Genomic DNA, 72,089 nt, shown 5'->3' on the forward strand with positions numbered 1-72,089 from the left:
GTACCAATATTTCACAGCATTGTCTTATCAACAAATGTTTAGAACTAGGTTTTGAAATGTAACTACATATTCTTTCAGTCTGGGTCAAAATATGAAATAATTATATATATATATATCTTATTATCTTATACTCACACACACACACATATATATAGATGTCCAGATGAACATAATCCCAAGACGTCTTTGGGATTTAATTACCTGCATGATTGATCATGCATCATATAATGCATAATGTAACACATACATATAAATGTATAAACACAATGTGTATGTCTTGGTGACTTACTGAAACCACATGATGACCATAGATTTTCTTTTTGGATAAAAAAAAGAAGGGAATGTTTGCAGGGCTAAATATAGTAAGTAAGTAAGTAAAATTTATTTATATAGCACTTTTTAAGACAAAAACGCTGTTACAAAGTGCTTCACAAGAAGACGTGTCAAACAAACAATATAGCAACATAAGGGAAGTATAAAAGCATATCAAACAAGCAATAGTACAATATAAATATAAAATAAAACAGCATATTACGCATTAACATTACCCAAATGCCTGTCTAAACAGATGAGTTTTAAGCTGTTTTTTAAAAGAAGCCACCGTGTCGATGGTGCGTAGTGAGTAAATATGTGCTTATGCTTTGTCAACAGACAAAAGTAGAGGACAGAGAGGAGGTCCTCATCGTTGGTGTGGCCATGAGTGACGAGCCGAACCAGCTTGAGGTTCTTCTGGATGATGGGCAGAGCCTCTTCATCAACAGTGAGCTCTGGACACCATTTGACAATGAACTTGAGGAGGCAGCGGTCAGGGTAAAAGTTCAAATTAAGGGGAAGCAAATTATGCAGATTAAAAAAACCCCACTGTGAATAATTTAAAAAATGTATTCATTTGTTCCTTTGTTTGTTACTTGTTTGTTTGTTCAAAAATATAAAATGTTATATTTTATAAATTAAAAACAATGAAGTTCATATTTTCTGTGTATTTATAATCTTTAATTAATCACACATTATTAAATGCTTAAGTGACAGCAACATAAATGAAAAGTTTGCCAGTTTACAAATTCTAGTTGGTGTCCATTATGCCCAATTCAGGGTAATTTTGCCATTTTCCATTGTGTATGCTTTTATTTTTATTATAAAGTATATATTAAGATGAAGACCTTTGTGTAAATTTATATACACAGGTATATAAAATAATTATTCTGTTTGTTTTTTATTATAAAGTAGAGACTGTTCATTAGAATCTAGCCCTGTACCATAATTAACTGTTTTGAAAATCTAATAAATATTCATTTTAACATTCCTGCTCTTTTAATTTTTTATTCAAATAATTGTGGAAGCGCAAAATGATGAACTTGAGATTTCTGGGTAGACATGACATCAATGAAAATAGAATAGAATATAATAATCCTTTAATTGTCCCACAAGGGGAAATTTGGTTGTATCAGCAGCACAAAAAAACCCTTCCTCTCCCCCCTCCTCGTCTTCCTCTTGCTCCTCCTTGTCCTTGTCGTCCTCTTCATCCTACTTCTTCACCTCCACGTCCTCTTCCTCGGCCTCCTCTACTTCTCACTCTTTCTGCTCCCTCCATTGTACTCCGCACACACAGCTTTCCTGTATTATAGTGCTTAGGCTGATTGCAAAGTGAACTAATTATCTAAAAAAGTTTTCACATTCGCAAACTCAGTGAGTGGTTTTGCTATAAGTCTGAATAGTTTTAGAGATTGTGCTACAGGAATCACAGTTAGGGTTTAAGCATTCAGAAAAAACTGTAATACCAGTAAAAAAAAAAAAAGGATGCCCCAAAGACCATCACTTTTCAAAAATAATAATAATAATAAGTAATACAAATAATATGAAAGTTACTTACATGTCAAAGATGGTGCTTGTGATCTTGAAGAATCTAAACGTGATAAGGAAATGAAAGAAAGTGCATGAGAAAATACAAACATTTTTGTTTTTTCCCAGGATAATTCAATATAAAAGATTCTCTTACTAATGCACAAAATGAACAGTGTAATTAAAGGTTTGAAAGGCACTGCATGTGTTTATATGATAAACTGACTAATTCAAGCAGCAAACACTAGCAGTGCAAAAATGTATCTAACTAGCTGACAGACTTTAAAGTCACAGGAAGATATATCAAAATGGTGACTTATGCCAGAACAAATGACTTGACAGACATAAATCCTAAATTCCTTTAAGTAAAAAAGGAATTACTTTTTTATAAGTAGTCCCTAGTGGTTTTCAAATTATTACATGGCTTGTTAATTTTTTATTAAATTATTAAGAAGCCAGATGAGTTTAAAACATTTACAAATTACTATAAAGCACTATCCAAACTTCAAATCAAGTGGCAAAATCTCCAAATTAAAAGTACTCGCAAACTATAAAAATTTGATTATACTTAAAAATATGCAAAAACTAATTTAGTGGAATTTTTACCTGCTCAAGAATGCATTAAACATGCACTATGGGCGACCGTGGCTCAGGGGGTTGGGAATCGCATCTGTAACCGGAAGGTCGTCGGTTCGATCCCTGGGCTCTCTGTCCTGGTCGTTGTGTCCTTGGGCAAGACACTTTGCCCTACTTGCCTACTGGTGTTGGCCAGAGGGGCCGATGGTGCGATATGGCAGCCTGGCTTCTGTCAGTCTGCCCCACGGCAGCTGTGGCTACAACTGTAGCTTGCCTCCACCAGTGTGTGAATGCGAGAGTGAATGAATAGTGGCATTGTAAAGTGCTTTGGGTGCCTTGAAAAGCGCTATATAAATCCAATCCATTATTATTATTATTTAACCCTTTAACCCTTTAGAGCCGATCGGAGCGGGAACGCTCTGTTATGCGTAACTATTTTTAAATCCCAGTAGCACTGCAACCACGTAAGCTAGCGCAAAAATTTTTTTTGCATATGAAACCGGAGGAGTTGTACTTACATCTGATGCCATCAGCTTGTCCTAGGTCGTCCTAGGTCACGGTTTCCTTCCACATAAAGCTTTGCAAAAACTGCATAAAAAGCGCTTGCAGGAACAAAAACATAATATTCCAGAAATACGCTTTACCGATCTGATCAGCTGTTCAAAACACTTCCTACGTTGGAATAGACGTCAGCGCGAACTTTTGCATTTCCGCCATTACCTGCCCGAAACCGGAAGTGACATCATTTTGCAGAAATGTAGTTTTTTACCATGAGTCTTATGAGCCTATACTGGTGTTTTTAAAAGTTATGTTTGACTTTATGACTTTCTGTGTCGTTTCTGGGATGCTTAGGACTCATATTGCACTGCTGGAAATAGTTTATTTTGATGCATATGCTGCTTTTTTGCAAATTTGCACTATAATATTTATTTTCGTTTTTCCTGCAGTATATAAAAATTGGTGTATTTCAAAAATAAAACTATGAAGACACTCAAAATAAATTTCCTGTGGTAGGAAACTATTTTGTGCAACTTTTTTGTATTTACAGTTTTGAGGGATAAGACTCTTAAATTTCTCTAACTACAAATATATGTTAAAAAATCAAAAACGATTTTCAATTTTTTTGTAGTTTATTGCACTTTTTTGCAATTTATGTAATTACTATGCACTTAATGAATACATATTATTAAAATCTGGGCTATAATGGTTGTATTGATGTATAGCAACTTGAAATGCTCCCAAAAATGGCTCCACAGCATGTAAAAATATAATATAAGCTCTGGCGGACTTGGTTCTATGGTAGGTCTTAAAGGGTTAAAGTTTGGGCTATAATGGTTGTATTGATGTATAGCAACTTGAAATGCTCCCAAAAATGGCTCCACAGCATGTAAAAATATAATATAAGCTCTGGCGAACTTGGTTCTGTGGTAGGTCTTAATTGAAAAGAACAAAATTTGTGTACTTTTAGAAAGGATTATTAAATATTTGGGGATACTAGCCATAAAGAGGGTCTCGTACATTTACGGGCATCTAATTTCCTGGATTTAATGGTTTAAAAGTTTAATAGGTCTTTGAAGTTGATAATAAAATTGAGTCCATTATTAGAGCAAAAAAATGCTTAATATATTCTAATTGTTTTAAACTTAAGCTATGTAATTGTAGCAGATTTCATTATGTCTGTAATTTTTTATTTAGCCCCACAGTAGTAAAAGCCATAAATGGGAGTTAGATTTATTACTAGTATTTTACACAGCATTCAGCTATAATAACATGTTCTGCATTTTCCTACTTCACCATCTGATCTGAACAGCTGCACTCTCTTAATTAATTAATGACCTAACATTTCTCAGTAACCAATAACTAGATGGAACAGCACAGTATCTAAGAGAGCGATCAGACAGTGTTTGAGCTAAAGAATCTGTGTGTTTCTTTTGGGGGCTTTTTACACACTGATCCACCACCGTTTTCCTATAGTACAATGCATATCTGGTAACATTACCGTATTCAGATCAGAAAACCATGAATATTACCACATGAATATTACGTAACATGGTATGACTAGCTCATGTTCAGAACATTTAAGATACTTTAAGATACAGCCATTTTGTTTACTGGGTAGTGCATAATGGCCGAGTTAGCTGAGCAGGAATCCACTAAAGCCAAAAAAATAATAAAAATTTTTTTTAATTAATTACAAAAACCTTATAGGAAAACCTAAGAAACAGTTGCAGAAGCACAGAAAAAAAAACTGCCGTGTACGTTATAGTGTGTAAATTCAAAAACTGTATAGAGAGAATGGTGCAATGAAAACAGAATAAGATAAGATGAACTTTATTGAATAGAATATAGGCAGTAAGAGTTTTGTAATTAACTTTAAATTATGTTTGCCAAAGACAATGCAGTAAATTAACCCAGTTCTACCTGCTAGCTAAAGATGTTATGCTTCTCCCCCTTATACCGTTTAGGACGACTGTAGAAAGTTACTAAAATAACCATTGATGAAAACGTATCAAACTTTAAGTATTTACCTTTGTCATAGTTTTCGATTCTTTGGTATCCTTTTGTCCGCCACGTTCTCAAACTAGTGATGTGCGGATCGATCCTGAAATATCGATTCCTCCGATACCAGTCATTTATGTTCTAGAATCGATTCTCCCATTAAAATATCGATATTTTAGTAATTTAGGGTAAATATCTAGTTTATCATCAACAGGAACACAGTGGATAGAAACTATAACATTCGGATTATCTACATTTGAAGGAACTACTCCCTCTTCCGCCTTTCTTAGTCATGTGCGAAATACGGCTGTATAAATGTCTCGCAGCCCCTTGGCGTGCGCACTTGCGCACTCAAAACAATGGCCGAACGCAAGCGAAGTCATGTGTGGACATATTTTACCTCCACAAACAGCCAAGATGTGGTTTGTGATGTATGTGGCAAGACAGTGAGGTGTTGTGGCAACACCACTAACCTCGTAAAACACCTCAGAATTAATCATAACACAGAATATGATCAGGTCATGTTGAGGCGAACCGAAGAGGAGGAGAGGAGAGGGACAGGTGCTGCTAGGGCGAGACAGACGTCTCTCGCGGAGTCCTTTAGTGCTGCAGGCAGGCACTATCCAGGTACAGAGGAGGAAAATGCTGGGTACACAGGCTAGGTCGCATTAAAATATACAGAGTACTTGCAGTAAAACAGGCATTGTAATCTTTAAAACATAAAAATTCAGTTGAAGATTATTTCATAGATAAGAGAAACGTTTTATAGATACTATTATTATCTATTAGCTTTATTATTATTTTCACTCAGTTTAATTTTTTTGGCTGAGTTATTTGAATATTTTAAAATGCAGGTATTGACAAACTTATTTATTCCTTTAATTATGTATTATACTGACAATTTCATTCACACAGCATTCTATGTAAAACAGCAAGTATATGTAAACTATCAATTCCTTTCCCCTTAGGCTATTTTAACAGACTGCATACATAACTCTAAAAAGATTAAACATTCAGTGCAGTATACCCCATCTTTTGTTTTGCCCTTTGTATTTTCTTTTCTTTGTAGATGATTCCCCAAGAGCAGCAACACTCACAAGATGCCTTGTAGAGATGATTGTGAAGGACCTCCAGCCTCTGTCCATAGTGGAGGACCAGGGTTTCCAGGGATTTGTGAGCGCTCTTGACTCAAAATATAAACTCCCAGGAAGAAAATCACTGACTGAGACTCATCTTGTAAATTTGTTTGATGAATGTAAAGACAAAGTAAGAGCATCTTTGCAAAATGCTTCCAGTGTTGTTCTCACCACTGATATGTGGACCTCAGTGTCCACAGAGGCATATTTGACTGTAACATGCCATCTCATTGAAAACTGGCAAATGAGAGAATTTGTCCTGGAAACCCACTCTTTCCATGGGCAGCATACAGCAGATAATATCAGCTCAGCACTTAAGCAAATCACAGAAGAATGGGGCATAACTGAGAAGGTGGTTGCAGTTGTCACAGACAATGGTGCAAATATGGTTGCTGCAGTGCACAAAGCTGGATGGAGGCATTTTCCATGTTTTGCGCACACACTGAATTTAGTTGTAAAGGACAGTGTAAAAGCTGTCCCAGAAGTGGTGCAGGTGCTGGAAAAATGCCGTGCGATTGTGTCCTTTTTTCACCACAGCACAAAGGCTACTGAGAAGCTTAAGGATATTCAGCAACAGTTGAAAGTGGCAGAGCACAAGCTAATTCAGTCAGTAGATACCCGCTGGAACTCTGTCTTTTACATGTTGGAGCGGCTCTGTGAGCAAAATGAAGCCGTGACCACAGCCCTCTGCCTTTTAGGGAAGAATCAACTATGCTTAAATGCGGGAGAATTATCCCTGATCAAGGAAACAGTTGTTGTACTACGGCCGTTTGAAGAAGTAACACAGGAAGTTTCATCTGAAAAACATGTTTCAGTCTCCAAAGTGATTCCACTTGTGTCACTCATTCACAGGGCTGTAGCAGCCTGTGAACATCAGGGCAGCTCCCTTGCCACACAGCTGGCACAGCAATGCCAGCGCAGATTCAGGGGTATTGAGAGCATTCACTGTCTAGCTGCAAGTACATTTCTGGATGTTAGGTTTAAACACCTTGGTTTTCGTGACAAAGACAATGTTGAAGTATTAAAGAAACGTCTCCACACTGAAATGCAAGAAGTCTATCAGACAGGACAGTCTGCTCCCACTCTAACTGTAAGCTCAACGCCTATTGTTAGCTCTGCCTCAGGGCCTTCTACTTCAGGGTCTATCCCGAGTCCTCCACCCGCAGGTCCAGCTGCAACAAAAGGAGGGATATGGACAGATTTTGACATGCAGGTTGTGTCAAGCCAACATCACCGGTCAGCTTCCAGTGATGTACTCATTGAAATACGCCGGTACTCAGAGGAAAAACTGATTCCCCGAGATAAGAATCCATTGGTTTGGTGGCAAGAACATGAACAAACCTTCCCATCCCTAAGCAGACTTGTAGTGAGATACCTAGGAATTGTTGCTTCTTCTGTACCTGCAGAGAGAATCTTTTCAAAAGCAGGAGAGGTTGTGAGCAAAAAACGGAGCAGACTTAGAGGGAAAACTGTAAATATGCTGTTGTTCCTAAACAAAAACCTGTGAATAAGGGAAAGTGTTACTGTCAAATGTTTTTGATGACATGTCCAGACAAGTTAAACGTTAAATGACATGTTAAATTATGTTGAATGTTTTTGTTGACATGTCCAGACAAGATAAACGTTAAATGACATGTTAAATTATGTTGAATGTCTTTATTGACATGTCCAGACAAGATAAACGTTAAATGACATGTTAAATTATGTTGAATGTTTTTGTTGACATGTCCAGACAAGATAAACGTTAAATGACATGTTAAATTATGTTGAATGTTTTTGTTGACATGTCCAGACAAGATAAACGTTAAATGACATGTTAAATTATGTGTTCAAATAGCACACAACTTCAGGTTTTTTTATATGTATATAATAATTCTGCATTATTAAACAGTAAAAAAAAAAAGTAGTCTGATGTTCTGTAATCAATTTGAAGCTAAAATTTGAAATACAATGTAGAAAAACTTAATGTTAAAAAGTATCGGTATCGGATCGGTATCGCCAATACCACCCTGAATTTTACTTGGTATCGGATCGAAAAGGAAATCACTGGTATCGCACATCACTATCTCAAACACCAGGGAGAGAAAAGGCCGCAACAGACGAAAGACCGCAAAGACTAGACGCTAGGCGGTGCAATCTGCTCCTCCCTCTTTTTAAACGAGCCAATAGGAGCTGCTCACATTAAAAACAACTTTATTTAAAAAGTTGTTTTACCCCTGATACAAATATTTTAAAAGTCAAACAATGCACAAGTTTAAAAGAACAATTGTATTTTTAAAAGTTTTTTAAGCATAATAGCATTAATATGTTTTAAAAAGTAATATATAATATTTATCAAAAATTGTCACCCAAATCAGCATCATAATAAAAATATAATTAATAAAAATATAATAATGATAAGAGGAAGAATAACAGTTTACCTAAAAGCTCTTCTAACATTAGACTGCTTTTGAAAAGTTTCAATAGTGTCAATACACCATAAGGACAAGGGAGTTTCACAGTTGAAGTGTGACTGCTTGAAAGACCCCATTCCCTCTCCTTTCCACTAGTTCAAAGAAAATATAAATTATTTCTGGTTATATACTTTGAGGGCACAAGTTTGAAGAGTAACATTTTAACAGATCGGTAATATACTTCAGGAGCTTTACTGGATCTGATTAACCAAAACATCCATCTTCCATGTAGCTAACTGTCTTTTCTCTAATACAGCAGAGTGTGTCTGATCTACTAAAAATCCTCAACTGCATGTTTGCTCAAGTAAATAGTCTTAATTGTTTGAACTACCAGTAATCCTTAATTTGCAAATGCCAAATCTGGATTTTGTCTGTGTAATTCACTTTTATCTTAGGTTTTTTATTCGTATTTTTTCTTTTTTTCTACTCTTGTGTCCATTTTAATCACTTATTATTGCTGCTGTGACAAGTGAATTTACCTAAGAAGAATCATGAAATCCTTATTTTATCTTATCTGAGCTTCACCATGCAGCCTACCATGCAGAGTTCACATTAAGTACATAAAATGAAATCTAAAATTAAAAAGTAACCAGTTTCAAACCAGTTATTTGGAATAGTGTGCAGAGTGTTTTGAGTAACATTGAATGTTCAAAAACACCAAAGTTCCTATAGTCTCACTTGACAGCTGGGTTGTAGTGTCTGATAACACATAACATCTTGAGGTCTCAATGTGGACTTTGAGTACATTTGCTAGCCAAGGCTAAATACTAAGAGGGTCAAAAATGAAGGGTAAAGAACATCTGACTGTACGTAAGGGTAGCAAAAGTGATAGACTGAGGTTGTGCCAAATATGTTAAAGTTTAATGTGAAGAACCCAAGTAGGCCCCATACAAAAAGCCCAGTTTGAGCCCATGCTCACATGGTACCCATCCAGCCCGAGCAAAAACCAGGTGGGGCCCATATATATACACATGTTGGCTGGGTACCGATACGTAATATCGGATCGGTCCATCTCTAGTCTGCACAGGCAGATTTACGGAAAATAGCTTATTTGCATGCTAACTACTACACCAAGTCTTCAAATTGTAAAGAGTTCTAAAGTTGTAAAGAGTGCAGCTTGAAGCGTGCTGGTGACCCCCTGCTGTACTTGGAAAATTGATGAATTGGTTTTCTTTAAAATAGTGTTTAATTTAAAGTCAACCGGTGTGTGCACACAGAACTGAGAAAATAGACACAGATGTTTTCACTGTGCAATGTTCTCTTTGTAGAAAAGAGAAAAACTGGAGCACTCAAAACCCCATCGTGTGCCTGGAAAACTCTTTCTCAGTCAGTCAGTTCAGTGTAATTTACGGTGGCCCCTAGAGACAAAGCACGTACAAACTCCAAAACACTTGCAAAATCCAAAACACTTGCAAACTAAAAAACACATGCAAACTCCAAAACACTTGCAAACTCCAAAACACTTGCAAATTCCAAAACACAACGGAAGTGCTCCAGGACGCTAGGGGCAGTGTTGAGCTCGATTTGCAAAATAAACGGCAAGTTTGTCTGTATGGGACGGTCTAGTCTCCGTCGCGCTTCCCAGGTTGCCTAGCAACCATGATACTAACCGCTGGAAACGTGTCATACAACTTGGTTTGACAGAAATGAGGGAGAACATATTTTGTTCATTTGTTTGTTTGTTTCTACAAGAGCTTTGTGTGATTTGATAAGTATCTGAAGCTGAGACCACAGGACAGTAAAACATGATTTTTGGGCTTCATTTCTGTACTGAACAGTTAGTTAGTAAATAAGAATTAGCTGATGTTGTTCATGAGACTAAAGTCATATCACTTTGGTAATGTAAATATAATATGGCCAATATTATAGTTATTATATTAATCATTATTAGCTATTACAGCAGTGAACATGAACTCTGTGTCAAATACTGAGCTTCAGTACAGATTCAAGTTGCAGTTATTTATATTTCTTATCACCTTAAATCTTCACTCAAAGACAAGTATCTTTGACAGTGCATATATAGGTGTATCATATATAAGAGACAAATGTTGTTCCTTCAGTATGTTGGCATTACTAAATTTGGCTCATTGCTTACATATATTTATAAAAAGAAAATGTACAAGCTGTGATAACTGTTACTGATAAAATGAAGAGTAGACTGATATTTGAAATATTCCTTTATTGGGTGAGAAAATAAGACCATGTCATAACTGCTTTAAGTCATACAGAATAGATATCAGAGCCTTAAACAGGCTGACTTCTGCTAAATGGGTCAAACTGGGCAGAAAGTATACAAACACATAACATCCTTACAGAATATGATGTAACACTATAGATCAACTTACCTCAGAATATATAAAGCATATAAACAATTACAGCAATATGATGCAACAAACACAGCAGTGCTACTGATCCAAACATACTCAAAGCTTCATAGAACTGAAACAAACATTTATTTTTAGGTCCATTCTGCTGCTGATACATACTTTATGTTTCTGAATATTAAACTTGTTGCTGCCTTTCATAGTGTGTAACTTGAAGGCCCTGAGTACTTTCTCCCATAGCTGGACTGGCCATCGGGCATACCGGGCATTTGCCCGGTGGGCCGCTGGCGATTTTTTGTTTTTATGGGCCGATGGATTTTTTTATTTTTTTTTTTAGGAAGGGTATATATAATGAAAGGTGTTGGATTGGCCAATTGGTCATGATCGACTCTGGGCTGGACCAATTACAGCCGAGGAGGCCGGATGCACCCTCCCCCTTGTTTAGCAATCACGTGATTTTCGCGCATTGCATGCCGGGAACTCGTGGCAAAACAATCCAAGTACCGCATCAAATGCAAGCATTTGCAGCACCGCAAAACGTTCATACCTTCTTGTTTTTTCTTTGCCGCACAAAAAAGGAATGTACAAAACAAAAGGAGAACAATGCCGGTCCATACAAAGACAGACTTGATGAAAAGTCAAAGAAAAGATACGAGGAAAAAAATCAAAGGAGTGAAAGGGTCAGACCCTTACGAGCACACAGAGGGACAAAAGACGTTAGCGTGCTGCCCAACTTTCACCACGCTCATATTTATAATTATACGGTTCTTGGAGTGAGTGCATACACTCATGAAGTTTAGTAACTTCAGGTCACTGCAACAAGCCCAGGTACAGTTTACCGACGGATGGGTACAGGACCTTGAAATGCACCGTGTAGAACGAAAGACCATCGTAGGAACAAAGGTAAGTTTACCAGTCTCACAAATCGTCGTCATTCGTACACATTCGTTAACCGTTTATTAATATAACCTTTGAGCTCAACGGTAATTAATTAGTAGTGGAAATAATCTCTGGTAGCATCACAGAAATGTAGCAGTGACAATAATATTGTATGTTGTAATCGCACTGGACAATTAGTGATACAAAACAACTGTTTTATCCTGTGAATAAAAGTATATGTTTTTGTAAATGTACCATGGTAATAACAGAAGCGAAACGCAATATTGTGTCAGGACAATTCACTATTTATGCACAATAAATTAAGGAGCATAGCGCGACAATTTCTGTTCAACGCCAGACTTGCTTGTAACCTATATCACCAATTATGTTAAGAAAAAGACGTATTAACTACTACAAAACTCTGACCTTTGTGGGAATGCTTGGAGCAGACTAACATGTGAGCTGGAGTGTTCTGAGACGTTATATTTGATATATCCAGACCATCCGTTGGCTCTTACTTCGGAAACATGGCTTAAATAATTTCTCTTTAACGACATAATCCGATTAAAAAAAAACGATCGCTTTACCCGTCGGCTTCCCGTGGCTGTCATGCGACCGGCTATTGCAGTTAATAATACAACGGCTTCTTGCCATTTTTTGGGTTTCTTTTTATCGCTGTGTAACTGAGTTCAATTGAAAGCCTGCGTGCGCTAGTACCTCTTGCCACAAGTTCCCAGAATCCTTTGCGGTTTACCCCTCAATGACGTCACATTTTCAATCTTTATCCTGGTGGGCCGGTCTCTAGTCAAAATGCCCGGGCCGATTTTTTTGTCCCAGTCCAGCCTTGCTTTCTCCCACACTGAAAACACTGGAATGATAAAATTATTTGAACATTACCTAATAAGACTGATTCAGGACAGACAATTTGTTATTTTAAACTTTTCTAGCAGTCCTTCACAAACAGGGAACAGTCTGTCTATTCTCTCCATCTGTCAGCTGCTGCTGTCTCTTCCTCCTCCTCTTCCTCACACACTGCTGAGTTTGTCCTGGTGGATCATCAGGGGTGCAAAGCCTCACAGATGATGTGCAGCAGTGGGTCCCTCAGTCTGTCCTCACTCTGGACACTTGCAGTTGTCACACATGGAAATCAAATGTGTGATAAGCTGCAGGATTCAAACACAAGTGTAACTTATAAACACATGTTCATACTTTTATTCCACAATCAGAGAGAAAGAAACAGAGAGAGAGTGCAGGACAGACAGACAGGTGACAGTCTCAGGTGTATACACTGCTACAAAACAGCACAAAAGAAGGAGGATTTAGTGTTTGTGTTATTACGAAACAAGAAGAGTTCCCAGATGGTACAGTGAACACATGTGTGACTCCTGCGATTAAAGCATCTTTCTTTCAGCGTAACGAGTGAACCGTCAGCTCGTTCAAACACACGTTAAAGTCCGTTTGGCTCGACACCACCGAACAGAGGCAGCAATATAACATAGCTAACATTAACAGTGCAGTGAATCCTACTTGTGCCGTGATATTCAGGACTGCAAACCGAGCAACATCACTGACTTTCAGCTTGTTGTGTTTGTGGATATATGACTGACTTTAATTATCCACAAAATCATCACAATCTCTGTAAGAATAAGGTCGACTATATATATATATATATATTTAAAATTACAGGCTTTAAAACCAAGTTAATTCTGAAAGTACAGACATGACTAATGTCACATAACTTTCCCGACATGTGGCCAACAATAATGGTTTAATGTTCTTCATTAAAAAAATATTTGCGCATAAATAAGTGACATAATATTCAGTACTTACTTCTGAAAGTTTACTCTTCCTCCGCTCCACTTCCACCGTTTTTTTTCTGCAAAATTATCCACACCACCGCCGCACTATGAAGTCTGGGATATGTTGGGCCATGAAGGCTACACTGACCCATCCTTAAAATTCAGGGAAATTAAGGACGCATTTGAGGGCCGCATGTAGAGCAGCCTTTGAATTGGGACAGCCTTCTCTTGTCGCTGTGACTTAATCGGCCTTAAAATGCGGCCTTTAAGGCTGCAAACCCCAAATCCGGTCATTGGTACTTCCTGGCTTGTGTAGTTACTAGGTAACAAAAGCTCAACACTGCCCCTAGCGTCCTGGAGCACTTCCGTTGTGTTTTGGAATTTGCAAGTGTTTTTGAGTTTGCAAGTGTTTTGGAGTTTGCAAGTGTTTTTGAGTTTGTAAGTGTTTTGGAGTTTGTACGTGTTTTGGAGTTTGCAAGTGTTTTGGAGTTTGTAAGTGTTTTGGAGTTTGCAAGTGTTTTGGAGTTTGTAAGTGTTTTGGAGTTTGTAAGTGTTTTGGAGTTTGCATGTGTTTTTTAGTTTGCAAGTGTTTTGGAGTTTGTACGTGTTTTGGATTTTGCAAGTGTTTTGGAGTTTGTACGTGTTTTGGATTTTGCAAGTGTTTTGGAGTTTGTACGTGTTTTGGATTTTGCATGTGTTTTGGAGTTTGCAAGTGTTTTGGAGTTTGTACGTGTTTTGGAGTTTGCATGTGTTTTTTAGTTTGCAAGTGTTTTTGAGTTTGCATGTGTTTTGGAATTTGCATGTGTTTTGGAGTTTGCAAGTGTTTTGGAGTTTGTACGTGCTTTGTCTCTAGGGGCCACCGTAGTAATTAGACTGTTTGATAAAGAAGGTAAATTACGGGCTAGTGTGTGATTCTTTTTTTTTTTTTTCTGTCTTTACTGTTCATGGTGAGAATAGTGCATGCAAAAGATGTGACATTAGTAATAACAAGAATGTTCTGATAGTGGGCTGGCCTAGGTACAAACAATATACCTGTACATTTTTCAAATTCCAATTTTTCACACACACAACCATACACAGTATGACATGAGGTGATATGCTTGTAGCTGTAATCTTGTAACAGATTTAACTTAGAAATTTAGAGTAAAAATGTGCAAATAGCAGAAATAGATTATAAATTACAGGAAGTGTGCATGAAGAAAAACCAGAGTGTGTGTGGTGATGTGATGTGTGTGAGAGTCCAGTCTTATGGTGATGTGATGTGTGTGGGAGAGTCCAGTCCTACACCTGGTTCAGGGCCCGAATAGCCTGGGGGAAGAAGCTCCTCTTCATTCTCTCTGTTTTGGCCTTAACAGAGCGGAAGCGCTTCCCAGACCTCAACAGTGAGAAGAGTCCATTGTTGGGATGGGAGAGGTCCATCACAATCTTCCTAGCTTTGGTCTTGCACAGCTTGGTGTAGATGGACAGCAGGTCAGGGACCTCTGATTGAATGCGTTCGGCCGAGCGCACCACTCTTTGCAGATCTCGTCTGTCCTGCTTGGTGCTGTTCCTAAACCATGTGCAGATGTTTCCCGTCAGGATGCTCTCGATGGTGCAGGAGTAAAAGTTCTTGAGCACCTTCAGTGGCAGATGGAAGTCTCTAAGTCTTCTGAGGAAGAAGAGACGCTTTCTTAACCACGGTGTTGATGTGACAGGACCATGACAGGTCCTGAGTGATGTGGACACCCAGGTATCAGAAACTGTCCCATCTCTCCACTGGCGTGCCACTGATGACGAGGGGCTTGTAATTCCTTGCCTGCTTTGTAGTGAAGTCCACGATCAGCTCCTTAGTCTTGCTGACGTTTAGGAGAAGGTTATTCTCCTGGCACCAGTTCTCCAGGTTCCTAATCTCCCCCAGGTAGGCAGTCTCGATGTTGTCGGAGATCAGGCCCACAACAACAGTGTCGTCAGCAAACTTGATCTTGATGCATGCTCAATCATCCAGGTAAGTAAATCTCCAAAAGTTGATTCTGTTCATCTGGACGTAGTGTGTTCACATCGCTGGTTTCCTCACTCATCCAAGTGACTTCTTCAGTCTCAGCTGACTGCAGGTTACCCCAACCTTAGTACATTTGAGTAATAATAACTGAAACCAGCCCACTGAAGGAACAATGGGCTGGGAGGTCAGTTCCTTCATCATAATTATGCAAATTTACATGCCCACTGACCAAAGCCCACTGATCAATGGCCATGAGTAGCATTCACAGAGAGTTGGGGAATGGCTCCAATCACAGCATTGTAAGATGGCAAAAGTTGCACCCTTAGGCCCCCTCTTTGATTCAGAGAGGGTCTTGCCCTTTTCACGTAAATGGCCTCCTTGACCCCGGTGTTTAGAAAAAATGCGTCTCAACTGTTCCGATACTCCTGACACATACGGGATCACTACAGGTTTTCACTTAGGCAGCGGTTTTCCTTCTCTCCTGGATCGGCTGGAGCTTTCTTTAACCTCTCAGCTTTGACAAAAGTCCAGCTGGGATAATCACATTTACTCAGGGCCTTCTTGATGGGATGTTCTTCTGCTTCCCTGGCCGCTGTGTCTGTGGGGATGGTGTTCACTCTGTGTTGTAGCGTCCTGATGACACCCAGTTTATGCTCCAGTGGATGATGATCAGTAGTGCTAGTTTCAGCCATTGTGCAAATGTACTGTTTATAAGATTGGGGAAACCTGCAGTCAGCTGAGACTGAAGAAGTCACTTGGATGAGTGAGGAAACATTTCTCCCACTGAAAACGCTACGTCCAGATGAACAAAATCAACTTTTGGAAATATATCTGTAAAATCTCTAATAGGGCTCACACTTGCTGAAGAAGATGGCGCCGGTGTGTGTGGCTTGCCGTCTATCTCTGTCAATTTTGTTTTTGTTTGTTTTGTTTTTTACAATTTGCGCCACCCAAATCAACTTGTGACTGGTATATGAATGCCAAAAACTTTTGGATCTTCAATATTTTCTGACTAATCAGCAAGGACAAACAACAGGGTATCCACCACCCCTGGCTGATGTTCCTGCTTACCTGCTACGCGGAGCGCTTCCTCCTGCTCCGATGCATAGTCGCAGACGCCGCGGTAAACGTGCCGGTCGGCTAGTGAAGCTTAAAGCTTGCCTTACTTTTTCTCTAGTGACTGCTCCAGTGGATTATGGTAAATGGCCTGTATTTATATAGCGCTTTACTAGTCCCTAAGGACCCCAAAGCGCTTTACATATCCAGTCATCCACCCATTCACACACACATTCACACACTGGTGATGGCAAGCTACATTGTAGCCACAGCTGCCCTGGGGCGCACTGACAGAGGCACCCCAGGGTGTAGTCTGTTCCATCGTATCTCAAGGCGTCTCCTGGATCCTGTTGCCCCTTGTCTGGTACCTGTCGTAGGCTCGGGTGGACGTGAGCCTGCTCGCCGGTGGTTTTCACGTCTTGGACGTCGTGGAATAAACTTTGTGAATTTGCTCCCATTAACTTGGGCTTCATACACAACTTCTACCCAGACTGCAGCTCCAACGAGGATGGCTTTAATAAATGCCCGGTCCATTTTCAACCGGTTGTGTGTGCAGTAATCTACCAACCACCGAAGTTTAACAAGGACTTTTTAAATGACTTTTCATTTTTCTTGGCTGACATTGTGCCTAAATATGATCGGATTTTAATAGTTGGTGATTTTAATATTCATGTCTGTGGCTCTGATGGACTGCTTGCTCAGGAGTTTTTAAATCTTATTCAGTCTTTTAACTTTGTAAAGTCTGTACAAGGCCCTACACACCAGCAGGGGCACACTCTTGACCTGGTGTTATTATGTGGTTTATCTGTTTTTAATTTGGAAATTTGGGATTCCGTGTTTTCTAATCAAAACCTGTTTTATTTGACATTTCTCTTGTGCATGAGTTTAAAGCTTGCGCTCCACCCAGGCGCAAGCTGGGTGCTCTCTTCTCCTCAACTTTTATAGAAAAAAATCCTTTTATTGACCTTGAAATTACTTTAGGACTTAGTCTGGATGAGCTGCTTTTGCAGTTCCAAGAAACCTGTACTGAGACCCTAAACATTATGGCCCCATGAAAAACCAGGTGCACTAAACGTATTCCCCAGCCCTGGTTAAATGAATCCACCCGAGTGGTCAGACGTCAATGCAGGAGAGCAGAGCGAGAGTGGAAGAAGGACAAATTGCAGGTTTCTTTTGAAATGTTAAAGGACTGTTGGAAATGCTATCAAAATACAGTGAAAAATGAGAAAAACAGCCATTTTTCTCAGGTCATTGCATCAAATTGTCATAATCCCCGTGCACTTTATAAGACCATTAGTTCTATTTTAAATGTGCCCCAGTCTGCCATCCTGGAAGGCTCTGCTAATAGATGTAATCAGTTTCTTTCTTTTTTTGTAAACAAGGTTGAGTCCATCAGGTCAGCAATAGTACCTCCTACATATGACCCATCCACGTTTAGTCCCTGTTCAGCTGCCTTATAGCAGTTTGAACCCATCTCAATTACACTTCTTAACGAGATGGTTAGACAAATTAAACCTTCTGGTTCTCCCATGAATGTGATCCCTGCATGGCTCTTTAAAGAGGTTTTCCCTTCAATTGGAACCTCAGTCCTTGCTATTATAAATACCAGTTTTGGTTTTAAACATGCAATTGTAAGCTCTTTATTTAAAAAAACCTGGCCTTGACCCTTTAGTTTGCTCAAATTTTAGACCTATTTCAAGACTTCCATTCCTTTCAAAGTTATTGGAAAAAATAGTTTTTACCCAACTGAATACGTTTTTAGATGCTAATGACATCATGGAACGTTTTCAGTCTGGTTTTAAACATTTACACTCCACTGAAACAGCACTTTTACGTGTTTTTAACTATATCTTTTTAGCTACTGATTGTGGAAGTTCCGTGATCCTTGTGCTTTTAGATCTTACTGCAGCGTTTGATACTGTTGACCAAAATATTCTCATCTCTCATTTGGAACACCTGGTTGGCAGCACTGGATTGGCTTCGCTCATATTTGAGTGGCAGAATGTTTAGTGTTAAAGTTGAAAGTTTTTAGTCCACCTCAGCCCCCCCTTTCTTGTTGGGTGCACCAGGGCTCAATCCTTGGCCCTCTTCTTTTTTCATTATACCTCCTCCCTATTTTTAGAAAACACGAAATATCCTTTCACTGCTAGGCAGACGACTGCCAAATTTATTTGCCTTTAGCACCAAATTGCCCAGGCTCCATCCAAATCCTTTTGAACTGCCTTGAAGATGTCAAAGCTTGGATGGCTCTGAACTTTTTGAGTTTCAATGAGAGTAAAACGGAGGTGATTGTATTTAGACCTAATAATTTTTAATGAACCCGCTGGCTAGTTCTTATATCAAGTAGCATGTGACAAACTTGGGAGTCATTATGGACTCAGACTTTAAATTGAACAAACATATTAGTTTGGTGTTGCAAAAAAGCTTTTTCCAGCTGAGGTAAATAGCAAAGCTGAAGCCAGTTTTGTCAAGACGTGACATGGAGAAGGTAATACATGCCTTTATTTCAACACGGCTTGACTACTGTAATGCACTTTATGTTGGAGTCGGCCAAGGATCTCTTGCTCGTCTTCAACTCGTTCAAAATGCTGCTGCCCGCCTCTTAACTGGTATCCACAGGCATGAACATATCTCACCTATCTTGTCCTCTTTTCATTGGCTTCCTGTTTATCACAGAATTAATTTCAAAGTCTTAACACTGGTCTATAAATGCCTTAATGGTCTTGCTCCCCCATACCTTTCCGAGTTACTTCAGCCTTATATTCCTTCACAGACCCTCAGATCAGCTGACCAGCTGCTGTTGGTTGTCCCAAAATCAAGGCTCAAACGTAGAGGAGAACGAGCCTTTTCAATTATGGCCCCAAAACTTTGGAATATGCTCCCTTTAAATATTAGACAGGCATCTTCGTTTCCTGATTTTAAAACACTTTTGAAAACACACCTTTTTTCGATAGCGTTCAGACTGGGGTGAGTTGATATGTTTTTTATGTGTTTTATTATGTTTTATGTGAGTGTCAGTGGTTTTATCTTGTGTTTTACCCTTTGTTTCTGTACAGCACTTTGAGCAAACCTTTTGTTTTTAAATGCGTTATATAAATAAATTGGATTTGGATTTGGATAATACAAAGATGGGATGTAATTGGGTCTGTAGGCTGTGAGTTCTCCCTCTGCAGATTAAAGGTGACACAACCCAGATTAAAGTGATTTACCCGCATATTAATCCAGACTATCCCTCTCCCTCTCTGTTCTATACACTTCTCTGTCTAGTTATCACTTTATCTTTTTCTCTATATTTCTTCCTTAGTTTTCTCTCACTTATTAATTCATCTTGGTGAACATATATTGTGTAATGAATAGAAACACATTCCTTCTCTTACAGTAAGATCTTTCTCTGTCTCTGATATGTACCTTTGTGAAACAAACACATTGCAATGTGGAGAGAACATCGCAGTGAAACACCAGGACCATTTCTGAATTGTGGACACCGCCTTTACAACACAGACAAAGAACATTTCACAAACTCTTACATGTTGGCCCCTCTCACGGGGGGGCTATACCTCCTCCCTCACAGAGAGAATTATGACCTTGTTTTCTGCTTAGCCTTCACCTAAGGATTTACATCCCTGATAAGCAGAAAGAGTCTCACTATCTGTTTAATGTCTCCCATTACAATGACCTCACTGTGTTAACTTTCCACATGCATGTAAACTAGTGACAGGACTGCTCTTACTATGGTAAAGTGAGAAAGTGATATTACTGTAACTAATGTGATATAATTATATATATGTGATTAATATATGAGAAAAGAAATCTGCCACCACAATATCATTTAGAGGAAGAAAAGGAGAAGCTAGCTTGAATACAAGAATATACAAATATACGTAAAAACAGCACAGAAATGATAAGTGACAAAAAGGCTGACGTCCTAGAATAACATGTACTTCCTTGTGGTGCATGCTGGGTTTTTTTCCTGCTGCCTAACAGTGTAAACCAGAGACAAACCAGAGAAACTGTTACAGCCCTGTTGAATCTGCTGTGTGAGGCTGTGTCCTGCTGCTCTTTCTAACTCACTCAGATAACAATTCTCCTGACTCCACTCAGCAATCAGCACTGAGGGCAAAGCTGGTGAGTTCTTTGAAATATCCTGCTGATTTATCTATTTATTTATTTTTATTTAATGAACGTTATCCCTGGGGCGCAGGGTGGCTGTGGCTACAATGTAGCTTGCCATCACCAGTGTGTGAATGTGTGTGTGAATGGGTGGATGACTGGATGTGTAAAGCGCTTTGGGGTCCTTAGGGACTAGTAAAGCGCTATAAAAATACAGGCCATTTACCATTTGTTTTCTGATTCTTGTCTGTAGTTCAGTTTTTCATCAATGAAAAGCAAATAAAATGTATAGTTGTAGAAAGAAAACAATAGCGGCACTAACACACATGATAAAACATGAATCAAAAATGTCAAATAATTTGATTTATTTATATCCATTTTGAAAAAATAAAAAAGTCTTGGAATGTGTATATTTTTTTCTCTCTATTTTAAATAACCCCAAACTCATTTTTATGTGATTCTTGTTTTCAGTGAGCTTAATAACAAAGCTGATATGTTTGAAGTTTTTAAAACACATTTTAAAGGTGTCAAAATTGTTGGTCATGAGCAGAAATGTTGCTGAAACAGTTCAGAGCTGTTTCTACATTGAAATATGTGAATTTATCCTTGAGGTGAACAGGTCAGGATATTTCCTAAAGCTGGAAAAAAAAAGAAACAGCCTGAAACACTAACTGGTAAGACAACAGGAAGTAGTTATTTAAAGGTAATGCACAGTGAATGTTTCATCTCAGATACTTCAATGGGTGATTCCACCATGCTACTTCACTATGCATGGCACTGCAAAGAAATGTGTTTCAAGTGTAACAGTTCCCTTATTTTGCTGATCTTCTTGCTTTCGTTTCTCATTAAAGTTTTACGTCTCTTTCCTGTCACGATCTGCAATAACAGATCACATGGGAGTTGTGGTGTGCGGACCCAAAAGCAGAAGAAAAAAAAGGTGGAACTGAACTTTAAGGAAATGCGAGCGTTTATTGTGGCTAAAAACAAAAACATAAGCCAAATGAAGGAAATAACCAGGGGGGAAACTAACATAAAACTCGAACCAGGAAAACTAAGTACAAGAAAGCTGGAATGCCTGGAACAGAGAGCAGGGAATGGAACACGCAGACTAAGACATACTTGACTCTGTCATAATTGTCTTTTCTTCTGTAAATGCTGATTGTATGATGCATTACAGGAAGTCTGGGTCTGAGTGGGAAGCTATAGCTTTACAGCACAACCACGCCTTGTGGAAAAGTTGAGACTCTTAACTGAGGATGCATAAATCTGACATTTAGATCAGATATCGACCAAATCCTGACTAGAATATCTGAATTTAATATTGGTAACCAGGGGCGATTTTAGCCCATTTTTGAATGAATCAAATCACCCCCAAAGATTTCTTACTTTTTTGACTTTTTTTTGACAATATTTGCTGTTTGTGTGACTACGGAAGCGTAGAGCTGCCACCCAGGCAAAAGAAACATACAAGTGTATCACGTTATAACGTGAAAGGTTTATTGTTCTAACAAGATACTTTTCCTGTTTGTACAATATACTATCATGTTTGTACAATATACTTTTCACGTTTGAACAACATAATATCACGTTATTACAATATACATAATTATCACGTTCGTACAATATAATATTTATATTGTACGAACGTGATCCTATATTGTACGAACGTGATCCTATATTGTACGAACGTGATCCTATATTGTACGAACGTGATCCTATATTGTACGAACGTGATAATTATGTATATTGTAATAACGTGATATTATGTTGTTCAAACGTGAAAAGTATATTGTACAAACATGATAGTATATTGTACAAACAGGAAAAGTATCTTGTTAGAACAATAAACCTTTCACGTTATAACGTGATACACTTGTATTTTTCTTTTGCCTGGGTGGCAGCTCTACGCTTCCGTAGTGTGACACACTACTAAAAATATAAAAAGCAAAAAAAAAAAAAACTGTACTTGTTTGAGACATAACATTTTAACAACGGTTAAAACAATGGTTAGCTTCAGCTCGCCTCTCCCCTACTCTGGCTCTAGCACCGTTGCTGCCAGAGCGATGGTGGCTGAGACGCAGCAGAGCGGAAGTGTAAGTGCCTGGCTTAAAACAGGACATATTAGCTGCATTTAACCTTCAGTTACTCTTTATATAGTTGGTAGGAGTCAGACCATGTTTCTTTTTAGCTGAAAAACATTACACCCACCCAGGTAACCTGCTGTGTTAAAAACTTGTTTTCTGACAATGTTTGCTACCCTACAATCCGTCCTGTTCTGTAGTAAATTCAGCAACATTTCATTGTCCTGTTGCTCCCATTGAAATTTATACAGCCTATTTAAAATCTAAAACGTAGCCTACTGTTGCTACCACTGCCCTGTTAGAAATGGATACTAACTAGCTAATTGACTGAATGCCAATTAACCTTATAACTCCTGTTGTGTGTGTGTGTGTGTGTGTGTGTGTGTGTGTGTGTGTGTGTGTGTGTACAGCGAGACAGCCATGTTTATAAGGGATATAAGGAAGTTTTTTCAAAAAAAGGAGCCACATTCAGGTAAAAGTGTAAAATCAAATGAACCGTGAATCAAGAATAATGTTGGATCAGTGTTTCAATATTTATATCTTTTATTAGATGTTTATGCGGTTTGGTTATTTGCCTTTTGGTTGAAAGTACACTGAGAGAGGACTATCATTAGTGATCTTAGTAGTATTTTTTTTTTCATATTAATGTAATTTTTCATCTAATTGAATACAATCTATTTGTGTATGATTGTCAGTCCAAAGAGGGAGAGAGGAAAGAGGGAACGTGAGGAGAAAGTACAATGTCAGGAAGAACCAGGTAAGAAAACAGACAGGGAACAGTGACAGGCAGAACAGAAACTGTTAAACTGACAAAGAGAAAAAACTGATTTCACACAATCTGGAAGTTGTGTCCTCCCTATATTAAAGCTGCTACACAGAATCTGCAAAACAAACTGGGTTGAAACATTTTTGACCCTCTTTAACAACATTCCAACAAAACATTATCATTGATTGCGGAGATTAAAATTAATAATATATTTTTATGTGGTTCAGCCACAACTCTACTGAAACCTCAGCCAGTAATAGGTCGGCCAACTTTTGGACCGTCCAGTTGTCTGTATGACTGCCGCAGTACGTACATCACATTTGCACACTATCAGAAAGAGCCAAACAGCCCTGGTGGAGTGAGGAGCTGTAAAGAGGAGCAGATGCTCTGTTTATATTCTACAAATGTTTTAAGCTTGTTTCAAAGATTCTGTACTGCAGCTTTAAATGTTTTCCAAAAGCACACATACACTTATCAGTGTTTCTCAAACTTTTTACAGTGTGTACCACCTGAGAAAAATGTCAAGCTCTCCTAAGTACCACTATGAAAGCATGAAAGTCATAAATCTTACAACACAAAATTATTATTATTAAATTAGTAAAATTATTATCTGCAGTAAAGATTTTTTCATACATTTTATATATTCTACTACAGGCAAAGTTGCCTCCATTTTTATAGTTTTTTTAAATTAATATTTTGTAAACATTTAAGGATGCAGGGACTGACAGAGACAGGGAAGAAGTCTCATCGTGACGTGTAAAGTTTGCCTGGCTGGGCAGCTCTCTGGGTGCTCAGCACCCCCAAAGCTCTAATCCTAGAATCACCCCTGCTGGTAACAAAACAAATTTAAGACCTGTCCATTCAGTTAAATCACTTTCAGGCATTTATTGGACAGATGGTAAGATAATGTGTTCTGGCTCTTAATTTTGTTTAATTTTTACTGTGTGCAGAGAGAGGTGCACTCAGTGACATCTGTCTGTCAAATTTGCTTTGTTTTGTTTGTGTGCACAGTCCTGAGAAAATAGTCACAGTACTATGTTCCTGTAATTAACACAGATGAGTAAACCCCTTCATGTGCCTGCAAAACTCTCTCCGTCAGTTCAATTTATTAAAGAAGCCAAATGAGAGGCTAATGTGTACTTATTTTAAAAATGAGAGATCTTATTTATGTAATCACACACTGAAACATAAACCTGCCTCACCACTGCTGCTTTCAATAGATCACATTCCTGAAGAAACAGGAATATTGGAAAAATTAGCAGCTATCTTTAAAAAATAGATAGGACCCGTTTTAGTCAGTAACCAGGTTTTGTAAGATAAAATTAAGCCATATCTTGGTCAGTTATTAAAGCATGTACTAAGAGGCTTTGAAGAGTGAAACGTAACTGTTGAAGAATCCACATTTAACTGTTTCTTTTGTCTTTGATTCAGTTGAGGATACTTCAATAAAAATTCTTTCTTTGTAATTTTGTTTGCTGACATTTTTTTTTACTGGCCTCTGATTGATGTAGACAGGTGTCATTACTGGTGAATTATTTTCTTTTACTAAATCTATGTTTATCTTTAGCCAGCAGTTTCAGAATTTATTTAATGTCAGCTGCTCTGGTCCCTGGAAGACAATGGACAATAGCTGATGTATTGTCTTGCTTTCCATTTTCTCAAAATTGAGTCGCCAATAACCAGAGTTTGTTTCTTCCTCGTAGATGTTTCACCAACTGGGAAAAAGCTCTTTGAAACGTGAACAGACTGGTAGTGTGCCAGCACAGAGGCTTCTATTTAGGACTACACTGCACCCATATCCTCATCCAGCCAGCCTGAGTTCCTGGATGCTCAGGACATTCTACTCTGAACTAATGTTAACTAAGGTACCTTTGCTTACAGAGACTAATGGATATTGACCACATACAGGACTTTCGAGGGTGGGGAACTAGGTCTCTAATTCACTTAGTCTTTCCTCCACAGCTACAAACAGCCCACATTTATTACAAGTATCTTAATTGTTAAAGGAGGCCTAAGTACACCCTCTGTTGTGTTAACAATTTGGCGTAAAATGCTTGTAAATTCAGTAGAAATCTAGTAATAGAAGTCATAAAGTCCATGCTTGTGGTAGTATTAATAGCAGTAGTAGCAGGATCATGAGTAGTTCTAGGTAGTCCGAAGACGTGCAATTAGTGGGGTTAGGTTAATTGGTGCCATAGGTGTGAATGTAAATCCAAACGACTGTCTGTCTCTCTGGCTACGTCCACACTAATGCATTTTTGTTTGAAAACGCATCGTTTTCTCCTTGGCCTCCCGTCCACACTGAGACGGCGTTTTCGCTCAAGGAAAATGCAGCGTTTTGAAAACGCTCTACAAAACGCAATGATTTGAAAACGGTGTTTTCGCGTCACAGTATGGACCGTGAAAACGAAGACTTTCTAAAACAATGACGCATGTTAGTTATATGATGCAGTCACATGATCAATTAAACTAAGATAGCGGAGGGCATTATACAGCAGTTGTTTTGTTTGCTCTCAATTTTGACAGCCCTATTAAAGATTAATATCAGTCTGTACATGCTCCAGATAGCTTTTCTTCTATTTCTTTAACTCTCTCTCTCTTTCAACTCTGCGAAAATGACTGTAAACGCTAGTGTGGACGCGGAGCGTTTCAGACAAAAACGCCGTTATAAATTTATCCGGGCTAGTGTGGACATAGCCTCTGTGTTAGCCCTGCTTGCCCCATCCCTAAGCCTATGGTAGGATTTACGGCAGCACTATGTGACCGAACTGGATATAAAAATAATGATGTTTTTGCTTGTTTCCATTGTTTATGCCATGACTTGTTTCCTGAAACAAAAAAGTGTATTATGTAAAACTAAAGTCAGCAAAGGGAAGTGATTTAATGTGGTCATCATGTACAGCTTACAAGGAAAACACGACTACTCAGAAAGAGCTGTTTTTTTCATTATTTGTCATGATCAATATGGAGCAACTGTTGTTCTCAATAATTAGAATAGTAGAAGTCCCATTAATAGAACAAATAGAGGGGTAGACTAATTATAGATGTAGTAAACTTTCTAAAAGTGCTGATTCTTGTTTGTGTTTGTGGAAAGACTTTTACTTTCTTGCAAGAATTCTATGGAATAACTGTAAAAAATAACACAGTAAAAGGTCAGTAATTTCATGTGGTAATCGTACACAATGTTCCACACATACTCCAAATGATGTCACTAAAATTTTGTTGTCATCATTTCCTGATCAAAGTACCTGGATTTAACTTGTCTCCTCAGGTCCTCTTTTAAAGGCCAATTCATATATAAAATGATCCCTTCAAGGCCCATCACTCTGGATCTGCTGGTGTTTACAGTGCAGCTGAACACAAAGTCATTAATATTCCAGATACTGATGATCATTACACATGTGTACAAATAAGTCGATTATGTACTACAGAAGGGGCAACATGGTGGGTAGCACCGAGCGGTTAGGTCCTGGGTTTGAATCCACCATCTGGCCGTGGCCTTTCTGTGTGGAGTTTGCATGTCCTCTGCAGGTCCTCCGGCTTCCTCCCATAGTCAAAAGATGTGCTTTGTGTGGTTTGATTAATTGGTTATGAATTGAATGGTTGTCTACCTCTCTGTGTTAGCCTGTGACAGACTGGCGACCTTTCCAGGGTGTACCCTGACTAGCAGATCTAGAAGTACAAGATAGAGTTGGGTCTGTAGTGTCAGTACTACCAAATGGTGTAGTACGTGTTTTGGCAGTGTTATAGTAGTAGAAAATGTGCCACCTCATTGAAGTTATTATCTACTTTGATTTGTTTTACTTAATATGTGTATGAATGTGTTTCTGCAGTAACAGCTTGGAGACAAGAGGTGAAGCCACTTGATCAGCTGGGACATGATGAGCTGACGATCAGTTTTGGCTCTCATGTTTTCGTTACTTATCAAATCATATGTACTACTAGTACTACTTTTTTAGCATTAGAGTCAGTATTAGAGACAGTTTGTCCTCTTCTGAAAGTTATTTATGATGCTATCACAGCTTTTGATAGCTTTTGATGTACAACAATGTTGCTGTTGAAGTGTTGTTTTACTATTTTGGTACCATCATCAAAAATCAGTCAGTAAGAGCTGAAAATCTGTTGTATTAACTGAAACTGCAGATGTTAGGGCAGAGGCGTGAAAAGCTGGTATGGCTTTTTGTGCAACATTACAACAGCCAAACTGATTGTGTGAAACAGGAAGTGTAGAGCAATAATTTGTCAATCACATCAGAGCTGAGCTGCTTTCAGACGACTCCGTCTTGTTGTGGTTGCTGAAGCTGATCATGGTTCTCCTGTGGATGATCCTGTTGGTGATTCTGCTCTGTGCAGAGGCCGAGAACGTGATTCTAACTCTAACCTGCTCTTATGGCAGTTCAGGTAAACACTGGTACAGTCAGTTCAGATGATGCATCAGGTGCAATGTGTCACTTACAGTTTCTATGTACTGCTTCTTGATTTTGAAGCCAACGTTTAATTCTGAGAAACACAGAGTGATTGGATTGAATGAAGGACATTTTTTATGCTGTGCACATGTTCTGCCTCATCTCATATAAGCACCCAGCTTCTTTTACAAAAAAAAGGAAAGCTTCTAAGTTGCAATGTGTAAAAATAAAGCAGCAAATAAAGTACTTTATTTTCAGGTGGTAACAATGATCAGTAGGACCTCACTTAAATAATTTTACTGAAGCTTAAATGATGACAGAGCTGTAGGAATGAACTCTAATCTATAAAAGCACCATTATGCACTAACACACATGTGGAAGAAGACGTTCTTATCAACTCAGAGCCTCCAAGTCCAGCAGCAAACATGCTGAGATTGAACTTTCTTTCCTTTCATTGTTTTAGTGTTTCAGTATGTTGGAGCTCCCTGCTGCAGGTCCACCTGAGTCAGAGTGTCATGGAGACATTCATGATCTGATCAGCCTATGAATGACTGGCTGTTTAAACCAATCAGGAGAGTGCTGCGTCTGAAGGCTGAGACCTTAAAACAGTTAACTTTCTTGCATTTGTATTAAGCTGTGTGGGTGATAATTGATTTTTAAGCAAAAGAGTTAAGTCCCTATTTTAAAATATATTTCAATCAGTGCTCCCACTCAGCTGATGGTTTTCAGTTGGAAAACCATCATTGTTGGCTGCAGCTGAGTGTGAGGTGACTGGCATGGTGATCGTGTCATGATTCTCAAGTGGAAACGTGCAGAGTACCCACTTCTAACTGGGTAAAAGATGTTGTTTCAAGTGAAGTTTTAGGGAAATCGGAGCAGAAACTTATCAGACAGACTGGTGCAGCATGTGAAGTGGGGGGGACTCCGCGCCACTCTGTGGTGCTGAAGAGAGAGCTGTGCTTACCATTGCAAAGAAAATGGGCCCTAGACCTGGAAGTTGCAGCTGGACTGGACATCTCTCTTAAGGGGAGCTAGCTTAACTACCACTCAGTAAATGAGTTGTTTCTCTCGTTTTGTGGTTGTGTCCTGTTGACAAATGCTGGGACAAAGCTGAGGAAGACAGCATTTTTTTTATCATGTAGGATGAGTTTGTTATTGGTTTACGGCTGTTGGTTTACCTGCTCAGGTTCAGGTTGCGTGTGCGTGTCCATAGTTCAGCTGACACAGTGTCCTTCACCCTGCCAGGCTAAGTAAACAGTCTTCCAGCCAACCCAGGTGGCCTTGCATGGAATGGGAAGGAACAGACTAAACACAGTCGTTATCAGAGTGTTTTGTTCAGCTCTGGCCTTGCAGTTGGCGCCAGAGGGGTATCCGCATAAGTGATGGTATTTTTTACTTTAGTGCGAACAGCTCATATGAATTTCGAAGCAGTTCTGCAGTCCAACACTGGTCTCTCAATCTCCCGTTGGAGAGCCGTGAGCTTGCGTTCTGTGATGTTGTCATTTCTTGTGCTCAAGCAGCCAATTTCTGAGAACTCACGGCAGTGTGCCTCCCCGAGATGTCATCCGATGAAGTATGAAGCTGTTAGAACCCACATTAACCCACATGCCACACTACTGCCTGGAAGTGGTAAAGTTTTAGTTCCTGTGCGACATTAAGGGGATTTGTTTTCGGTTTTGGTTTTGTTTGTTTTTTTCAGACGTCACACTGACTGAAGTCACCATGTAAAGTAGGAAATGTAGAGCACTTCTGTGTCAGAGTCCATCAGAGCTGAGCTGCTTTCAGATGACTCCGTCTTGTTGTGGATGCTGAAGCTGATCATGGTTCTCCTGTGGATGATCCTGTTGGTGCTTCTGCTCTGTGCAGAGGCCGAGAACGTGACCGAGGTCAGAGGAGAGCTGGGGACCAATGTCACTCTAACCTGCTCCAATCAGACATCAGACCCACACTGGTACATGGAGATCCACAGTCAGTTCAGAGCAGGTATCGGCCGCAGTTTTTCCTCAGCAGGCTCTACCTACTGCTCTCCTGGTTTTGAAACCAAGTTCTCAATCACGGGAAACAAACTGATAATTAAAAACTTGACAGCAGAGGACTGCAGGCTTTACTTCTGTGGCATCAAGAGGAGGCAGCATTCAGTTTGTGGAATCTTTCCACCTCGTCTCAAGTAAGTAGCCAAGTTTTTTTTTTTTTTTTTTGCTTATTGCTGTAAAACATATGAACATATGACTAACAAATGATTAGTTAGTTCTCAGGCTTTATGACGTATTTGCAGAAAAGCAGGTTTTGAGCAGGCTAACAGGATTTCTCTTTTCTGTTTTGCATGTTTTAACTTGTTATCTATTACCACGTTCTTTACTTTTTGCATTCACTTTGTTCTCATGTCTGACCTTCATAGTCATTAGTATTAGTAAGTGTGAGAATGAATGCAAATGGAATGAGATCATGTGTTATTTTTTTCACATCCAAACTTCCCACCATTTGTTTTGACTCAAACTCTCCTCTGTGAAGGTCCAGCGTGGTGGGTTTTAACATGTCCTGAGATACTGTAAAAGAAAACTTTGGCAGTTAAAACCTAACAAGTAATAACTCAACTTGTGAGCTGATATATTTTTCTTTTTCCTTTTTTGGAACTTACACTGGGTACAAAAAAGTTCCTTGCAGCTTCAAGGTTGGATTTCATAAGGCAAACTGCTGCACCTATTCTGATTTCCTTGATTTCTTGAGTGAAAGCGATCCTTTCTTTGGATAAAAAGAATAAAAAGAAATTAATAATTAACACAAAAACCCCAGCAGAGCAATAAGATGGTGTATTGATACAGGTAACTAGATGGGTTTTTTGTTGTTGTTGTTTAAAGAAATAAGAGTTTTTTCTATCATGGCTGTATACTACCTTATATATCTGATATATGAAAAGTATGTTTTTCAATGAAAATTTATAGATGGTGGGCGTGTTTCAAGTTGCTGATTTGTAACTATAACATGTTCTCAGTTGATCTTTTTGCCTCTTTGTTTCCAGATGTCATTGTTCCTCCCAACGACCCACAGAACGACTGCTATAAGAGTCACCTCATCATCATCTGTGTCTCAGTGGCTGCCTTTGTCATTCTAATAATCAGTGAGTGTGTCACAGTAGATAAATTTAGCACATTTTCTAACTTCAGATCACAGTATCTAATGTTTGAATAGATGTTTCTGGCAGCACATATTAGAAGTGTTGGTCAAACTTCAGTCCGTATTTCTTTTAATCATTTTGCACTGTGACCAATCAAGTGAGGAAGCAGCTTTATACTGTCAGCGACTGCACAGAAATCTGTGTATTATAAGAATATATCTAGATCTGTACATCTGGATAAACAAGAAGTGACTCACAGCTCTGTTGGCAGGTTTTGTCATCATATTGCTGTGCTTGAAGAGGAGAAAATGCTACGACTGATGCTTCAGGTCACATCTGTAATGCTACAGAGCTACTGCGGGCTGTGCAGGTAAGTAAAAACTGTGACTGCTAACAAAACTGATGCTGTGTGTGCTGCATAAACCATGACTACTGACAGTACTGGTACTAGGATCACTCTCTATAATGTTTAAAAAATGTTCGGCTGCTATGATGAACGTTAACAGGCATTAAGTCGTAATGACAAAATGGAAATATGCATGTGATGTCTTCTGAAATTAATAGAATCTAAAACAGCTTTGTTCATTTAAGATTCCTGGTCATTTATGTTTGCTGCTTCAGATCATCCAGGTGTGCGTTATCACAGTCATACAGTTTTCCCAAGAGAGGACGTTCCAACAAATTCTCCCCAGTCCACCATGCAATAGTATCCTCCTCTGTCACAGTGATCTTCTCTGAGGTCTTCTTCTTTTCCTCTTTTACTGCCTGGCAGCTCCATATTTAACATAATTTGTCCAATATATCTACTACCCATCCTCTATGTGCGCCCAAAACATCTCAGCCTTGTCTCTATAACTTTTGATTTACCCCATTATTAATGTTTTCATGTGCATTTGGATGAGCTGCATCAGGGACAAACATAATCAAAGTAATGCGACATCACAGCCTCTCTAGCTTTAGCTCCAAACCGCTCAGCCTGAACTGTCCCTGTGATATACTCATTTCTCAGCCATCATCTCCCAACTGTACATCAGCAGGTCTCACTGTGGTTGGGTTAAAGTCATACAGAAATGGTTACTTCAAATTATTGCTCCTAAAGTTGCTTCTGTGAGCTATTAAATCATGAATTATATTTAGTTTTTCACAAAACTCCTTCCAGCTTCCAGTGGGCTCAGCAAACACTTTTCTGGTGGGTTTATGGCCTCAGGAGCTCCTTTCAGGTCTTACTGAATAAAACATGATGTTCATTTAGGAAGTCATGGTAACATTAGTGCAGAAAGAATGAAAAGCAGGGCATAACTTAGGGCAGGGCTGGTGCCTTACTCAATTGTGAGGTATGGTTTCTTCAGGAACACCAGTGTTTTGGCACGAAAAACATGATGATCAAGTCAAATGAATGAGATGAACCAGGGTCAAAATATTATCTTCAAAGCCAAAGTGAAGCAGCAAAAACCTCATTTTTCCTAATATAGACTTGAGTCTGGCTCTAAAAAAGACAGTTGCCCACAGACCCACATGTTAAAATGCTAAAAAGTTTTGATCTCTATAGCTATTTTACTCCTTCAGTGTTGCTGCTAACGCTGCAAAGACTATCACTGTAGCTATTAAAAGTTACAGTGATAGTAGTAATACTATCTAATAGTACTACTTGTACTACCCTGTACTGATTACTCATTTTCTGTTTCAGGGTAGGCGACCCTCTTTCAGCAAGACATCACGGGATTTGATTCATTCATTTCATTTTTTCATGTGTAGTATCAGTACACAGTATATTTCATGATTTGTTGTAACAGTATTAAAAAGTAATTTGTCTGCTTCCACTTTGTTTCACTGTTTAATAAAAATTACATTTATTACAATGTAATATTTGTTCTTTTAATCCATATTTCTATTTCTAATCTATTTCTTGACCGTGGGAACATTTAAGAAGATCAGAAGACACCGTACAATTTAAAATGAGCCTTTTATGTCATGTAGCAGCCAGTCCAAAAAACAAAACAAAAAAGCTGTTACTTTAAACATGTCACTGTCATCTCTGGTACAATGATTTTGCTGTTAAAGTTGCTGTTGTTCTCATTACTAGCGTCACTACTGCAGTATTGTCATTAAATCATTGAGCTGCAGAAAACAGTTGAATATCTCTAATACTAAACCAAGCTACTGAGTTTAAGCAAGGGTCAATGTAATTCTACTTCCTGAGCGCTTGTTCGTTTTTGTGGTTTTTAAAAAAATCTGATGTCATATCAAGTGACCATCTGAAAAAGGAAGTGTAGAGCACTTCCCTCTTAGAATCACATCAGAGCTGAGCTGCTTTCAGACGACTCCGTCTTGTTGTGGATGTTGAAGCTGATCATGGTTCTACTGTGGATGATCCTGTTGGTGCTTCTGCTCTGTGCAGAGGCCGAGAACGTGACCGAGGTCAGAGGAGAGCTGGGGACCGATGTCACTCTAACCTGCTCCAATCAGACATCAGAGATCCACTGGTACATGGAGATCCACAGTCAGTTCAGAGCATGTATTGGCCGCAGTTTTTCTTCAGCAGGCTCTACCTACTGCTCTCCTGGTTTTGAATCCAAATTCTCAATCCTGGGAAACAAACTTGTGATTAAAAACTATACAGCAGAGGACTGCAGGCTTTACTTCTGTGGCATCAAGAGAGGTGGCAGCATTCATTTTGTGGAGACTTTCCACCTTTTGTTAGGTAAGTACCCAACTTTCAATTTACTTTATTGCTGCAAAACAAATTAGTTGGTGTTCAGATCGCATGATGTATTTGTAGAAATGCACATTTTGAGCTGTCTAACAGGAGTTTTGACTGTTTCAACATGTTTAGGAAAGCTGTGACCACATTCTTGCAGTAATGTGGGATGTATGCGAATATTTGTTCTTAACCTCTAACAATACCATTGGGCTATGGTGACAGTCTTTTAAGCCCATGTGCATGTGAGCATGGATAGACTCGTGGTATATGGCAATAAACACACATGTAAAATGGAAAATATGGCAAATGTGTTTGTTAACAATAAAATAAAATTGAGGGGCAAAAAGAGTTTTGTCTTCTTCATCAATACAGCAGTTATGCAACAGGAAAAAAAACTGATAATACTCAATAAGTAAAGCATTGTTTTACAATTATGGTGGCGATGAGGCTGAACAAGTGGTCTGTTTGTGGAAACGTCTACTTTTCATAAATCATCTTAATCTGGTCAACAGACATAAAACTTGTCTATAATCTACTGACTTGTGCTTTACTGATTACTTTGAGGTCACCATTGGATCTAGCTGGAGGTGAGGGTTTCAGTAGTATTGTAGTCATATGGTTCCTGATTCAGAATAATTTGACTTTGATGACCATTCTGTTGAAAATTATGAAATCAATACGTTGAGAAATGAGCTCAAGTGCTACATTGTCCCCGCCCCCACAACCAATAGACAGCAGAAACTAAAAATTGGCCCTTCTTTCAAATGCCTCCACTAAAAAAGCATCAGAAGAGCTATTCTGCCGAATACTGCTGTCGTCACAGATGGTGTGAAAGTGTGCTTGACCATTGGTGTCTTGGCTCCATGGTAATACTAAACACAAATTAAAAAAATAAAAAAAAACAGTCCTCTTTAGTCAAATTAGGATGAGTGGCGAGGAACTCGTGTCCCATTTGCTTTGTGTTTGTACTTCATGTGTGAGCATTAGATCAGGGCACCAACACCAGAAGACATCTCGTGCATATCTAAATAAGAACGAGTTGTATACTTACAGTTGGTAGGTAGCTGACGTTCTTGTTCGTGTGTCAATTAAATATTTTCCTTTTCTCTACATTTAAGTTGCCTCAGAAATCAAAGTTAATTTAACTTGTTAGTACCTTAGTTTGGATCACTGGTTGTGATTGGAGATGTGAATCTTCTGCACTGTTTTCAGAATAATTTGTCAACAAAATGCCCCGATTGGAAACTTTAATTATCATAACTGTAACGGTTCTAAAGAAATAAAACAATACTTTTTTTTCTTTTTTTCCATTGATTATCTCTCCTTTGTTCCTCTTTCATCTTTCTCCAGATGCCTCCAACAGCAACCTGCTGAAGGACTGCATCATGACTCAGTTCATCCTCATGATATCCGTCTCAGTTGCCGCTGTCATCATCCTGATAATGGGTGAGTGTGAGTGGAGATAAGTTTAGGAGATTCTGGTCTGAACTGTAAATACCGACATCCACTACTGGACGAGCCACACTATTCACCGATGAACACGACCCAAATTTATCTATCACAGCGTTCACTGGAGCTTTAAAAGCTGGTAATTTAAAAAAATAATAAAATAAAAGGAAAAATGACTCACTGACATCTGTACTAAAGGAACAGTTAGGACACGAATACATGAGCTCAGCTACATGCTCTGTCCTCATATTGTGACCTCTGGTTTGGTAATATTTGCACAGACTTTTTGAGAAGAGCATACTAATAGTGTTAGTCACATTTAACCTGAGGCTTGTCGCCCATGATTAATTAATTTCAGTGCTCTGATGTGTTTTATGTATTTTTAAACATGATTCTATCTTTTCAAACACACTAAAGTTTGATATTTTAAGTATTTTCTGATTAACTTTGATCAAAAAGTTCTTTTAATATCAGGAAAAAGAGCCTCTACAAGAACACCCACATCCTTCATTGACTGAATCACAATCATAACACAATTTCTGATCTTTCATTAATGTCTGTTGTTAATCGACTGATCTGTTGCCCAGCAACCATTAGTAAATAGTAGAAATAACTGCTAGATAGTTTTTGTACACTATTTTCCTTATTTAGTTCTTTAACATAATATAATATATATATATTTTTTTTCTTTCGAATATATCTCTAATTTAGGTTTTCTTGCTGAACCCTAATCGTCTGTGAATTTCCCCAGTGTGGGATTAGTAAGTTTATGTCTAGGAAAATGATGATGAGTCCATCATTTATAATTTGTGCCAATCCAAATCACTTAAAAAAGTATGTCAACAACATTCACCTTAGTGAACAATGCTGATCAAACGGAGTTCTTGTAGTTTGTATTTTTGACGTGGGTTTTATTTTTTATTTTGAGTTTTTGATTTCAAGTCAGTAAAGCTTCAGTTTGTTTGTTTTCTCTCATTTCAGTTTAGCTTTTCTAAGTTTCAGTTTTACTTTTAGTTCCCTTAAATATTGTGATATAGAGGACATTTATCATGGGATTTTCAGAACTTCAGAATAAACATTACAACCCAACCTCTCTCTGAAAAGCCAGTTAGTCATGTAGACACCCTGAGTCTCAGTGAAAAGATGAGACAAACCTCTTCAGAGAGGAAGTGTGGACAAAGATGTTCAAATTGACAAATAACCTGTATATTTTTGTTTTATTTTAGTGTTTCAGTAATTTTCTTTTGCTTGAATATCTTATTTGATTTATTTTGTTGTTGTTTTTTTATTTTACTTGACTAAATCATTTTGAGAATAGCAGCAGTATTCAGACCGGATCATATTCTTACATTCATTATGAGACATTCTGTCCTGACTGTGAGTTTGAAGGTGGAGTGACTCAATGATCTGTTGGCAGGTGGGGTTTTGGTACTGCTGTGTTCGAGGAAGAACAAAAGCAGCAAACAGGTGGAAGAGCCTTCAGCTCACATCTACGAGAACGCAGAAACACTGTGGGCTATTCAGGTAAACAAACCTTCCACTGTTACTGACAGAACTGATACTGTGAGTTTTAATTTTGCATTACAAATATTTTTCTAGCAACTCCACAATCCTATATATCTGTATATTTAACACAGAAGAGGATATCACATTACAATGCTGTGTCACAATATAAAATAGCATCATACTATAACAATCATAGTGTATGTGAATAGGTTTGTACGCTGTCTGCTTCCCATGGACAGTGTGTGGGTTTGCTACTCTAGTCAATTTAAACTGTATGAAGTCTTCATGGCCTTGAGTTTGCTCCATGTCCACACAGTTAGATGTAGCTGGCACCATTTAACCACACTTCAGACCGATTATGATCAGTTCAAAACACAGATACTAGTGCTGAAAATGTTCATTTTAGGCCTTCAACAAGGAACTTAACTAACCAGCCGTAGAGGTCAACGCATTATCTTTTTGAGCTGTGTAGCACTTTTCTACTCTGAGCACCCACAATGCATAGAATCTGCTGAGCCACAGTCACCTCTCTAAAAACTGTTTTATGTTTGCATCTGGTGATGACGCTGCTATTGGTACCTATGATATCAATACCACTGCTTAAAGTGCTAACACAATATTGCTTCTTCCCTATACTTATGTTGTGTTTCAGGGCAAGGTGATCCAGCCCTACCGAGCAAGACATCACTGAACGAGTTCTTTCAGACGCTACAAGACTTCATTTGTTGTATTTCATTGAAAAACATACAAACGTTTGCGCACGTTTCTTCTCTGCAGCAAATACATTAATTTTTTGTTAGTGCTGTCAGCGTTAATCTTGTTAAAATTATGTTAACGCCATAACCGCGTTAACACGACAAATCTGCATTAGCGAGTTAATGCGGATCGCCCCGTGCTTGGGGCTGCGCAGTGTCAACGCATAGATTTGCCACGTCAATGCGGTTATGGCGCTAACGTCATTTTAACGAGATTAACGCTGACAGCACTACATTTTGTGTATTATCAGGCTTGTTGGAAGACATCTGTCCACTTCAGATGTAAAACTTTCAAATCATATGGAAAGTTGTGTATCTTAAGCTGTCAAACGCTGTCAAGCTGGAATCTGAAAGCAGACAATGGTTCAAACTTTAAGGGTTCATTTTGCAGTATTAGTATAAGGTGGAGGCAATAACAGTATTTATGATAGTAACAGAAATTTTACATAGGTAGTAGTTTTTGTTAAAGTTCTTGAAAATGGAATAGTAACCTATTAATAGATGTAGTGAAGTCTACGTTTGTGGTAGAATAACAGTAAGGATTATGGGTAGTTTTTGCAGGACCTGTACATTTTATAGCTTTACTGTCAGACAGGATGGGGTTAGTGGGTAAAACATTTCCTGGCTTCTTCTTTTCTGCAAAGATTCTGGCAACGCCTGAAGAAAAAATAGAAAAGAGGAAATAATTGGATGTGCTAATTTTACAAACGTTTCCAGGAAATATGGGTACTCCGCATGATTTCACCATTAAAATCCTAGTGTCATCACTTCTTCTGCACACAACAACGTCTTTGTGTTACACCAGCTGATTGTATTGGCAGGTTCGTCAGACCCACTGAGATATCTGACGTACTACATCTTTTGGTGTGCAGCTGATCACTTATGTAATAGATGGTCACTACAGTCATGTGTAAAAAGTAGACTTTTGCCTTGAATAAAAGTTTATAACTCTGTCAGGCTGGAGATGGAGGGCAGACCTTTTTTCTTATTTGACTGTTTCAGACGTTTTACTAGCAGCAACAGTAACTACTGTACTGTTTGTACTTCTGCTTTTAGTTTTCTCTTATTGTTAGCAACATAGATGGTAGTAGGATTTTTAATGATTAACTTATTAATAGATATAGTAAAGGCTGCCCTAGAAGTAGTAGCCCCTTGGTTAACGGTAGTTGTACAGGACCTGTAAAACCATGCAGATAGTACAAGATGGAGTTTGTCTTTGACTCATTTGTCTGTTTCCACTTGTTTGTTTCACTGTGTAATTTTTTACTTTTTACTTAATTTTAATTTATATTTAACTGACTTTTTTAAATTTTCAAGTCACTTTCTTTTCAGTATCAGCTATGAGCTGTTGTTAAGGGAAGATTTACAATGTTCAGAAAATACATTACGATCCGAGCAGAACTTCATTTTTTTCATTTTATTTCAATTTGTATTTTAAGTTCAGGTTAATGTCATTCCTCTGTGATTTACCATCTCAACACTTACATTTCCTCTCACTAATAACATGTGTGATACATATATATGATGCAGAGTAGTTTGCAAAGAAATCCTTAATAATGGAGAGCTCCTGTAATGTCTAATTTATTAAAACAGGTTCAGACTGCACCAGCGTCTCTGAGAAATTAACTGACTGAATGAATGCACAAAGTTTAACCAGTTTTGCTGTAAATATTACCAGTTAGTCATGCAACCCTTTTAATTACATTTTTTTATTGTATACATCAAGATTAATGCTTGAACTACTGAGTTTTGTTTTGTTTTTGTTTTTTGAGATACATGATGACAGGAAATCCAAATTACAAGCACCTGATTTCACAGAGCGTGACGCACTGCCTGAAATTAAACAGCATAGAAAGTATTTAAAGTGAGCTCAGGCTTAAACATCTGCAGCAGTAATATTAATCATATTAATATTTTAATAATCCATGAAATCCATTTGATAATAATTCACAATATACAGCTACAGTTACATGTGTAGTGGGGCTTTCATAGGATTTTTTTTTTGTTACTTTTTCTTAAAATAATCCTCTACCTTTTGACTGTCATGGATTTGCAGTGTAGCAGGCAGGATGTAGGACTGATAAAAAAAGGGTGAACTGAAAGAGGCAGCTTTATGTTGGCTGTAAATGACTCTTCACACATACAGGAAAGAAAACCAAAAGCAAGGAACTAGAAATATGAACTTAAATCAAAACACAATTAAACTTGGACACTAAGGAACTAAACTGGGAAACAGAGAGCTAGAAAACTACGAGGAGCACGGAGGAAAAAACACACAGCAAAGAGGATGCCCACAAAGGTTACAGACATGACAACAAGCAGGGGAAGACTGAGGACTAACATACACAGGCCGGCTAACGAGAGGATGGGGAACAGGAAGCACACATGTGGGACTAATTGATGTGATGAGACAGGGGAAAAGCAAAACTCAAAAACACTGAACACTGGAGTAGCAAAGTAACACAGGAAGCATGACAGATAGACGTGGACGTGATACTGAGACATAGAAACATGACAGACAGTGGGAACAGTGGGGACATGAAGCACAGAGACAAAAGTAACAATACCCAGGACACAGGAAAGACATAGAGACAAAACTAAGCCTGGGCATAAAACACTGAGAACAGAAACTTAGAAACCAGGAACTGTATAATACAAAACTTAAAAAGTATAACTAAACCCAAAAAACACAAACACTGGGTAGTCAGACCCAGTGCCCTGTCATTGACATTGTCTGCTAGTGGCAAATTTTAAGGTGATCACTAGAGAAGTGACAGATTTTACAGTTTGTCAGCCAAGGAAGGAGTGCAGCAAGCTTTCATGTTTCTCTTGCTTTCTTTCATGTAAAAGTTTGTTCCTCATTTCTTCTTTTACTTCCTATAAAGGTTATTGCATGCCACTGGTAGTACCAAAGGGTGCACGCTTGTGTTTTATTTTGTAGCAGTATTATGGTACTCTTTACATTACTTGAAGTGTCAGATCACATAACAATTGGACTCAATATTACATTTTCAAATAAAAACTATAGTTAAATGTATAGAAATGTGATTTTTTTTCTCGGACCACACATTTTGGTCTAGATTCCCCCCAAAAAGAGAGACATTTTTCAAAAATCAGGCGGTCTGTCCTTCAAGCGCAAGTCCTGTACCAAAGACCTTACACCTTCCTCCATCTCTTCCCCCTGAGCTTCTCCAAAGCAACGAGGGACAGCGATGGCTTGCCACTAGTTGTTAACCTTCACTAAAGCTGTTTGTGTACTGTGATGAGCTCTGAAACCTGATTAGAACTCAGTAAGCAGTTTTATAACTACTCTTTCAAGACATTTTGAGATGAAAGTAAGGTTAAAGATTGGCCTGTAATTGGCCAAGATGGCTGTTTCAAAGTGATGGCATTTTAAGAAATTATTTAATTATTGCCAGCTTTAACTACCGTGGCACATAGCCCCTTAATAGATATAGTATTTATGATTGAAGCATTAATTAATGGTGGAACTTCATTGAGCAGTCTTGTCTTGAGTTCTCCTGCTGAGTACATCTGCACTGGATAGCGATGCACCGTAGCTCCTTTACAAAATTCTCTCCATTAACCCTTTATATCAGCTAAACCAAGTTTAAACCAACCAAAAAAATGCACATGCCAAATTTATTTACAGAGCAAATTCCATTACATGTAATGTGTGCACCAAGAGATGAAAACATAAGAAACTATATACAGTGGGGCAAAAAAGTATTTAGTCAGCCACCGATTGTGCAAGTTCCCCCACCTAAAATGATGACAGAGGTCAGTAATTTGCACCAGAGGTACACTTCAACTGTGAGAGACAGAATGTGAAAAAAAAAATCCATGAATCCACATGGTAGGATTTGTAAAGAATTTATTCATAAATCAGGGTGGAAAATAAGTATTTGGTCAATAACAAAAATACAACTCAATACTTTGTAACATAACCTTTGTTGGCAATAACAGAGGTCAAACGTTTACTATAGGTCTTTACCAGGTTTGCACACACAGTAGCTGGTATTTTGGCCCATTCCTCCATGCAGATCTTCTCGAGAGCAGTGATGTTTCGGGGCTGTCGCCGAGCAACACGGACTTTCAACTCCCGCCACAGATTTTCTATGGGGTTGAGGTCTGGAGACCGGCTAGGCCACTCCAGGACTTTCAAATGCTTCTTACGGAGCCACTCCTTTGTTGCCCGGGCGGTGTGTTTTGGATCATTGTCATGTTGGAAGACCCAGCCTCGTTTCATCTTCAAAGTTCTCACTGATGGAAGGAGGTTTTGGCTCAAAATCTCACGATACATGGCCCCATTCATTCTGTCCTTAACACGGATCAGTCGTCCTGTCCCCTTGGCAGAAAAACAGCCCCATAGCATGATGTTTCCACCCCCATGCTTCACAGTAGGTATGGTGTTCTTGGGATGCAACTCAGTATTCTTCTTCCTCCAAACACGACGAGTTGAGTTTATACCAAAAAGTTCTACTTTGGTTTCATCTGACCACATGACATTCTCCCAATCCTCTGCTGTATCATCCATGTGCTCTCTGGCAAACTTCAGACGGGCCTGGACATGCACTGGCTTCAGCAGCGGAACACGTCTGGCACTGCGGGATTTGATTCCCTGCCGTTGTAGTGTGTTACTGATGGTGACCTTTGTTACTTTGGTCCCAGCTCTCTGCAGGTCATTCACCAGGTCCCCCCGTGTGGTTCTGGGATCTTTGCTCACCGTTCTCATGATCATTTTGACCCCACGGGATGAGATCTTGCGTGGAGCCCCAGATCGTGGGAGATTATCAGTGGTCTTGTATGTCTTCCATTTTCTGATGATTGCTCCCACAGTTGATTTTTTCACACCAAGCTGCTTGCCTATTGTAGATTCACTCTTCCCAGTCTGGTGCAGGTCTACAATACTTTTCCTGGTGTCCTTCGAAAGCTCTTTGGTCTTGGCCATGGCGGAGTTTGGAGTCTGACTGTTTGAGGCTGTGGACAGGTGTCTTTTATACAGATGATGAGTTCAAACAGGTGCCATTCATACAGGTAACGAGTGGGGGACAGAAAAGCTTCTTACAGAAGACGTTACAGGTCTGTGAGAGCCAGAGATTTTCCATGTTTGAGGTGACCGAATACTTATTTTCCACCCTGATTTACGAATAAATTCTTTAAAAATCCTACCATGTGAATTCATGGATTTTTTTTTCACATTCTGTCTCTCACAGTTGAAGTGTACCTCTGGTGCAAATTACTGACCTCTGTCATCATTTTAAGTGGGGGAACTTGCACAATCGGTGGCTGACTAAATACTTTTTTGCCCCACTGTAGGTCCACAGTGTCTCACTGTAAATAAAAAACAAAGAAGTAAAAGCAATACAAATTAGCATACACACACACACACATGCGCGCACAAAAGCAGACAGCTATTATGTCTGTACCCTGGTAAGACACAACATGGCAGCTACAAGGACTCTTTCATTTATTAAGACCATCAGTGTGTATTGCTCCAAATCAAGCATATAATATTAAATGAATATTGCTGGATCAGCTACTTCTACTTAAAACATATTAGAACATGACTAAGCACAAAATCACCAAGAATAACATCTTATAAGTGCTGCGTAAGCGCGTGCGGCCTTCCAAGCTCAAAGCCTTTGCCCTCCATAGATCAGCCAGACTCGCGCTGGCTGTAGCTTTTAACCTTTAATTAACTTGAGCACAACTCTAGAATAAGCAACAAACTGCAATGTGTATGGAATGATCATGGTTACATCTGCAATGGAAAATCATGTTATTATTCTGGTACCTGTAAGGAAAAAATCAAACTAAAGTTATCACCATCACTGTAATGCAAAGGATAATATAGGGTCAAAAACTTCAATTTATGTTTAATGCAAAGCTGGTTATATACTTCTGATGAACTAATAATGCCATATTAAAATAATGAATGATGATGAGAAAAACATCCCCTCCTTATTCTACATAAGCCTATGATAACTAAAGGGTTTTGAGTCTGTTTCTAAGTGTATGAGTAGATGTGTGGACTCAGGTCAGCAGACAGCTGGAGTAATATGGTCAGATTTCCATGTTTGTGGAAGCTGTTTCTTAGTGCCTACACATACTGCTGCTGCTGCTGAATCCTGAAATAGAGCATCACAGTTTTCCCAATTTCTCAGAGCCCTTGTCAGATCAGACTTTTACATTATAGAAAACAGTTCTGGTAACTTTGTTGATGTTTTTTGTAAAAATCCAGATCTTTGACCAAAATAAGGCCAAGATTCCTGACTTGCTCACTGTGCTTCTGAGACAGGGATGATTAATATGAATCTCTCTGACTGTTTGGATCAGCAAATATGAATACAACTGTGTATCTTCTGCATTAGAGTGGCAGGCTTTATTTTGATTCTTCTTGACAGTATCAATTTAGAGCAATGAAAAAATTGACGAGTCAAGAATTGACCCCCAGTGAACTTCTGATTAAATGTTTATTCAAATCAGTATCAGGGCAAGAGGTGTACCAGACATACCAATCTACCATGTGCATTTCAAGGTTAGCCTCCACAAAACATCAAATACACACACATGCTGAAGTTACAGTAATCTGCTGGTACTGCTGGTACTGGTAACATCAGTACCAGCAGAGGGAGATATTGGATTTCAAGCAGGAAAATAGTCACAGGAAAGTGTTAATCGTTTCTGGTGATTAAGGACCCTTCAGTGTTCTTCACACTTTTCTTTCTCACTAGCAGTTTACAGTTTGGATAGAGGAGACAAACACCTATTAAAGATAGGCTTAAAACGTTCCTTTTTATATGGATCTATAGCATGTAAGGCTGGATCAGGTGACCCTGAACCCTCCCCTACTCTGCAATAGGCCCAGGCTACTGTGGGATTTCCACGATGCACTGAGCGTTTCTTCTTCACAGCAGTAATAAGAAGCTGAAATCTATTAGGATGGTTTTATGATTTGTTGGTTCATTTCTTGCACAGATATATTGAAAATAAAATAGCCTCGCTCTTGTTATTAAACCAGAACAGCAGAAGGAAGCTGTTAGAACCTGTTACAACCTGTTTAAATTTAAAGTCTCTTTTAACCCAAAGGGCAAAGTGCTAGCCAGAGGCGATAAAGTTTAACATCCTGTGAGAGATGTAAGGTGTTTGTGGGTTTTCTTTATCAGACATGCCACTGCCCAAAGTCACCATGTCAAGTAGGAAGTGTAGAGCACTTCTGTGTCAGAGTCCATCAGAGCTGAGCTGCTTTCAGACGACTCCGTCTTGTTGTGGATGCTGAAGCTGATCATGGTTCTCCTGTGGATGATCCTGTTGGTGCTTCTGCTCTGTGCAGAGGCCGAGAACGTGACCGAGGTCAGAGACGAGCTGGGGACCGATGTCACTCTAACCTGCTCCAATCAGACATCAGAGATCCACTGGTACATGGAGATCCACAGTCAGTTCAGAGCATGTATCAGCCGCAGTTTTTCCTCAGCAGACTCTACCTACTGCTCTCCTGATTTTGAAACTAAATTTTCAATCCTGCAAAACAAACTCGTGATTAAAAACTTGACAGCAGAGGACTGCAGGCTTTACTTCTGTGGCATCAAGAGAGGAGGCAGCACTCAGTTTGTGGACACTTTCCACCTCGTCTCAGGTAAGTACAAGAGTTTATTTCTGATTATTGCTGTTGGATTAGTGAGTGTTTAGGCCTCAATACACATTTTCAAATGGCTGACAGCATCTTAAATACACGAGTAAGTAGTTTATGTTACTGTCGGAAACCATCTACTTTTTTTATTAAAACTTGAGAGTTGAGGAATTTTGGGACGACTTCTTATACTGTCTTGTGATAGTACAAGATTATTACATGCAAACGTTTGTTTTTAAGTCTGACCTTAATAGGCATTACTAAGTGCTATTATGAACACAAAGGAAATGAGTTCATGTGGTAAGTTTTCAAATTTGTGACCACCCACACAAACAGGTACACACACACACACACACACACACACACACACACACACACACACACACACTAAATATTTAGCTACCAAAAACTACTTGTTTTGGTTTAGGAAAACTGGTGTGTTGTTAAGACTTGCTCCTGCAAACCAAGGAGCTTGGAAAGAAAAGCGACTGGACTTCTTTGCGTTTCTTAAAGACGTCTCATGTCTTATCTGAGAAGTTTAATCAGTTCTACGACTAATTGGGACAGAGTCCCAGATTTCTGAGACTATTGCGAATTGTCCCTTATGAGGGTCACAGACCCACTATTGATCATCTGCCTAATCACATGAGCCATACTCCTGTTTTTAAATGAGTATATGAGTTTCCTGTTTCGTGTTTCTCAATTCCTGTTTCGGTTTGGTAGCGATTTAGACCTTGCTTTGTTTCACCTCCTTCGCTGCCTGTGACCCATTACCCTCCCAATCCGACTACACTGTTTACCTTCATGTGTTTAGATACTTGTAAGCTTGACCTTGCCTTTCGTCGGTTGTAGCACTTCTTTCTCCTCCCTGTGTGTTTCGTTATCAATTTTCAATTTGCCTTCTCCCAGTTTGCTTTCTTTCTTTTATAAGATTTTGCACAAGCTTGAAATAAAAGGCTTGTTTTTTTGTTTACATTGGCCTGCATAAGAGTGCTTTAACCAGTGCCACCATGCTACTTATAAATGCTTCTTAACTTATCTTTGTCCTTTCTGTCCTTTCCAGATGTCGCTCGGCCTACCAACAACCCACAAAACAACTGCTTTTTCAGTCTGTTGATCACCATATCTATGTCAGTTGTCGCCTTCATTGTTCTAATAATCAGTGAGTCTGTTATTTTACAATTTTAGTAGATTTTGTGGTCCAACCCAATATCATGGCAAAGCGTGTAATAGACATACCGGTCCACTGTGTCCATTTCACACTTGGCCTCTCCAAAACCTGAAATGGACACACGCATGCAGAAGCTGCAGTAACAGCAGAGGGAGATATCTTATTTCAAACCACTTTGAAAATAATCATCCAAAAACCATTTAAAAGACATTATTAACACATTTACATGTATATACAGCAGATACCACCTAGCTTAATCATTTCCTGTGATCAAAGGCCCTGAAAACTACTATAGTTTTTTTGCACACTACTGACTTCATAAACGTAGAGAGGCTGCTTTATTGCAGTAGCAACTTGCACAAAAAACCTTACAAAACTAAACCAAAACCTAGAAACTGGAACTAATAACAAAACATGGGGAAACTACAGATGGCGACCTGAGGAAGCACACGGCGACCTGAGGAAGCACAGGAGAAGAGACACACATAGCATGAGGGGAGGACATGAAACTGACAGAGAAAAACACAGGGTTAAAATGCATGGGACACAAGAGGAGAGCACAGCTGGAAGGGTTCACACTTAAGACATGAGACAAGGGACCATCAATGTAAATGGCATGAACACAAGGGGAACACAGAGAACACTTACAGAATGGAAAAAACAAAAACAAAAACCCAGAAAACTCTAAAAATTCTAAAAATTAATAAATGCAAAACAATAAATGGAGTCACTAAACGCTAGACCATGACCTAGATAAGTTATCCTGGTCACCACAGCTAGCCTTAAAGGCTGTTATTTTTTAATGAATCTAATTAAATAAAAGCTCATTGAACATTTGGGCTGAATGAAAGATGAAGTAACTCAGTGCTCTGTTGGCAGCTTTTTCTTGTATATTGCTGTGCTTGAAGAGGAAAAGCTACAGCAACCAGAGGGATGATATCTCACTTCACATCTATGATGTACCAGAGCCGCTGCAGGATGTGAAGGTAATTAAACCACTGCTATTACTAACAAGACTCATAATTTGAAAGGTATGGCTTCAAAAACTAGAAACTACAATGTAAACTGAATGAATGTTTTTAGTCCCATTCACAGTTATTAACCTGCACTGAGATATAATCACAAAATGAAAACACGATTATTTTGTCTTTAAAAAATTAGAATGATAAAAAACAAACAAACAAACTATAAAGACACATCTCCTGGATGCACTGGTACGCATCTTCAGTGATGTATCCTGGGGTCATCAGGTGTTTCGGGTCTCACAACATCATACACCCTCGCCCAGGCGACCCAGCCGGGGGTGATCAGGTCCCGACTTGCGTACCCACGGACCAGCCCTCTTAATCCACAGCCACCTTGTGGCTTTCTCTGCCGCTTCACTCACAGCCTGGATGGCCCTCTTCTTGGTTGCCCCAGCCACGCCCAGCCGGCCTAGGACTTTGCAGAGTGATCGTCCTGCAAAGCCCCTACAACCCACTTCTATGGGCTCATAGAAAGTCTTCCAGCCCCTTCCCCTGCACTCTTGCACTAGTTCCTGGTACTTTCCTCGTTTCCTTTCATTGGCCTCCTCGATCCGCTCTTCCCAGGGCACTGTGAGTTCCAGCATAATCAGCTGTTTTGAGGCCTCAGAAATAATTATCAAGTCTGGCCGGAGTGATGTTTTTACAATGTTCTGAGGGAACTTTAGCTGTTTACCCAGGTCAGCCTGTAGCTACCAATCAGAGGCTGTGTTGAGAAGATTATTTCATTTAAGTTTTCTAACATTTTTTATTTGATACTTTTTATAATTCTACTTTTCACAACTATACTATTGTACTATTAGCTTTTGCTATTAGGTACTACTTTTGTGTGTGTTTCTTTGTGTGTAAAGGCTTGTGAAAAATATGACTAAACAAACTGGTATGTTCACCTAAACTGTCCAAGCGATGTGGTAAAGCAATAAAAAAGTGTCCGGGTTGAAAAAAAGGATACAGGGAGGCAGAATTGCCAGATTAAAAGGTTTCATTAATGTTTCTATTGTAATTAAACCACAAGAGATGGAAAAGCTGTTATAATATTTTAACGAAAGAAAACATCAAAATCCAGGGGTTGGTCACTAAACTAAAAGGTCCAAAAAGGTTTAGTCACCAAAACAGACCCCTCTCCACAGAGCAGAAGCAACCACCACACACAGCTCACTAGCTACAATACCACCAAGGCCCTGACACTAGAGCTCACCTTTCTCTGGCCTTAAGTATTCTTAATAGCTGATTAGCATCAGCTGTACAAAACGGGTGGCACCTAAGGCAGGAGAGATGCCAGGACACACCCACAAGAGGTCAATTTCCTGCTAGGGCCGTAACAAATATAAACAAACAAAAATGTTTCAACAAGGATGGCTTGTTTAGAAGGGTTGAACAACTCCTGTAAAAGGAGCATGGCAGCACAGCTTAGCTTCGGGAATTTCTGTCTGAACAAACCACAAAACCTTTGGGTTAATAATAAGAATAACTGGTTGAAGTTGAAGGCTAAGCCTGATTTCCTGCAGTGTATAAAAATTGGTGTATTTCAAAAATAAAAATATGAAGACACTCAAAATAAATTTCCTGTGGTGGGAAACTATTTTGTGCAACTTTTTTGTATTTACAGTTTTGAGGGATAAGCCTCTTAAATTTCTCTAACTAGAAATATATGTTAAAAAACAAAAACGATTTTCAATTTTTTTTGTAGTTTATTGCACTTTTTTGCAATTTATGTAATTACTATGCACTTAATGAATACATATTATTAAAATCTGGGCTATAATGGTTGTATTGATGTATAGCAACTTGAAATGCTCCCAAAAATGGCTCCACAGCAGGTAAAAATATAATATAAGCTCTGGCGGACTTGGTTCTATGGTAGGTCTTAAAGGGTTAATTATCCAATAACAGTACCTACTAATGCAACAAACAGTATCACTCTAGTATTCTAATCTACTACTACTATCAAAAATACTTCCATAATACTGGTACTTCCCTGTACTAAATATTTGTTTCCTTTCAGGGTAGGGCAGTCCACTCCCAACCAACAAGACATCACTGAAAGATGACTTCATCCTTCATCAACCGTTGTATCGTAGTTATTTTCTGTGCAGTTGTTGTTGACTAGCCTTTATGTTTTCATGGTATCGTTAGAAAATACCATCTAGTCTGGTTAGGATGGAAAACCTCAAATTCATCATTTAACAGGGGCAGTAATGTTAATAGCTGCATTTATAACCATGATTCTATGTATTTGTAGTAGGAGATGTAGTTTTCATTCATTACAAATAGTGTAACATGGAGTTAGATTTGTTGCACTGTTACAGTATCAGACGCTTTACACTCTTTTGGGGTTTTTCTTGTTTGTTTTTTCTCCAATCCAATAAAGTTGTAGTTCTGGTCAAAGTTCTTTTTGTTTTATTTTATACATAATATAATTAACACAGCCTTTGGTCACATAGACATGCCAGTCACAAACCACACACCAAAGTATTCCTGATGTTTTTGAGTGGCAAAGGTATCACATTTATATATATTTCCTCTTTGGTTTGACTTTTGTTTTACTGTAAACACACTAGAAGTTTAGAAACAGCTTGAAGATCTGTCTAAAATGTTATTATTTAGACTCCTATTACCTCTACTACAGCTGCTTCATGTATTTTTTGTAACCGTTAGTCAGTATTTCCTCGACAGGTATGACATTCACTGTCAGAAAGATGTACAACCATTTTTCTAATGAAAGTGCTGCTGCTTGTACTGTTCATTAGGATTCATCATCGTACACTTTCTTAATTTCTTGGTATTTGTGTGGTGGAGTTTTTTTTGTTTGCTTGTTGTAAACATATTTGAATTTTGAAAAAGGAAGTGTAGAGCGCTTCTCTACCATCAGAGCTGAGCTTGGACTTCCTTTAAGGTACTTGATACTTGTGGTATTTTATCAGGTGTCATATAGGCTGAAGTCAGCATTTCAGACAGGAAGTGTAGAGGACGTCAGAGTCCATCAGAGCTGAGCTGCTTTCAGACGACTCCGTCTTGTTGTGGATGCTGAAGCTGATCATGGTTCTCCTGTGGATGATCCTGTTGGTGCTTCTGCTCTGTGCAGAGGCCGAGAAGGTGACCGAGGTCAGAGGAGAGCTGGGGACCAATGTCACTCTAACCAGCTCCAATCAGACATCAGACACACACTGGTACATGGAGATCCACAGTCAGTTCAGAGCAGGTATTGGTTGTTATTCTCAGCAAGCTCTACCTACTGCACTCCTGATTTTGAAACCAAATTTTCAATCCTGGGAAACAAATTCATGATTAAAAACTTGACAGCAGAGGACTGCAGGCTTTACTTCTGTGGCATAAAAATGGCAGTAATCTGTTTGTGGAAACTTTCCACATTGGTCTCAGGTAGGTTTCAAAGATTTTGCACGCATATAATAATAATAATAATAATAATAATAATAATAATAATAATAATAAAGTTCATTATTGTTGTTCTTCTTCTTCTTTTTGTTAAGGTTATGTTGTATTTTGAATCCTTTTTGTGCCTGCATTCATTCATCATGTTCTAGTTACAGCCTAGTACAGTGGTTTTTATAATGTTGGTCTTTACAAAATAAACAGTTATTTCTAGTTTGTTAATGTTTTTTTTTTAAGTGTTTCCATATCATACTGGATTCATTTGGATGTAAATATTAAACTTTGTACGCCTAAACATTTATTTTAAAACTTTAGAAATATAGAAAATACGATGCTCTAGCTAAAAGTAACAGAAAAAATATCTCATTTAAAAAACAGTCAACCTCCACCTTGATAATTATGCAACTTAACTTGGAATTGTGATTTCATTACAACTGGTGTTGGCCAGAGGGGCCGATGGCGCAATATGGCAGCCTGGCTTCTGTCAGTCTGCCCCAGGGCAGCTGTGGCTACAACTGTAGCTTGCCTCCACCAGTGTGTGAATGTGAGAGTGAATGAATAGTGGCATTGTAAAGTGCTTTGGGTGCCTTGAAAAGCACTATATAAATCCAATCCATTATTATTATTATTATTATTATTATTATTATTATTATATTCATTATATATATATATATATAAATCAAATCAAATCACTTTTTTTTATTGTCACATCACATGTGCAGGTACATTGGTACAGCACATGCGAGTGAAATTCTTGTGTGCGAGCTTCACAAGCAACAGAGTTGTGCAAAATACAATTACATAAACAGGCAAAATATACGAATGGCTAATATTGAACTAATAAATATATGTACAATATATAATAGTATATGCAAAAAAAATTAAAAAATTTCTGAATGTGTATACTAAATGTTTTTCTACGTGTGTGTGTGTGTGTGTGTACACATATTTTACAAATTAAATAGAGTAAACAATAAATAAAATAAAATATATAAAAATATACAGAGTTGAGACATGTGCAAAACAGTGGCATTACTGTACAGTATGGAGTGCATAATGTTGAAGTTCCAGTAGTGAAGCTGAGGTGTCTATGACGTGTTCAGCAGTCTGATGGCCTGATGGAAAAAGCTGTCTCTCAGTCTGCTGGTACGGGACCGGATGCTGCAGAACCTCCTTCCTGAGGGAAGTAGTCTGAACAGTTTATGGCTGGGGTGACTGGAGTCCTTGATGATCCTCCCCGCTTTCCTCAGGCACCGCTTCCTGTAGATATCTTGGAGGGAGGGAAGCTCACCTCCAATTATCCGTTCAGAGCACCGCACTACTCGCTGGAGAGCTTTGCGGTTGTAGGCGGTGCTGTTGCCATACCAGGTGGTGATGCATCCAGTGAGGATGCTCTCAATGGCACAGTGATAGAAGGTCCTGAGGATGCGGGGGCTCATGCCGAATCTTTTCAGTCTCCTGAGAAAGAAGAGTCGCTGCTGCGCCTTCTTCACTGTTTTGTTTGTGTGTACTGACCACGTAAGATCCTCAGCCAGATGTACATCAAGGAACCGGAAGCTGCTCACTCTCTCCACAGCAGCGCCGTTGATGGTGATGGGGGTGTGTACTTCTCTGCACCTCCGGAAGTCCACTATCAACTCCTTTGTCTTTGCGACGTTGAGGGTGAGATGGTTGTCTTGACACCAGTGGGTCAGGGCGCTGACCTCCTCCCTGTAAGCCGTCTCATCACCTTTGGTGATAAGACCCACCACTTGAATTTTCATCCGCAAACTTCACAATGATGTTGGAGTTGTTAGTGGCTGTGCAGTCGTAGGTGTAGAGTGAGTATAGGAGAGGGCTCAGTACACACCCCTGTGGAGCACCAGTGTTCAGTGTGATGGGGGATGAGGTGATGCTGCCCAGTCTGACCACTTGGCATCTGTCAGACAGGAAGCTAAGGATCCAGCTGCAGAGGGAGCTACTCAGTCCTAGATCCTGCAGTTTCCTGTCCAGCTTCGAGGGAACGATGGTATTGAATGCTGAGCTGTAATCTACAAACAGCATTCTCACATACGTGTCTCTCTTCTCCAGGTGTGACAGGGCAGTGTGTAGTGTCAGGGCTATGGCATCATCAGTGGACCTGTTGTGGCGGTATGCGAACTGTAGAGGGTCCAGTGAGTCGGGTAGTGCAGAGCAGATTAAGTCCCTGACCAGCTTCTCGAAGCATTTGCTTACGATGGGGGTCAGGGCTACAGGTCGCCAGTCGTTCAATGAGGAGATGGTGGAGGATTTGGGTACAGGGACGACGGTGGCCATTTTGAAGCAGGCTGGGACTACAGACAGAGAGAGGGAAAGGTTGAAGATGTGCGTGAACACTCCAGCCAGCTGATCCGCGCATGACTTGAGGACGCGGCCGGGTATCCCGTCCGGACCTGTAGCTTTGCGTGCGTTCACCTTCCTGAAGCACTTCCGCACATCCTCATCCTCCTATATATATATATATATATATATATTAGGGGTGCAACGATACTGATATCAAGGTTCAAGGATCAAGGTTCTTTATTTATCACATGCATAGTTATACAAGTATAACACACAGTGAAATGTAGCCTGACACGCTTCTCGACATGTGCAAAAAGGGGGGGGGGGGGGGGGGGGGCTGTAGAGGAAGAACATTATATATATATATATATATATATATATATATATATATATATATATATATATATATATAGTATATACATTGGGTGAATGTAGCAGCAAGCAGGTGAATTCTGTACATTAATAAGAATAGACATCTGACTATTTTACAGGATAGACAATATAAACATATTTAAAATTAAAGGAATTTGAAATGTACATTGTTCCTTGGTTTAGTGTCTGGAAGAGAGTCCTGTCTCAGTCAATTATAGATGATGTGAGAGGGCGGGTGTGTGTGTTTAGGGCACGGATGGCTTGGGGATAGAAGCTTCTCTTGAGTCTCTCTGTCCTTGCCCAGATGATGCGGAACCTTCTACCAGAATGCAGAAGTTGGAACAGTTTGTTGCCAGGATGGGACGGGTCCTTCAGTATCTGCGCTGCTATCGATATCTGGTATGCTGGTATCGATATTGAACCGTTCGATACAGTGCTTTCGGTTCGGTACGCATATGTATCGAACATTACAAAAGTTTTATTTAATTTAATCAACTTTCCTTCTGACGATGCTGTCTGTGTTGAGCGCTCAGTGGATCTGCGCTCGACAGTGCAGCCTAGGCGGAGTAGTCGAACGCAGATTCACTGAGCGCAGGGCAAGCTAGCAAGACAGAAGTTAAGCTCTCCTTGCAACATGGCAAATTGAACCTCCCCCACCCTCATTCAGATCTGGCGTTTGGAACTATTTTGGTTTTCATGTGACGTATGACCCTGAAGGTAAGCGCGTCATGGACTAAAGTAAAACAGTATTGTAATGACCTGGCTGGGGTTGTTAGCCAGGTGCATTCTGGGTATTGCGTTGTCTCTGTGTTTTCTATCATTCTGCTAGTTCATATGTGTTTGATTTGCATGTTGTGTTAGTGTTATGTTAATGTAAGCCACAGTGAAGTTGATGTGTGTTCTGTGGAGGGGGGTGAATTGGCATGGTTGGCTGACACCGCGACTCTAGGTGGTGGGAGCGTGATAGGGATTCGGTGTCAGCAGTGTTACGTTGTGTGAAAAAAGACGGCAAATAAATGACTGGTGTGAACCACTACTGCCTCCTGCTGGATCATTTGGGGATTATCAGTCTGCTGCTGAGACGCTCGGGGTCGTGCGGTGTATGAGGCACGAGCGCTCTCCATTCGCTGTGAAGTTTAGCGATAGCTGCTAGCGCCCCGCTAGCCGTTTTAGCTAGTGAGCAGTTTAGCCAGTTTAGCTCCACTAACCCACGGTCGTTACAATTGGTGTCAGAAGTGGGATTCATGAGTGTCTAGCAGACACTATGGAGCCGACCATAGGCGAATTAGAGCGTGTAATCCGAGACAACAGCTCGCTTCTGGAAAGCATGGCTGCCGAGACCCAGCGGAGAAGACCCGAGCTGGGGCGGCCAGAGGGCCACAGCGCGCCCCGGAACAGCCACCCCCTGCTCTCCCTGCGACGGGAGGGGATTCCTGGGGCCGCACCACAGCTTCCTGGCAGGACGGCTGCTAAGCTACAGCACTACACTGGGGCGACGCAGCTGGAGCCGTATCTGGCCCAAGTCACGCTGGCTGCCACTCACAACGGGTGGGGTCAAGAAGAGACTGCCACCCACCTGGCGCTTGCACTGGAGGGCCCAGCGCTTCAGGTTCTGCTGGACCTGCCCCCAGAGGAGCAGCGCGACCTCCGGGCCTTGACCACGGCGCTCGGCAGACGGTTTGGACAGAGACCACCAGCCGAACAGAGCAGGGAGGAGCTGGCTTGCCGACGCCGACGCGAGGGAGAGAGCCTGGGGTCCTTTGCTGCGGACGTCCGCCTCTATGCCCGACGGGGCTACCCGACATTCCCAGGAGCGGCACGAGAGGAGCTGGGTCTCCACGCCTTCCTGAGGGGCCTCACACCGGAGAGACTGCGACAGCATGTCCGGCTGTCATCCCCCCGAGACCTGGAGGAGGCACTGAGGGAGGCTGAGCGGGCTGAGGAGGTGCTGCGGGGCGAGCCAGGGACCCGACGATCGGCCAGGATGGTCGAGCGAGAGATGAACGCGTCCCAGTCGGATGAGGAGGAGGAGGCCAGACGAGCCCAATCAGAGGCAGTTCCACGTCGGAGGCGCCGGACGGACTGCTGTTATCGGTGCGGGGAACCTGGTCACTTCGCCCGGAACTGTCCCGCACCTAGTCCTCGGAGCCGAGTGACATCACCGACGGGAAACGGCCACGGGGTGGGACAGTGAGGGAACCCCCACCCCAATCGTTAAACCCTCTCCATGACACTCACCCCGTGGTGGGCCGCTGTGGGTCCACCCGTGGACTGTACCTGGACTGCATAGTTGATGGACGGTCTTGCCGGGCCCTGGTAGACACGGGGTCCACCATCTGCTTGCTGCGAAGGGGGGTGCTCCCGGAGACGGGTGGCTCATTGCCAAAAGATTGGACCCCTACTCACACAGCGTTGTACACTGTCACAGGAGAAAAGACTGTGATGCCGGGGAAAAAGACTCTGCAGGTGGTGGTGGGAACGAACAGTGTGAACCATGAGTTCTGGCTTGCCGACATAACAGACGAGTGCATTGTTGGACTGGACTTGCTGGCCCACTGGGGGGCACGGGTCGATGTACCGGGAGTTGCCATCCACCTTGGTGCTGAGACCGTGCAGCTTCAAGTGGGCCGCGGTAGCCAGGGACAGGCCCCCACCCCACCAGCACCCCCAAAGCCCTTACGCCCCGCAGCTCCATGCCACAGCCAGGGGCCGAGGGCGGCAGGGGTGCGGAAGAGGACCCAGGGGGTGGACGTAAGCAGGGCCAACATCCCGCAGCCAGAGTCGCCGCCTAGCTCGGCAGTCTCCCCGTCACCTGAGACTGTCGCGGCAGTAGAGGAGCTTGGGCGGCGAAGTGGGGTGCACCTCAGTGCGACACAGCAGCAGCAGTTGCAGAGCCTCTTGGCAGAGTTTATGGACACTTTTGCCGCCGGGGAAGAGGACTGCACAAGGACGGGCCTGGTGCAACACACTATAGACACTGGAGCAGCTGCTCCAATCCGGCTGCGGCCCCACCGCCTGCCCCTCGCCAAACGCCAAGCTGCCGAGGGACTGATAAAAGAGATGGCAGCTAATGGCGTCATTGAACCCTCGGATAGTCCATGGGCCGCACCTATGGTTATGGTGCGGAAGAAAACAGGGGGGTGGCGCCCTTGTGTGGACTACAGGCGTCTGAACGCGGTCACCCGCAAGGACTCTTACCCGTTACCTCGCATCGATGACGCACTGGATTACATCGCTGGGTCCAGTTGGTTCAGCTCGCTAGACCTCCGCAGTGGGTACTGGCAGGTGGAGCTCGCTGCCGAGGCGCGGCCCAAGACTGCATTCACCATAGGGCAAGGACTGTGGCAGTTTAAGGTGATGCCTTTTGGACTATGCAATGCACCAGCCACGTTCGAAAGGTTAATGGAAAGGGTCCTCAAAGACATTCCCCGTGCCCGCTGCGTGGTCTATTTGGATGACTTGCTGACTCATGCTAAGGACTTTGAACAGGCCGTGGCCAACCTACGAGAGGTTCTGACTGCCATCCGCGGGGCCGGACTAAAGCTGAACCCGGCCAAGTGCAACCTTCTTGCTCGCCAGGTGAAGTTCCTGGGACATGTGGTGAGCGAACAGGGGGTGGCTACTGACCCCGAGAAGGTGGTTGCTGTGGGGGACTGGCCTACCCCATCGAACGTCGCCGAGCTACGAAGCTTCCTGGGGCTGGCCTCCTATTACAGGAGGTTTGTAAAAGACTTTGCCACCGTCGCTAGCCCCTTGCATCAGTTGACAAACAAGGGTCAGCGGTTTGGTTGGACGGAGGGCTGTGCAACGGTTTTCGAGCAGCTGAAAACTGCCCTTGTGAGTGCCCCGGTCTTGGCGTATCCTGACCCCAGCCAGCCTTTCCTTTTGGACACCGACGCCAGCAACGTGGGGGTCGGAGCGGTGCTCTCCCAGAGGGGAGAGGCTGAGGAGCGAGTGGTGGCATACTACAGCTGCAGCCTCAGCCGGGCCGAGAGGAATTACTGTGTTACCCGGCGTGAGCTGTTGGCTGTGGTCCTGGCGGTTCGTCACTTCCGACCTTACCTCCTGGGCACTAAGTTCCTGCTCAGGACAGACCACGCCAGCCTAACCTGGATGCTGAACTTTCGCCAGCCAGAGGGTCAGGTGGCCCGGTGGCTGGAAATACTACAAGAGTACGACTTTGAGGCCCAGCACCGACCAGGGCGGCAACACGCCAACGCTGACGCCCTGTCCAGGCGCCCCTGTTCTGCGGATGAGTGCCGGTACTGCAGGCGCATGGAGGAGCTGGACCGGGGTCCGACATCGGCAGCAGCAGAACCTGAGGGTGTGGATGAAGGGCAGGAACCTTTCACCGCGGCGGAGCTACAGCAGCACCAGGTGAGCGATCCAGCGCTGGAGATGGTGAGGGACTGGATGGAGGCAGGGACACGGCCAGACTGGTCCGCCGTGTCTTCCCAAGGGCCCGAGACAAAGTCGCTGTACTCCCAGTGGAACAGCCTGGAGCTCCATGGCGGTGTAATCTACCGGCGGTGGCGAGCGCCAGACGGGGGAGGCGACATACTCCAGCTCCTGGTTCCCCGGGCCTTGCGGCCTGAGGTCCTCCGCTGGGTCCATGGGGCTGCAGGTACTGGCCATTTTGGGAATGGCAAGACGTTGCGACGGCTGAGACGGCGGTTCTACTGGCCGGGGTGTCGTCAGGACGTGGAGATCCACGTCCACTGCTGTGACGACTGCACGGCGCAGAAAGGTCCCAGCCAGCGCTCCCATGCCCCATTGCAGCAATACCTAGTTGGGGCGCCAATGGAGCGGATCGGAGTGGATATCCTGGGTCCATTCCCTGTGACTGATGCCGGCAACCGGTATGTCCTGGTCGCGATGGATTATTTCTCAAAGTGGCCAGAGGCGTACGCGGTGCCGGACCAGAGTGCGGTGACGATGGCGCGGACTCTGGTGGATGAGATGTTCACGCGGTTTGGTGTACCGGAGGAGCTCCATAGCGACCAAGGGAGGAACTTTGAGAGCCAGGTGCTGGGAGAAGTGTGTCGGAGGCTGGGGGTGAGAAAAACGAGGACCACCCCCCTCCATCCTCAGAGCGATGGTCTGGTTGAGCGGTTCAACCGCACGCTGGCCACCCAGCTGGCCATCCTGACCAGCCAACATCAGAGGGACTGGGACCAACACCTGCCCCTTGTTTTGTGGGCATATCGAACAGCAGTGCAGGAGTCAAGTCAGTGTACTCCTGCGGCGTTGATGTTCGGAAGGGAGCTCCGGACCCCGGTGGACTTGGTGTTCGGAGCGCCCCCTGAGCCGGAGATTGCTGGTGGACCAGAGATGGACTACTTCCGGCGGCTCAGGGAGCGGTTGCACACGGTGCATCAACTGGCAAGACGGACATTGGAGGGAGCCGGGGCCCGCCAGAAACGGGCGTATGATACCCGTGCGCACGGTCCTATGCTGGGGGCCGGAGATCGGGTCTGGGTGTTCTGCCCCCAGAGGAAGCGGGGGCTGACCCCCAAGCTCATGAGCCACTGGCAAGGCCCGGGCGAAATCCTGGAACAGCTGTCGGAGGTGGTCTTCAGAGTCCGGATGCCGGGGCGGGGAAGGCGGGTGGTGCTACACAAGGACCGGCTGGCGCCATACCATCCGCTTGCCCCCAACCCGCAGGCTGGTGTGCAGCCCGGGGACTCCTCGCCCCCTACGCCCGGCCCGGAGGGGGGCGCCATGGATTCCCAGTCGAGGCCGAAGCGTACTCGACGCCGGCCCGGACATTTGCTGGACTACATTGTGGACAGTTAAGGTTGTGGGGACACTAAACCTTTTTGGGAGGGGGCTGTGTAATGACCTGGCTGGGGTTGTTAGCCAGGTGCATTCTGGGTATTGCGTTGTCTCTGTGTTTTCTATCGTTCTGCTAGTTCATATGTGTTTGATTTGCATGTTGTGTTAGTGTTATGTTAATGTAAGCCACAGTGAAGTTGATGTGTGTTCTGTGGAGGGGGGTGAATTGGCATGGTTGGCTGACACCGCGACTCTAGGTGGTGGGAGCGTGATAGGGGTTCGGTGTCAGCAGTGTTACGTTGTGTGAAAAAAGACGGCAAATAAATGACTGGTGTGAACCACTACTGCCTCCTGCTGGATCATTTGGGGATTATCAGTCTGCTGCTGAGACGCTCGGGGTCGTGCGGTGTATGAGGCACGAGCGCTCTCCATTCGCTGTGAAGTTTAGCGATAGCTGCTAGCGCCCCGCTAGCCGTTTTAGCTAGTGAGCAGTTTAGCCAGTTTAGCTCCACTAACCCACGGTCGTTACAGTATGTTGGATGTGCCACGCAATGCTCAATTACATGGGTGGGAGCTAGTGTGTTAGCGCAGTTAGCTCGTTAACGTGTTGGCCATCCAGCCCCATGCACGGGGCGATCCGCGGTAGCTCGTTAACGAAGATTTGCCGTGTTGTGTATATTGAACCTGTATCGAACGGTTCAATATTGATACGAGTATCATTGCACCCCTAATATATATATATAAATATATATATATATATATATATATATATATATATATATATATGATGAAATATCGGAGCTACACCAACAGCTTTGACACAATTTTGACAAATGCCAGGATTAGTTCATCTCTCCTGTGAAACTAAGAACAAATGAAAAAGCCTCTTGAAACTTTGAGTACAATGTAACTCTTTTAAAGAAGTACAACAGTTTTCGAAAAAGAGAAGTTTCTTCATTGTGGCTGATTTGCAAAATTGTAAGGTTTCTTTTTCCTACCCGAACCCTTTTTTTTTCTTTTTCTCATAAACAGATCTGGTGACCAACAACCCACAGAATGACAACACCATGAGTCAGTTCAGTATCACGATCATCTTATATATATATCCGTCTCTGTTGGCCTGATGGTTCTATTCCTGGATGAGTGCATAAATTGTGTTGTAGATAGCTTTAGCAGAATCTTTGGTCTGATTACTAAATACTGACAGCCACTCCAAGAGAAGTCCCAGTATTCACCAATGACAACACATATTTAATTCCAATAACAGGCATACTCATTCATAAATAATATATAATCCAGCTCCTTCTTCTAATAAATCTAGTTCAATGACAACCATTGAAATGTGTGGTTAATAACAAGTTAGGCTCAATCTTAAGCTCAGCTTTAACCTGCACTATTTGCCCTAATATCATAACTGCTGTGCATAATGCATGGATTTGGATATTACAGTAGGTACATGCGCTATGACTTATTTTTGCCCTTTGGCACAATGACCAATGTTTCTTGGATGTAGGAAGCTGCGGCTGAGGTTTGTATTGCACTTACTTGGTCCCTAAGGACCCCAAAACGCTTTACACTACATTCAGTCATTCACCCATTCACACACACATTCACACGCTGGTGATGGCAAGCTACATTGTAGCCACAGCTGCCCTGGGGTGCACTGACAGAGGCGGGCTGCCGGACACTGGCGCCTCTGACCACTGGTGGTCCTCTGCTGTCAAGGTTTTAAAAACTACACAGTAATGTGTAGTTTTTACAACCAGTTTTGGTGGACTGTAACAAAACCCAGTGCTAGCCAGACTGTTTACTTGATTTATGAGCTCTGTAAACACTTTCATGATTAGTTCATGATCTTCATTTTTAGTTTCAATCATCGTTGGAATGAATAATGTCCTCAACGAGGTTCAGCACTGTTTCATTCAGTCTTAAATGGAAGTTACTGATGATGAAACTCCAGACTTGAGATCAGCCTCTGTGGCTGACAAATGACGTGTAACAGTGCCAAAAACAGAAGTTCATCTAATGTCTATTTAAGGCAGGCTGCAAAAGTCACTCAGTTCTATAGACTCCCAAGTTAAATTGTCAAACCTTTACATGCAAAATAAAGATGTTTAGGAGCTACTACACAATCCACTTTTGATCTCCATAGCTTATTTCCCCCTGTGTTAGACACACAGTGAGAGGATACTCACAGGGAAACTTCCCTGCAAGTGGCAATCAGCTGATGTGATAAGGTATTTTATGCAATACGATAATCTGTCTTTTCCAAAGAAAATTCAAACAGTTTACAACAAAACAGGTTGCTACATGTTAATCACACCACAAACATCCCATCAGAATGTCTGCAGGGAAATTAGGTCAATTTCTGTGAAAAGGGAAAAAAACACAAAAAATGGAGGTTCAGAGGAAGAGATGGAACATTTTTGGTGACCTTTTTTTCTCATCTTACTGGCTGAATTACTTCATATTAGAAGCAAAAAAAGTGAAGCCCAAACAGAAGTGAAAAAGATGTGGATATGCTGACGGATATCAGGATTTCCATAGTAGTTGTGTTTGCGGTGTGATACAAATGTAGTAAGCTGTGTTATAAAGCTGTGTTGTGTTTAGGAAAAGATAAATTATTTAATCCATAAAATAGCTCTGATCACATTTTCCCAACTGCTTTGCTAGCTTAATGTGTAGCTTGTTTATGGGCTCAAATTGGGTTCATAAATATTTTGTACTTGTAAATCAGGATTTGTATGTGTAAAAAAGATATGTATGTCGACTTAGCCAAAAAATACGTGTGAAACTCTGCACTCAAGTTTTAAGTTACAAGTACGAATTTTGACCCTATTTCTCTTCCTTCTATCTGATTGGCCAATGTCATGTCAATCACAAATCTATCCAATCACAGAACAGATGGGTTTGGCTATTGGAGGGGTGCTTTATGGAGCTTCAGGTCCTTGAAGGGAATAAATGCTCTTTTACATCCCAGCCCAGCGTTTTCTTTCATCACCAGGAAGGAAAACAGTCTGTGGTGTAGTGATTCTTCAAATTCTTTTTACACATACAAATCCTGATTTACAAGTACAAAATATTTATGACCACAATTTGAGCCCATAGTTGTTGGCTTGAAGCATCAATCTGTTGAGGAAAATCTGGAGTTTTGGACTCCAAATTGTTGATCTGGAGATTCAAACAGACTCTAGTTCTCATTTATAAATTGCACATTATGGCTAACAGGTAAATTTTCCTGTTTTAGTGCTGCTAGCCAAACAACGCCAAACCACTTACTGCTTATGACACAGAGAGTGAAAGTTGGCAGTAAATCCTTGATTTTAACATAAACTGTTTTAACCAGGGTAGCACAAAACTGACCGCTTAAACCAATTTTTAATGTTAGTCTCCTTATATTCCACTGAGTTATAGTTTTTGTTACTTGTTAGCTAAAATAACCTAATGCAAGTGTTATGTAATCAGCCACCAACCAACCCGGTAATGTAATGTTCTGTCCTGACTAGGGATGGGTATCAAAAACCGGTTCTTGTTGAGAACCGGTTCCCACCGTTTCAATTCCTTGGAATTGTTTGCCATTTTTGCAAACGATTCCCTTATCAATTCCAGTCGCCCCAAATGACGTCATCACATTGCGGAGCGTCATTTACCTGGCAGGAAACACGGCGGCTCAAACGCTAAAAAGTTTGATTATACTTTACGAAAACGGATGGCAACAGGGCAACTTGCAATACTTGCAAAATGGATATTTCATTTAAAGGAGGAAACACTACGAAACACTACGCATTTGCTCACAAAACACGCGATAACCTTAAATGAATGTCGCGTTTTTAATTCCGCTCCGGACTCGTGAATCTCAACCCAGCAGCAGCGGTAACGTTTGCACGTCCTCTCCCGTTAATGCGACAGGTAAATAATCAACTAACAGTGCATATTATGTTAGCGCGATCTGCCTTATTACAAAACCATTACTGTGCATTTAGGTGACCATGATGAGAGAGACAGAGTCTGGCTCAGATGCTGGCAGTTCTCGCTGCAGTCTACCGGTAGCGTCTCCTTTCAGGCCAGGATAGACGAATGTCACCGAGCAGTGACTAAGGTTGTGGTCAAAGGCTTGCACCCATTTGCCAGCAGATGCCCCCGATTTTCGGTAAGTGAATGTGTTTAATTGTAGGCAGGGACATTACTGGATATTCTTGTGTAATTGCTACAGAATAATTTATGTTATACTTTGTTATTGCTACAGAAGAATATTTATTTTATTATTTTACATTTACAATTTTTTTTCCTGGGGACCCTGTGACACCCCACTGAAGAGCCGTAGGCTGTGGATCTCTTAAGATCTCACTGTTGGGTTTGTAAAGCCATGTTACTCCTAAATTTCTATCTTGTTCAAAGAGAAGATATAAAACAAAGTTCTAAGCTAATCGACTTTAGTGTTCTCCTTTTTAAAAAAAAAAGAATCGATAAGAGAATCGATAAAGAATCGAATCGTTAAACAGAATCGAAAATGGAATCGTGAAAATCTTATCAATACCCATCCCTAGTCCTGACAGAGTGAAAGTTGGCTCTAAACATGCTTTAAAAACTCGTCGGGGCTCAATAGCCTTTATGCATTTAATGTTTCATGTCCACTTTAAAATACTACCACAGTGCTGTGTCTCTCTTGTACTCATTACTTCTATTCTATTTAAGTGGTAAGGCAATCAAGTCTCATCCAGCAAAACATCACTGAAAACTCAAAAGACTACTTTAACCTTCATCAGAAGTTGGAGAGAGAGAGATTTTCTCAACATTTGCTGTTGTTATGGTAACTTTTAATTGGCTAACATTTAACTAGAAGAATAAAAATATTAATGCATGTTTCTTTTCTGTAGCAAATACATTGCATCACGTTAATGTATATTCAGCACTGTTAGAAAATATATGATGCAAACCTTTAAATTTATATGAAAATGATATAGGCCAAAGCTATTCACACATTTTGAGTAGGAAACTTTGAAACCCTATAAAGCTGAGATTTGAAGGCAGGCTGTTTGCAGTTTTGGCAGTAATGTGAGGCAGTAGTAATATTTGTAATAGTAACAGGCATTTTACAGAATACTATATAAAGTAACAGCTAGTAGTAGAAGACTAATAGCAATGGCAGAAGTAAAAACATATTTACAGCTAAAAATTCAGATAGTAATAATTGTAGTAGTGACCTAGCAATAGATGTAGTAATGGTTATGTTTGTGCTAATAGTGGCAGTGCTAAATGGAGTAGCTGTAGAACAGCAGTACTTATAATTCTAGACAGAACTGGAAATTTTAAGTAAAAATGCTGATGCTTGTTTCTGCTCCAAACTGAAAAAATAAAGCAGGGAAAATGGGAACTATTTTCATGTGGTAATTATTCAAAACTTTCCATTCAAAACTCACGTCAACAACTAAGAGTGTCTGAAGTCCCCTCAGACCCTTCGAGATATACATTGATCCCTTATGGTGCATTACTCTGTAAATGTATATGTATATGTTACAGATAGCTCCTGTAGTCATGTTTACAAATAAGTAGATTTTGTATCGAAGAAGACAGTATTACCCCATCTAATTGGACAGACTGACAATCTTTCTGATTTAATAGTTTCAGTATTTGTAGTTATAATAGACATTTTACAGTCATAGCAGTAACTACTGGATAGTCCTTTGTTATGGACAACAACATGGATAGTAGGAGGATTTCTAAAAGCTACAGGAAATTAAGTATTAACCTAGTAATAGATGCAGTAAAGGTCACATTAGATAAAGTGATAGCGGCAGTAATAATAAGGCTCACTATGAACTGTAGCATATATAGAAGTATAAGGTTCATGCAGGTGTAGTGCTACACTACTTGAAGTGTCTTATCATTTCACATTTTAACTTAATGTTTATAGTTAAAGTTGTCAAAATGGTTGAGTTTCTCTGCATTAACAGCTTTCAGACACAAGATGTTGCCACTTGATCAGATGAGACACCTTGAACTTGGCTCTGAAACAGGGGCGATTTTAGCCCATTTTGGGGCAAAATGAATCAAAGCACCCCCAAAGATTTCTTAAAAAGCATGCAGTACTTAATTGAGACGTAACATTTTAACAACAAAGTATAGATAACTGTGATGGCTGCACTTACAGCCACACAGTGGTAATACCCACCATGTTAGTGTAGAGGCTTATAAGTAACATTGCATTCACATTTCTTTCTTTAAATATAGGAATTTATTTACAGGACAATAAATAACTGGTTTTGGTTTAGAATTCATTCACATATCCACATAACACTGCATTCTAAAATAAGTGCGCACATTTTAGTTTACACTGTTATGTATGATTAATTTTCTGTTTTCTGAGTTACCGTAGTAGCACCTGTTCCAGTCCCTTGATTAAGGAGCCAAGAGGTGGAAAAGGGGCGGAGTGAGCTTTAGAGGAACACTACAAATTGGTTCATGCCATAACTCAGGACCATGGGGGGGGGGGGGGGGGGGGGGGGATTGGAGTTCATTATGTTTGGTTTTGTTAGGTACTGTGTGTTTTACCCCTTCTCCTGTTTTTGTGGGCTGATCAGCCACTATTTAAGTTTCCCCTTTGTCTCATTAAGTGAGGTCAGTTTGGTTAAGTTATCAGTTGTGTTGTCAACTTTGAGTAGAGGTTTGTTATTTTGACCTCTTTTATGGGCCCAAGATTTTGATTCTTTTTGCACGAGTTAACCAATTATGTTTTTTGGGTTAAATAAAAAATAATTTTTTTGGACTTTAACCTGTGCCTAAGTTTCCTTCACTGCTCGGCCCATCACAATAACACCCCCCCCCCCCCCCCAACCCCAAAATAGTTTGTTCCAGCTCACCTCTCCCCTACTCTGGCTCTAGCGCTCTTGCTGCCAGAGCGATGGTGGCTGAGACGCAGCAGAGCGCAGGTGTAAGTGCCTGGCTTAAAGCAGGACATATTAGCTGCATTTAACCTTTAATTATTTTTTATAAAGTTAGGTAGGAGTCAGACCATGTTTCTTTTTAACTGAAAAACCCAGGTAACCTGCAGTGTTGAAAACTTGTTTTCTGACAATGTTTGCTACCCTACAATCCGTCCTGCTCTGTAGTAAATTCAGCGACATTGCATTGTCCTGTTGCTCCCATTGAAATATATACAGCCTATTTAAAATCTAAAACTTAAAGCCTGCTGTTGTTACCACTGTCCTGTTTGAAATGGAATGAGAGAAGCTGCTTATTTTGTCATATGTGCAGATATTAAACCCAGGAGCCGTATTCAGTGTAAGAACAAATGATCTGTCAATAAAGGATAATGTTGGATCAGTGTTTAGATGTTTATGCGGTTTGGTTATTTGCCTTTTAGTTGAAAGTACACTGAGACAGGACATTTTTATTAGTGCTCTTAATAGTTTTTTTTTCATATTAATGTAATTTTCTAATTAAATACAATCTATTTGTGTATGATTGTCAGTCCAAAGAGGGAGGGAGTAACAGAGGTATCTGTGTTTGACACGTCACTAGTCAAAGAGAATTACATTCTTGATAGGTGCCAACCTTCAATCCTGAAACAGTGACAATAACTGCAGTTCCTCTAAAGTGCACTTCAAGCTGGCTCCAAATATTATTCAGCCACAAAGACTCCAATTTTAAAACTTAACACCTTAACAGCAAAATTAAACAAATTGACATCCTAGTACAAAACAGTGGTTTTAGCCACTATAGCCATTTCCCTCATCGTGACAGCTGTATGTTGGGGGGTGGGGGTGGAGTGTCATTGTATCAATTCAGGCTTAGAGCTGTGGTGGGCATACAATATACAATGACCAAACTGTTATTGTTGAGACTTTAACAGAATTGACCAAGTTATTCTTTAATAAGTTGCTGTTGTTGTCAAATTATGTGTTTTTTCATTAATGTTAATTTTTATAGAATGTTGGGTTGGTTTTTTTTTTTCAAGACAGTCAGTTTAGTTTGAGCTAGTTTCCACAATTGGTTTCCTTGTTGTCCCTTTTTTTAAAAAATTTTTATAATAAAGTTGAGGGTGGTATTTGTGAAGGGTGGAAGTTCAACACAGACATTACAATCCAAACTCAACACTTTATGTCATTTAGATATAATACTTACAAGAGTCACCAGAGTTGATGTTCAGCCAAACATTCATCCATGGCCCAGAGCAGTTCAAACGTCAGTGGCATTCAGGAAATGTGTTTTTTCACCCCTACCCTACTCCTAAACTTGAATTACTTATAAAACAAAAAGACAGTATTATAAACATGGGTGCGTAGTAGTCAGTAATAAATTGGATATTGCCACAAATTTGTATAACATTAAATAGTGATCAACTGAAAATTTTAACGGACTTATAGACACTTTCAAGCCAGAGTGAAATATGGGACTATTTAAGGTGACCTTAAATAAACGGGCACTGCTTGTAGTTATGCCAGTATTTTTACCTTTTGTGATATATTTATAATTTCTCTATTTGTTGTATTCAGAAGATTTACACTTTACAATTTTCCTTCAAAGTGGAGTTAATATTGACTTGAAGTTTTGTAATTCGCACATTTTTGTAAACCCCCGGATTTGAAGTTTAAAGTCTGCACTTTAATTTAACCTTAATTGTTTAATTTAAAATCTACTGTGGTGTTGTACAAAAGGAAAACTGCAAAAATGTTCCTTTGTCCAAAACATTATCAGCATAAATGTACCAGATGCTTTTTGAGCTAACATTTTCTACCATTCAAAAAGACGACAATTGGGCATTTCCTCTTTATTAAATTTCATTTGATTTATACACATACACTCGACACTATATAGTATTGTTTCAGTATTGTTTCTTCTTTTTTTAAAGTCTTTAATTTTTTGGACAAAACATTCTGTTAGAATTACTATTTTTTTGTTTGATTTTAGTTAATTATAATAATTATAATAACTACGGATCAAGAAGGAAATAATGAAGTGAGGACCTTTGTTTAGACTTTCCTTCTATGCTACTTCTTTTGTTACTATAAAACATACATTACCAGTACTGTCTTTACCTACAGTAGAGTCAGTACTTTCTGTGCTGGTCTGACGTCATGTCATGTACTGCTCATGTCCATCATTGCTGCCGCTTGTGTCGTAACTAGAGACTGAGTTAACTGAGCTGAGTGTAGGCTCAAGGTCAAGTTTGATTTCCTTTTTGGTAACTGTGGTTTGGCATTAGATGTTGCATGCAACATAATCACTATGTGAAGGAAATGGAAAGTGCAGAGCACTTCTCTGTCAGTCCCATCAGAGCTGTGCTGCTTTGAGGCGATTCCATTTTATTTTGGATGCTGAAGCCGATCATGGTTCTCCTGTGGATGATCCTTTTGGTGGTTCTGCTCTGTACAGAGGCCGTGAACATAAAGGCCAAAGGGGAGCTGGGAACAAATGTCACTCTAACCTGTACCAACAGGAGTTCAGACATACACTGGTATATGGAGATCCACAGTCAGCTCAGAGGATGTATTGGCCGCAGTTTTTCTCCGACAGACTCTACTTACTGCTCTCCTGATTTTGAAACCAAATTTTTAATCTTGGGAAACAGACTCATAATAAAAAACTTCACAACAGAGGACTGCAGGCTTTACTTCTGTGGCAGGAAGAGAAATGGCAGCATTCATTTCATGGACACTTTTCACTTCGTGTCAAGTATGTATCTCAGTTTTGCTTGACCTTATCACGGTTTTAGGGATTTGTTTGGAAGTTTGAAGTTGTTTATCCTTTATTATTTGGTATTTTGTTTTGTTTGTTTGTTTGTTTTTTATTGCTGTGGATTATATTATTATTGTTGTTGCTGTTGTTTTGTTGCTGTGATAGGGTTACTGGGTACCTGGCTCTGGGTCCCACCCCGGAGCCAGGCCTGCCATGACCCACAGGACTGTTGGGCTGTTCTCCGGCTTGTAGCCTGTATGTATTTATATTTTTTTCTCTGGTTGACGACAAGGATGTATCCCTGAACCCTCAGGTTGACGAATGGGTCCTGAATGTTGTTTGTTTTCAGAAGGTGTGAAGGTGCTCATAAGTGCACACAGGACGAGGACATCCTAGGTTGCAGACTGATGATTGATTTTGCAATTTCATCATCAGATTTACAGCTGTGTGTTTTCTATACCTGCATAAAGAGAGGAGCTGAATTGTCATCCTCTTCTGTCATCAGGTGGTTGTGGTGGACAGGTCTGGCATGCTCTACTCACACAGAGTACACTGCAAGTGGGGCACTGCTAAGTTCAACTAAGGATATAGTTGGGTGGTGTAATGAATAATTTCAACACTTCTTCAATTACATTAACAGGTAGAGTCTGGAGATGAGGGGGACTACTTGCACAACAAGCTCACTGAGATAGTTCGAACCTCCTCAGTGGGAGGGCCCATAGGGTGGATGATAATTACCCTGAATTCCATCCTAGATGTTGTAGCCCTGTCTTGGTTGACTTTCCTTTACAATGTCACATGAAGACAGTTCTTCTGGACTGGGGTTGTGGTTATGGTAAAGGAGAATTTATTAATTAGTCCAAACTTGAATTAAGGTTTTCGTATTGGTCATGGAACGCTCGACCAACCTGTTATCCTGTCACAGGCTGGGTCTCTGACTCGGCATTGAGAATTTTATTTTGTATTGTTGAGACTTTCATGTTAGGTTTGTGATTATAGTTTGTGTGTTATTCTTATTTAGGTTTTAGTTGAGGTTAAGGTTAGCCATTATTTATCATCTGTCTCCTTGTTTTTCTGTTTGGTTTCATTTCTTGTCTGTCAGGTGTTTCAGGTCTGGTAAGCTGGTGTTGTCGTGTCTAAGTCTCCATGCTTGCTGTTTTACTTTGAAGAGGTCTTGTGTTCTGTGTTCATTATTTTAGTTCCACTTTCTCCTCTGGTGTCATCATGTTAATTTGTGTCAGCTGTTTGCACATGTGTTTCCCTCCCCCTCATAATCACATCATCATATCTGTAACATGCAACTTCTTTCGGTGCTTTGCTACTGGAAACTGAATTTCCCGGAGGAACCCACCCGAGGGATTAATAAAGTTTCATCTAATCTAATCTAATCTAATCTAATCTAATCTAATCTAATCTAATCTAATCTAATCTAATCTAATCTAATCTAATCTAATCACCTTGTGTGTATTTAATCTGTGTGTTTCCATTTGTTCCTCATGACGTCGTCTGTGTATCTTCTCCTCATCATAGAACTCAGCCAGTTCAGAGTCGTCACAGTGTCTTAGTTGAGTTTCAAGTAGTAGTTTCACAGTCTATTTTTTTTCCGCTTTGATTAATGTTCCACGTATACCAGCCGAAATAAAGGCTCGCCTTTTGTTGGAGTTAATTCCGTCTGCTCGCCTGTGTCCGCACCTGGGTCCTCCAAACACACTCCCAACATATCCTCTCACGGATATTCAGGGTTCATGGGAATATACATGTCTTTTGTGACCCGGAGAAAACATTTTCCTTCAAGGACAGGTGATCCAAACCACTGTTGTTCACGGCTCCAGATTAATTCGCTGAGTTCGTCTGTGTTGTATCTGGGGGTGGAAGGTGGAAGACAAGCTCACTTGAGCCCCTAGAGCTGAACATAAAGCTTTTCATACATGTGATGCATGCTGGACAGTTACAAACCAGTGGTTTGTCGTGCTGCGCAATTGAGGTTAGAAAAATAGAAGGTAAGATGAAATAGAGATCCTTAGAAAACTGATCAGCAAAAGTAAGTATGAGTGTATTTCCAGTGGAATGACACAGAGATAGATCCAGAGTTGCTATATATGCGACCAAGGCTGGATAGGAATTGCTAGGGACTTTTGGGGCCTTAATAGCCAAGCTGGGAATAAGTGGGATGCCACATTATGGGCACAAATTGAACATAAAGAATATGTAGAAAATGAATATAAATATGAAATGAATAAGGGAGGGGGGCCACCAAAACACTTTTTGAGTCATGGAGGATCTTGTCTTTATTTTCCACAAAGAAAAAGACAGTGTTTATAGGGGAGGTAGATGGATGTGTGGATTATTCCTGCAGCTGGAGTTTGAGATATATTTCACTGTGAGAAATGAAGTGATCGCTGGTGATCGCTGCTGTGTCCATCACTTGTCTTCAGACAATTTGCCTTAAAGGTTTTATAAGTTTAACTTGACACTCATCCACATCATCATTGGTCACTTTACTCATTATCACGATGTTGCCATATTTTCATGGTCTTCCACTATCTCTGGTCTCTATATTACTACACCTGTGTGTGTGGCCCTTATCGTTTCAGTTTTTTGCAACAAAACTATTTTGTACATGGCAGTGTCTGTGCAAGTTTTAGAAACATTATTTGATCAGTTTGTCTACTGAAGCTGTTAAAAAAGCAAACCAAAAATAATATTTTCTATTTTAAAGAAATGACTATTTCTTTATCATCTACATTTTTGTCTAATATTTGAGGATAAACGTTTGGGACTTCAAGTGTAAACTGTATGTGTTTACTTTATCACAGTTTCAGCTTTTCATCATCAACTTTTAAATTTCATCTTTGTTCTTTTTCAGATGCCACTCTGTCTGACAACAACAACCCACAGAACAACTGCATCCCGAGTCAGTTCTTCATTATCATCATCTCTGTCTTTGTTGCCACTGTCATCATTCTAATAATGGGTCAGTGTATAGATTTTGTTGTCAATAACTTTGAAAGACTTTATGATCTTAACAAGAAATATCCACAGCCAGATCCTTCAAATTCAAACCAAACATAGTGATTTACTTATCATATATATATTTGTACCAATTCAAATATTTACCTTTACATATAAAAGACACCACACTTAGGTTTATTTTATTTTTAGAATTTGTCTTTTAACTTTCAGTTTAGTTTCAGTTAGTTTCCAGAGAGTTTTTGGTCTGTATAATTTTTATTGTTTGAAAATGTTCTGTCTTGTTTTTATATTGTAAATATATAAATAAGCTTTTGTTTTCAGTTATACAATTTCAGTTATACAA

At 40.4% G+C, this 72,089-nt stretch overlaps 2 protein-coding genes across 5 annotated transcripts; both read left to right on the forward strand.

The window, feature by feature from the left end:
* Positions 1 to 10,699: 10,699 nt before the first annotated feature.
* On the forward strand, positions 10,700 to 38,384 carry LOC309700816 (uncharacterized protein). 4 transcript variants are annotated; one of them, XR_014274759.1, is made up of 10 exons: positions 10,700 to 11,730; positions 23,426 to 23,487; positions 25,200 to 25,361; positions 29,769 to 30,069; positions 30,922 to 31,020; positions 31,289 to 31,387; positions 33,416 to 33,718; positions 35,069 to 35,164; positions 36,585 to 36,691; positions 37,326 to 38,384. XR_014274759.1 is itself a non-coding variant. In XM_082524649.1 (8 exons), exons 5-8 carry the CDS (start codon positions 33,505 to 33,507, stop codon positions 37,362 to 37,364), a joined length of 456 nt encoding a protein of 151 aa, XP_082380775.1. In that variant the 5' UTR covers positions 27,880 to 27,897; positions 29,769 to 30,069; positions 30,922 to 31,020; positions 31,289 to 31,387; positions 33,416 to 33,504; the 3' UTR covers positions 37,365 to 38,384. The 4 variants fall into 4 exon arrangements, 2 of the variants coding, with proteins under 2 accessions (XP_082380775.1, XP_082380774.1); XR_014274760.1 differs by lacking the exon at positions 10,700 to 11,730 and adding an exon at positions 23,100 to 23,202; XM_082524649.1 differs by lacking the exons at positions 10,700 to 11,730; positions 23,426 to 23,487; positions 25,200 to 25,361 and adding an exon at positions 27,880 to 27,897.
* Positions 38,385 to 44,640: 6,256 nt separating this feature from the next.
* On the forward strand, positions 44,641 to 49,569 carry LOC309700815 (uncharacterized protein). Its single transcript, XM_082524647.1, has 4 exons — positions 44,641 to 45,067; positions 46,125 to 46,223; positions 47,112 to 47,218; positions 49,260 to 49,569. The coding sequence occupies exons 1-4, from the start codon at positions 44,704 to 44,706 to the stop codon at positions 49,296 to 49,298; spliced, it is 609 nt and encodes a 202-aa protein (XP_082380773.1). The 5' UTR covers positions 44,641 to 44,703; the 3' UTR covers positions 49,299 to 49,569.
* The last annotated feature ends 22,520 nt before the right edge of the window (positions 49,570 to 72,089 follow it).

The sequence above is a fragment of the Aulonocara stuartgranti genome (genome assembly GCF_965226115.1).
Source record: "Aulonocara stuartgranti genome assembly, chromosome: 23".
Taxonomy (NCBI): Eukaryota; Metazoa; Chordata; class Actinopteri; order Cichliformes; family Cichlidae; genus Aulonocara; species Aulonocara stuartgranti.

Bases quoted from the DNA above. Each gene is read 5' to 3' on its own strand.
- LOC309700815 (XM_082524647.1), top strand. From the start codon at position 44,704: ATGCTGAAGCTGATCATGGTTCTCCTGTGGATGATCCTGTTGGTGCTT. The intron at 45,068-46,124 runs GTAAGTACAAGA...TGTCCTTTCCAG, and splicing joins CACTTTCCACCTCGTCTCAG to ATGTCGCTCGGCCTACCAAC. The intron at 47,219-49,259 runs GTAATTAAACCA...GTTTCCTTTCAG, and splicing joins AGCCGCTGCAGGATGTGAAG to GGTAGGGCAGTCCACTCCCA.
- LOC309700816 (XM_082524648.1), top strand. From the start codon at position 33,355: ATGTTGAAGCTGATCATGGTTCTACTGTGGATGATCCTGTTGGTGCTT. The intron at 33,719-35,068 runs GTAAGTACCCAA...ATCTTTCTCCAG, and splicing joins GACTTTCCACCTTTTGTTAG to ATGCCTCCAACAGCAACCTG. The intron at 35,165-36,584 runs GTGAGTGTGAGT...ATCTGTTGGCAG, and splicing joins TGTCATCATCCTGATAATGG to GTGGGGTTTTGGTACTGCTG.